The sequence below is a fragment of the Pelobates fuscus genome, chromosome 2, assembly GCF_036172605.1.
Source record: "Pelobates fuscus isolate aPelFus1 chromosome 2, aPelFus1.pri, whole genome shotgun sequence".
NCBI lineage: Eukaryota > Metazoa > Chordata > Amphibia > Anura > Pelobatidae > Pelobates > Pelobates fuscus.
In genome coordinates, this window is record NC_086318.1 from 350432404 (window position 1) to 350504492 (window position 72089).

At 40.2% G+C, this 72089-nt stretch overlaps 1 protein-coding gene across 1 annotated transcript; it reads right to left on the reverse strand.

Annotated features, from left to right (window-relative positions):
- Positions 1-12083: 12083 nt before the first annotated feature.
- Positions 12084-59354, reverse strand: HNRNPLL (heterogeneous nuclear ribonucleoprotein L like). The gene is made up of 13 exons (XM_063443619.1): positions 59074-59354; positions 47781-47899; positions 42288-42525; positions 41631-41711; positions 40042-40143; positions 38115-38187; positions 33778-33849; positions 25611-25828; positions 21918-22039; positions 16001-16202; positions 15230-15287; positions 15048-15146; positions 12084-12487 (listed from the first exon to the last, which is right to left on the reverse strand). The coding sequence occupies exons 1-13, from the start codon at positions 59239-59241 to the stop codon at positions 12432-12434; spliced, it is 1608 nt and encodes a 535-aa protein (XP_063299689.1). The 5' UTR covers positions 59242-59354; the 3' UTR covers positions 12084-12431.
- Positions 59355-72089: the final 12735 nt, after the last annotated feature.

Here is a 72089-nt window from a genome sequence, read left to right on the forward strand (position 1 = left end):
TTTTTAATTCTTTATTTTTGATGTGCACAAAGTAACACAATTGCTTGCACTGCCACGACAGCTAGTGCAAGAACAGTAGAGTTTAACGGAAGGAAACAAGAATGGCATTAGTATCAGCTGCACATATTTTTAAATTTATATAAAACAAAATAAAAGTTTGATACGCTCAAGCTAGGTAGGGTTAAATCCAAGCATTTGTCGGTAAGTTATGCAATCTGGCTGTTAACTGCAATGGAATCTCGCAAAAACCTGCATGTCACCGATAGAAACAGAAAGTAACAGTCTTGGCATTAGAGTCCCTTTGCCCATATTTGCAGATTATAAAACGTATCCCTTTGCCCATATTTGCAGATTATAAAACATATCCCTTTGCCCATATTTGCAGATTATAAAAGGTATGACATACTCTGGCTGTCTAACTGGCTAGGCAGGGTTAAATCAAAGCATTTACTGGTAAGGTATCTAGGCTGGCTAGTAACAAGATGTTATCATGCTAAAACGTGCCTTATACCAATGTGAACAGAAAGATCCTTTATACAAGTTGGATTAACATGCTTAGCTAGCTAGTTTAAGCACCAAGGAGTGCTGGTCGCTTGGGTCTTGGGTGCTCTGTCTTGGTCGGTCCTGTGGCCCTGAGAGACGATTTCGGTCTGCCTCTGCTGTCAACGAGGCTCCAGGAGTCTGATCTCGAGGTGGCATCTCTTTGGTGCCGACTTTCATGTGTGTGGGGCCTGTGGGAGTTTCTGCATCCCGCCGTGTGACCACTTGTGCTGGGCTTCGGTAGGAAGGTCGCATATGAACCTCCAGCTTCTCCCAGAAGGAGCTGAAAAGTGCGGTAAGTCGGAGCTCCGTTTCTTTCCAGGCACTGCACAGGGCTGCGGCATGGGAGGCCTCAGCCCATCTAGATGCCTCACCGGGATCCACAAGAAGTAGAGTCCATGTTGCAGTCTCACCACCAAGCTGGGGGGTTGCGTGGGGGTAGACTGGGATATCCCCTGCCGGTCCAGAGGGGGGGGGGGGGTGAGGGCCTGGTGTCGTGTACCTGGCTGGTCATGGCAGCAGGAAAGTGGGCGTCTTCCCCGCACCCGCCATGCTGGTAGGCCTTGCCGTAGTTTTGGGTGCGCCTTTGTGACAATGTCGCTTGGGTGGTGTCTGTGTGTGCGCCCCAGTATCTCCTGTCACTTGGTGGCCTTCATGTGCCATTTCAATGTCTCTGTGTTGTCTGAAATCCGCTTTCTTTGTCCCAAATAGCAGGAGCTGTTGAGGCAAGCATCCTCTTAGTTCAGCGGTCAGGCCCCACCCCCCAAATGGTGGTATTTTAACACTTTCCATGCACTAATTCTACCACCAGTCTTTGTCAAACTTTTGGGTAGTAATTTTTTTGTGTTTTTTTTTCTCTCACATTGTACTTTTTTGATCCCGGTCCACACCCGGTTACCCTGACCGCGACTCCGCAACTGAGGCCGAGGGGCCCGACCGCTGCCTCCAAAATGGCAGGTGCCATGTGCGCAAACAGCAAGGGGAAGACCTTCTACCTCCTCGCGCTTCCAACTAAAGTAGCTCCTACCTTCCGATCCCGCCACACAAGGAAGTGCCAACCCTTGCAGTCACTTGAGCCAGTATTAAGAGGCACGGGCGACTTAAACAATCTCGAGAGAACACTCCAGGAGGGGGCGCGGGAGACTGCTGCGGCGGAGGGCCCCACTTTATAGAGCACTGCAGGCTCGCTTCTTACCCCGCTTGCGGCCACAAGCCCTCAGGGAGGCTACAAGACTTGCCTATCTTTACACCTACCGCACTCTGGTCCCTCAGCCGACGATGCTTCGCTTTCTTAGGAGACTATCCTGACGACTGTGGGCATAGGCTAAAAGTGACTTACTCACTGGGACTGTGTATTCATGTGTCACCTCTCTTCCAAACACATACACAGTGTAGAGCTGTCCCACTCTTCTGTCCCTCTAATATGTATACAATACCTAGAAATGTTTAGCCTAACGTACCTGATACTAGTAGTTAAATGAGCTAGGGCGACATGGGTGTACCACTATCCCAACTCTTCATATCAAGTCAATCCTTACCCCTGCAATCTCTTTTCAGTCCTTCATCTAGATATGCATACAAGCTTGAATGTGCTTTAATATAACATGTGTAGTCTCTCAAAATGCTGTCCAACTGTTAAGCTATATCTTTGTTTTATTTGCATGTGCTGTTGGGGCATTGCAGGCTAATATGTCATTTCCATGCACAACAAAAATAATATATATATAATTTTAATAATGGTGTATGTGTGTTTATGTGCATGTAAAAGTACTTATGATGATCTAAGTACTTTTCATGTACTTTAGAAACTTTTATTTAACTTTTTTAACTTTCTTACAGGCACTAGTGGGCCTGCCTGAGAGCTCAGACAGGTCCCCTGCAGGCACTGCACAAGCAGTGGACCCGGCGATCACATGACCTAGGAGGGCCGGATTGGGCAGTGGGGGTCTGCCTGAGCTTCAAGGCAGACCGGGGGATCGCCAGCGATCAGGTAAGTGCCTATTTACTAAATGACGTACCAGGTATGTCCACGATTGTTACCGACCGTTTTTTAGCGGACGTACCTGGTATGTCATTGGTTGGGAAGGGGTTAAATAAATACAATTCAACATAGGTAGAGAATAGGAGAAAATAATAATAAAATGGTTTACCTTAAAATAATATTTTCTTAAACATTCTACAGCTGTTACATATTTATAATGTTTGAATGCTGTGACTATGTTAATGCGTGGTTTGAATGCCGTTGTTAAAGCTGTAGGTATGAATATATGGCGTGTGCAACATAACTGACAATTGGAAGGAGTTGTCATTGTGTTCTGTTTTGATTTGAATCATCCTGTCCAAATCTGTAGATATAGTAAGAAATCCCTGCCTAATAGCATATTGAATAAATGTTTTAACCCCTTCAGGACGGCAGGCGTGCTATGCCGTCCTTGGGGACCCAGCTCTAAACGCCGGCGGATGGCATAGCACATCCTCGCCGTCCTTCTCTCTTACCTGCTCGCCGGCGATCGTGATGGGGGGGACTTACCTGACATCCCAGGGAGTCCCCTTGCTGCCTCCTGGGCCATGTGATCGCAAGGTCCTTGCGAGGACCTCACGTCACATGGACGGAATAGCCGTCCATAGCAGTGCCAGCAGGGGGTATGCCTGGAATGACATGCAGAAAGGAATAACTCAGGCAGAAAGTCCAGAGAATTTAATTTGTTAGCACTATATTTAACCCTGTAACTTTCCAAGACACCATAAAACCTGTACATGGGCGTACTGTGTTACTCGGGAGACTTCGCTGAACACAAATATTATTTTTTTTTTTAAAACAGTAAAATGTATTACAACAATATCATCAGTGAAAGTGAATTTTTTTGCATTTTTCACACACAAACGGCGAAGTTCAGCGAAGTCTCCTTAGTATACCAGTACCCCTCATGTACATGTTTTATGGTGTTTTCAAAAGTTACACAGTCAAATATAAGGCTTGTTTCAGTTTTTTTCACATTTAAATTTGCCAGATGGGTTACGTTGCCTTTGAGACCATATGGTATCCCAGCAATGAGAATAACCCAATCATGACATACCATTTGCAAAAGTAGACAACCCAAGGTATTGAAAAAAACTGACAAATTTAACATGTTTTATTTGACCCTGTGACTTCCCAAAACACCATAAAACCTGTACATAGGGGGTACTGTTTTACACGTGAGACATTGCTAAATAAAAATGTGTATTTTATTGCTGTAAAAGCGAAAACAGTATTATGACATTCAAAGTTAAAATGTCATGCAGAACTAAAAAAAAATAACATTTCTTAATTTCTCAAATTGTTTTATATTTTATTCCTATTAAATTATGTTTCATAGCTAAATATTTGATGTTAAATAAAAGCCCTATTTCGCTTGAATAAAATGATATATAATAAGTGTGGGTGCACTTAATATGAAAGAGGTGAATTACGGTGGAACAGACATATAGTCAAATTCCAAGTTTTGATTACGTTTCATTATGATCAAAACGTGTACATTTGGCTCAGTCCTTAACCCCTTCAGGACGGAGTCAATAGTGCACATTCTGATAAAAAAAAAAAATACGTAAACAAAAACTGGAATTTGCGCTATATGTCTGTTCAACCGTTATTCACCGCTGTCACCTTAAGTGCACCCACACTTATTATATATAATTTTGTTCAGGAGAAACAGGGCTTTAATTTATCATTAACTATTCATATATGAAACATCATTTATTATGAATACAATTTAAAAAATGTGAGAAAATAAGACATTTTAGCTGTGAATGTCATAATACAGTTTTACTGCAAAAAAATGCACATATTTGTAATTAGCGATGTCTCATGATTACAACAGTACCCCCCATTAACAGGTTTTATGGTGTTTTGGAAAGTTATAGGGTCAAATATAGAACGTTCCATTTTCAAATTGAAATTTGCCAGATTAGTAATGTTACCTTTGAGACAGTGTGGTAGCCCAGGAATGAGAATACCATTTGACAACCCAAGGTATTGAAAGTGGGGTATGTTTAGTCTTTTTTAGTAGCCACTTAGTCACAAACACTGGCCAAAGTTAGCGTTCATATTTGTTTTTGTGTGAAAAAAGCAAAAAAAACAATATTTGGCCAGTGTTTGTGACTAAGTTAGAATGAAATTACAAGAATATATAATTTATATTAAATTTAGTTTCAATATTTTATTTATTTGTATTATTTTATTTATTATTGTAATTATACATACATATATGTGTATATATCTACTATATATATATGTAACGTCATTCTAAGTGTATTTTAATACTAATATATGTGCTTATATTAACCCCTTAACACCGCAGCCAAATGTACAAGTTGTGAACGAAACAAAACGTAAACAAAACCTGGCATTTGCGCTATATGTCTGTCCAACCGTAATTCACCTCTTTCATATTAAATGCACCCCCCCTTATTATATATCATTTTATTCAGGGGAAACAGGGCTTTCATTTAATATCAAATATTTAGCTATGAAACATAATTTAATATGAAAAAAATGGGAGAAAATAAGATTTTTTTTGATTTTTTTCGTTCTACATGACATTTTAACTGTTAATGTCATAATACTGTTTGCTTTTACTGCAATAAAATACACATATTTGTATTCAGCAAAGTCTCACGTGTAAAACAGTACCCCCTATGTACAGGTTTTATGGTGTTTTGGGAAGTTACAGGGTCAAATATAGCGTGTTACATTTGAAATTGAAATTCGCCAGATTGGTTACGTTGCCTTTGAGACTGTATAGTAGCCCAGGAAATAAATTTACACCCATAATGGCATACCATTTGCAATAGTAGACGACCCAAGGTATTGCAAATAAGCGATGTCCAGTCTTTTTTAGTAGCCATTTGGTCACAAACACTGGCCAAAGTTAGCGTTCGTATTTGTTTGTGTGTGAAAAATGCAAAAAACGCCAATTTTGGCCAGTGTTTGTGACTAAGTGGCTACTAAAAAAGACTGGACATACCCCATTTGCAATACCTTTGGTTGTCTACTATTGCAAATGGTATGCCATCATAGGGGTAATTTTCATTCTTGGGCTACCATAGGGTCATAAAGGCAACGTAAGCAATCTGGCGAATTTTAATGTGAAAAAAATTAAACACAAGCATTATATTTGACGCTGTAATTTTTGAAAACACCATAAAACCTGTACATGAGGGGTACTGTTGTACTCAGGAGACTTCGCTGAACACAAATATTTGTGTTTCAAAACAGTAAAAAGTATTGCAGCAATAATATCGTCCCTGTAAGTGCTGTTTGTGCGTGAAAAATGCAAAAAACGTCACTTTTACTGGCGATATCATGGTTGTAATACATTTTACTGTTTTGAAACACTAATATTTGTGTTCAGCGAAGTCTCCCGAGTAAAACAGTACCCCCCATGTACAGGTTTTATGGTGTCTTGGAAAGTTATAGGGTTAAATATAGTGCTAGCAAATTAAATTCCCTATACTTTCGGCATGGGTGGTCAGGCAGGTCCCGCTAATTGTAATTAATTAGGATACCTAATTATGTAAAATTATTACATAAATATATGTGTAGAATTAATATATGTATATATATACATATGTGTATATATACGTATATATATATATATTTTTTTTTTAATATTTTTATTTATATATAGGTATATATATAGTGATATATACGTATATATTTATGTATATAGATATATATATTATTTCGTTCTACATGTATTTTGATATAAATATATATATATTAATATCACAATACAGTTAGAACGAAATAAAACACATCTATATATTTTTTAATATTTTATTTTTAATTATTTATTTTATTTTATTTTTTTACGTATTTACATATTTATTTTTTTTATATTATTTATAAATATATATATAACAATAATTATATATATATTTAATCAGTATCAGTCTACGTGTAATTTGATATTAATATATATATATATATATATATATATTAATATTTAAATACACGTCGTGTATGTGTAAATGTGTGTGTATGTGTATATATATATATATATACTTAGATCATATATATATAATATATATGATCTAAGTATATTTTATTTGTAACTGTCATTTTTTTTATTTATTTTTTTAACTAATATTTTATTTTTTTTACAGGACAGGGGGCAGAGACAGTGTCAGCCAGTGATGTCACATCACTGGCTGACACACAGGATCAGTGATCACAGTGACTGCCTGTCACTGTGATCACCTCCTGCAGATTGGGTAATTGACCACAGGGGGGAGTGCCTGGGTGGTACAAGCACTCCCCCCTTCCAATCTGCAGGGGGATCACTGTGCCAGTTACATGTGTCAGCCAATAGGCTGACACATGTAACACTGATCGCAGTGACAGGCTGTCACTGCGATCAGAGCGCTCTGAGATCGCAGTGACAGCCTGTCACTGCGATCTCAGACCTAGCAGATCGCGGTCACTGACCCCAGGGGGACTGCCTGGGGGGCCAGGTAAGTCCCCCGACCGCGATCTGCAGAAGGGGAAAGCCGCCGGCCGCATGTGTCAGCCGATTTGAAATCGGCTGACACATGCTTAATACTGGTCGCAGTGACAGCCTGTCACTGCGATCAGAGACTGCAGATCGCGGTCACCGGCCACAGGGGGGGTTGCCTGGGGGGCCAGGCATCCCCCCCGACCGCGATCTGCAGCGGGCGATTAGCGCCGGCCACGTGGGCGGCCATTATGGCGAGGACGTACTATTACGCCCGCCGGCGTTTAGAGCCGGTTCCTGCGGGGCGTAATAGTACGTCCTCCGGATTTAAGGGGTTAATAAAAAATATATATATAAATATATATATATATTTATTTATTTTATAACATGTCTAATATTTATTTTTTTACTTTCCCACCAGCACGGGGACTGTCTGACATTTCAGTGAGACAGCCACTAGAGGTTAGATTAACCCTAATGTAAACATAACAGTTTCTCTGGGTTAATCCTAGATGGACCTGGCACCCACACCACTTCATTGACCTAAAGTGGTCTGGGGGCCTATAGTGGTCATTAAAGGACTGTTGTATACTATGGCAATTGTTGCCACTAAGGATTCGTGGGAGTTGGAATGCAAAGCTTCACCCTAGTGTTTCAAGGAGTAAAACATTTCAGGGTCTCTTACTGTACAGAGCTACCATCTTTTGTTTCAATGTCTACGATTGGTGGATTTTGCCTTCTGTGGTATACACCCGTTCATCCACACTTTTTCCCCCACCACAACTCTATTGGTATGTACTTTACAAGTAATGCCAAGCCTCCATAGCAAGCCAGTAACCAACCTCATGCTGATGAGTTGCATTAACAACGAAACAGCTGTCCATGAGTGGTTCACTAGCTTTGCTCCTCTTCCTGAGTTGTTTCAAAGCTGTTGTATACAGCAGACACATACTCCAAGGAATCCACGTATAAAGTGGAATAAGGGGGAAAAAAAATGTGGTTCTTTGTTGAGCTCATTACGCCTACCCAGATTCCCTTGCAGTAGTGAGATTTCTGTGGGAAAAGCAAGTCTTAAAGTGTGTATGCATGCACACACACACACACACACACACACACACACACACACACACACACCAGCAATGAGAAAAAGCATTATTAAATGCATGCGCGTTTTAATTTAAGGTATTTCTGAACAGTGATTGATTTATTTTGTATTTGGGCAGTGGTGTGTCCATTTAAGTTAAAGTTCTTTTGGAGACTATAGTGTACCTTTAAGTGGTTATGATGCTTGTAATGACCCTTCTACTTAAAAGAATAAATAAAATTAAAATAATGCATGCTGGTTAGGCAACATCCTGTTTTGTCCAGGAAACTTGGTATACACTTTACTCCGTAGCAACAATGATCAGATGAAATTGAAACAAGTTAAAACTTCAATCTAAAGTTTCAGATTAATTAAAATAATTTTCAAAGAAATAGTCCAAACACCAATCTTTTAAAAAGACAATCCATTTATTGTTTTTTCTTCAGTAGGTTAATAATTTCTATGCACTAAAACAATTACAGGAATTAAGAGTGAAATTAACATCATATTTGTAGGTGTACAGCCATTAACAAAAATAAAATTTAAATACATGGCACTACATCCCACATCAGTACAGGGAATACAATGCAAAGGACACTTATATAAGGAGACTCTAAGCACTATAAACACAACTGAGAGCTGTAGTGGTTATGGTGTGAAGAGTATCTCTTTATTCCTTGTAGTACCAACAGAGCATGTTAAGCCACAAACTGCCCCCAGCTCCAGGAATTAAAATGGTGAAAAAGGAGAAGTGAAAAAAAAAACCCAAAAAAAACACAACATATGACATAAAACCAGCTGTGCACATTACATACAACATCTTATTCAATAAAAGGGAACTTTGCTCTCTAGGTTTAATCATGCAAACACACTCAGAAGATTTTCTCTAAAATAAACCTCTGTAAAGGCAGAAGAGCATATAACGGATCTGCTAAGTTCAAGGAAAATTTAGTTCATACATCTTCTCAAACTCAGCACTTACGCAAGCTCAACTGTGTACGTTTCCTGGATTTGCAAACACAAGTGTGTGCTTCACCAAAAGTCTACTTTTTTTTTTCCTTTTTTTTTTTAAAGGGCAGAAAATGATGTTAGAAAATGTGCTTGGTGACCAATTCTTCAATTGTGAAATTATATCACATTCTTCCAATGTAATAGTGTAAATAAAACAAATTCTGTAAGCATCAAACATTTTACAGGGAAAGCTACAATAAATATTTTGTCTCTGTTCCAACCTATGGGGACCCACTAAAAGACTCCTTTTTGGGTCCTGACCAACAGCATTTGAGAGCCACTATTTTAGAAGTAACTAAACACAAGCCATGCTGAGGGACCCTAAAGACCTTGGACTAAGTTTCACCACCTCAGAAACATGTAGCACTGAATTTCACCATTGTGGAAAAATACATGAATATTTGTTAAACTAAAGGGTAAAATCACAATATACTTTGAAAACGTTTTAAGAAAAATCTATTTATTTACATGATTGAAACTACACACTATGCTCGAACGTTGAAGAATCTCTCGAATACTGTCACTACGGTACATGTGAAGTGTAAGTCAAAATAACGAATTGGGCGGAAAAAAACTCAAAGGTCACTTGGGTTTTTAATACAGCTATTTTGACCTAAAAGTAAAAATTCCGAATTAAAATACAAAAAATGCAAACTTTAGTTAACCTTGTAAGTCACTTCACTGACCTACTAATGTTACAACGTTTCCTTAGGTAAAAATAGAACATAGCCAGGAAATTTTGCTTTGCTAGATTTTGGATTAGGAAGGAAATTAGGAAGTCACTAGTAATGAATGAAATTTAACAAATCAATAATTGTGGACTAATGACAAGGTAATTGGAAAATAAAGGCAAAAATAATAAAACCGTAAAAGTTCAACAACTGCTAATTTCTACTTTATAATGGCTATACTGACCGAAAGTGAATAAACACCTATGTGTATTGCAACATTTTGGCAAAATATACAATTTAAAATTAGACTTAGGACTTTAATTTTTCCCCCCAGGTTTACAGAAAGTCACTATAATCTATGTGCACTTTAAACTGTAGTTTATTAACCCCTTAAGGACCAAGCTTCTGGAATAAAAGGGAATCATGACATGTCATGTGTCCTTAAGGGGTTAAAACTTTGCTTATGTTGTTCCATCTTTTGCTTTTGGAGTTATACCTCGTGAAAGGTAATGAAAACTGCTAGCATGATCGTCTATGGCAAATTACCACTTTACAAGCAATTGTGTTTTTCTGACTGCATCCTATCGTGTTTTCCTTTCTGTTATGCAAGGGGTTTCGCCATTTGGAGAAATGGAATGAAGAAGGCAGCATACATTATTCATGTTTAAATAAATATGCATTTATTAGATTAAGTTCGATGTTTAAAGAGAACAGTACTAGTATATATTTTCCTCAACAAAAGGGTTAGTGGATTGCTGTGCAGATATTTCATGCACTCTTGAAGGCTGAATGATTTGGTTGCAATAGCAGCAGTAAGTCTCTTAAATGGTTTGTCTGAATGTTTAAGAAGTTAACATTTTAATGGTTCATCACTGAAACAGTGCTCATGTCTGTCTGACCCTCTTCTCCTGAAATGTCATGATAGACAAGCCGGTCGGTGTTGTCAGTGCTACGCAAATGTCTCCAAAGCAACACAATATATATTTTAAACCTATGTTTATTATATTGTAAAAGTACCTAATGGTTTGGTACCAAAATAATACTACTGCAGTAAGGTTCAATAATAATTTTATTTTTAACTTACCTTTGCATATACCATGTGCATGAAATCCAAAGCCCCAAACATAATGTGGGTGCTAAATGAAGAACATATCCTTCAATTCTAATTTAAAAAAAAAACTAAAAAAAAACACCTTCCTTCGAAAAAGATCTGGGGTGTTTATTTAAATTAGTGAGCTGCCACATATCCTCAAATGGGAACCCCAGAAAAAAAAAAAGTAATTAGCATATCCCAGATTGTGCTTTTTTTTTACTTCCAAGTAAATAACGAAATCATGGCATAACATTCATTGTGTGTGGGAGAGATTAGTGGGAAAGATCAAAATGAAAGTACAACAAAGATGTCATAAAAAAATCCAAAATTATTCTTTGTCTAGAAGAGCAATACATGCACTTACAACTAACGGCTTATATAAGCCACTGTTTGTCTCTCCTGGCTCTGGCATGTGACCTCTTCCTATTCAGATATGATCAGGAGACTTTAAAAATCACATCCTGCTTCTATAATGGAAGTAATGGTTTAGTTTCACTTTATGTGAAAAATAATGGCTTTTATCTTGTATTAAAAAACAAAACACATTTAAAAAATTTCAAATGTTTAGGACTGCGGGGGATTTACTTACTAAATAATGAATAGTTGAATAGTCTACTTCACTTAAAATTCTCACTGTAGTGAATAACCCAGTATGCTTTTTTTGTTGTAAAATCACAATTCATGGATTGGCAAATAATCCCAAAGTAAAAAAAAAACAAAAAAAAAAACACAAGCCTTCTCAGTTTAATTTCAGACAATAAATGCTCTTTTGTCAGTTGTGAGAAATGTGAATGATTATTTACACACGAGACTCAGACTAAAGTCTACAGTTAACCCCTTTCAGGACAAGAGTTTAGGCAATTCATAGCACATATTTACTGTCTTAAAACAATTCATGTAGGGCTGCCAACATCTTGCAGTTATAGTATAAATATGAAAAACAGATCCTAAAAAGGTGTGCATATTTATAAACTCCATATATAAGGAATTTGTGCAAGTGAATTCAAACATTTAGGTCAAAATAGACTTGGAGACTTTTCTTTAGTCTGCCTATTTTGGCATAAACATTTGCATGAAATTCTCTTTATTTCTCCACAATTCCTGGTTAAGCAAATAACGCTCAAGCTTTTCTTCTCGGCAAGCACATTCTCAAAGACATTCTAAGGGTACGATGGCAAAATGTGTGCATGGCACTGAAGATTAAAAAAAAAAAAAAAAAACCTGAATACAAAACCAAAAAAACAGAAACCAACATTCTATACAGATGGATCAATCTCTTGTCATAAAACCCATCAGGTTCGATGAATAAGAGCAATATATTGATGTAAATTATGCAGGTTGTGTGTTTAAAAGAAAAGTGTAGTGATGTTTTAACCCTGTCAATGATTTCCTCCACCCCAACCCCCACAAAAAAAAAATCATAAAAGAGCAGCTGACTTAAAATCCATTACATGGTAAAAACACATTATTATAAAACATGCGCATTATCAAATTACAATGTGTAAAATAAAATAAAAAATAATGTTTGGTTCCTACAGTCTTCTGCTTGGCAGCATTTACAGATGAGATGACGTGGAGAAGCATAGCTTGAGTGTGTATGGATTGGAGCCATCTTCAATAAGAGAAAAAAATATATATAAATGAGAGGTATAAAACTGAAACAAATATAAAGATTTTATACTTGAGGTGTATCCACAGTTTCAATACAATAGTTGAGACATTATGACATTCTTAGTAGGTAGCTCCTATGTGCTTCCTATTTTGTTAGGCTATGTGCCTTTAGCACTTTTATCACAGCTGTTAAAGGAATACTCGAACACCAAACTTTAGTTAATAAAGTGTTTTTTTTTGTGTGTGTATAGATCAAGCCCCTGCATTGTCACTACTCGATTATCTGCCATTGTCACTTCAGGATTATTCACTAAAGTGAGAGTTGCCTGGAGTGATTTCCAAATTTATAACCAAAATAGTCTAAAAAAACACAATTGATTATGGGAATTTTTCTAATTCAGCTATTTGGCCTTAAAGGGACACTATAGTCACCCAGACCACTTCAGCTCAATGAAGTGGCCAGGGTGCCAGGTCCCTCTAGGGTTAACCCTGCCTGCTGTAAACATAGCATGTTTTCAGTGGATGCTATAATTACTATCAGACACACGTCTCCTGCATACCCGTTTGGGAAGCACAGACTTCCTGTGAGAATCGCCATGGCTCTCCATCGCAATCCCGCCATCCTCCCTGATGCCGCACACAGCCTGTGCGCATCTTTACATACGTCACCATATGAATCATCCGAATGATGCGACCTGGGTGCATTCCAATGGCTTTATGGGTTCGATAAATAGTGCGTTCCTGTATTCTTGGATTATTTGGTATTCAACTCTTTTTTGACTCTGCGTGCATCCGTTTATCCAGTTTTCTCCTATCCTTGACCATGGCTATTACTCTGACTCTGTTCTCTGTTAGTTCTAAGGACCAGTACAAGGATAGTCTTTGTTGTGCTCTGGGTTTGTGTGTTTTGGTTCCTACCCCAATCCTGACACTTCCCATAATAGGTTAAAAGTCCCCAACACTAACTTATCTGCTATCTCTCTCCGTTGACAGATTGCCTGTTCAAAGCTGCTACAATAAAGGATTCTGGCGGTTTCTCTCCTCTCTCTATAGGGCTGCACTCTGGCGGTTTCTCTCCTCTCTCTATGCGGCTGCACTCACAAAGAGGCCCATTCTGCTTGCAGGTATTGCTTTCCCTTAGGATGAATTCAAGCAGGAGATGATTTTCCCTGATAACTGACATGCAGAGCAAAGGATCGGCACAGCCCGAAATGACTGACAGGAGGGAGAAGTGACTAGCAGGAGAAAAAAAAAGGGTTTTCTAATCACTGATTTAAAAGAAACCTAGACATTTGCTAGCAATTCTGCCACAACAATGTATAGATGATACTATCAGTTAGGATTACGTTCTATTTGTAATGACAGGTATCCTTTAAATCCTATAAGGCGGATGAAGTGAGCAGTTACGCGGCAGGGGAATTATCTACACATCAAAACCACTTAATTAAAGGGACACTATAGTCACCAGAACAACTACAGCTTATTGAATTTGTTCTGGTGAGTAGAATCGTTACCTTCAGGCTTTTTGCTGTAAACACTGTCTTTTCAGAGAAAATGCAGTGATTACATTACAGCCTAGTGATAACTTCACTGGCCACTCCTTAGATGATCCTTCCTGGGTCATGGCTGCCTAAAATGCATCCAAACATTCAGTGTCTCCTCCCTCTGCATGCAGACCCTGAACTTTCCTCATAGAGATCTATTGGTTCAATTTATCTCTGAGGAGATGCTGATTGGCCAGGGCTGTGTTTGAATTGTGCTTGCTCTGTCCCTGATCTGCCTTTTTGTCAGTCTCAGCTAATCCTATGGGGAAGTATTGTGATTAAGTCAGGCCACCATTTCTGATTATGTCAGAGGAAGTTCACAGGCACAGGCAGCAGCTTCAGACTTGAATACAAGTAAGAGTTTACTATATTTAGGGAGGCATGAGGGGATAGTGGTTTTAACACTATAGGGTCAGAAATACATGTTTGTGTTCCTATAGTGCTCCTTTAAACCGAAGTTGTTTTAGTGCATGAAAAATGTCCCTTTCACCCATGGTTTAGAAAATAGGTTGATGAACATGCACAGCTTTGTACAGTATCACATGTATTCAAAGAGACATTGTGTTTAAAGGGACACTGTAGGCACAATAACTACTTACTAAAGTAATTATGGTGCCAGGACACTGTTCTTGCAGCCTTACATTTGACAAAATTGTCAAACTGACAACATAGGGCTTAAAAGTGGAGCTCATAGCTCTGCCTACAAGCCCCGTTAGTCAAAGAGCCAGAACTTACACTTCCTACATGGCATGTCAAGTCACACCAAATACCTGATATGTCAATGCTCATGAGGAAGCAAGTACCTGCAAGTGCAAAGACAGCTCCTGTCTCTACGATGAGTGGTGTGTTCCCAGCTCCATCCACCACACAAAAAAAGAGCAGTCTATGTATGTCAACATGCTATGCCTGCTGAGAGCTAGTGAAGTTATGTTGCCGAGTGTCCCTTTAACAAAGAAATAAGTAAAATCAATAATGCCAGGACTGCATTATAATGAATATCTAAGAGTTTAAACTTACTAGGTACTCTTATTTGGTAGTGATTTAATACGGTGAGAGCTTCCACGGCTTCGGTCTTGCTTTCCCATTCAAGTAGTCCAGAGAGTGTTTTAGATGATGCTGAAGAAAGCATACAACAAGTGAACAAGGAGTAACAAAAATACAATGCATACAGTATATACAGAACTAGAAGTTGTACTAACGTTTAGCATCGAACACTTTGAATTTGATGAACATGGGAACTTTGTGGTCTTCACAGAGCTGCAAACAAAAGCATGAAAACATTAAAACATACAGCAAAAACTGGCTGACAGTGCTGGTTTAGGTTATAGGAAGCATATTGCTTGAACTATGAGATGAGTTCACATGGAGCAGAGATCTATACACAAAGACCACTTCATTAGGCTAAAGTTGTTTAGGTGCTTAGAATATCCCTTCACCTGTGGCTTAGTAAATAAGGTTGATGAAAATGTACAGGCTTGTATAGTATAAACTATGTTAAATATGTACAGCTTATTTAGTTATATTTCTCTGTGAAATATTCCACTCGTGTAAAAAGGGAGACCGGGAGCAACCTCCTAATAAAGCGAATTTAGGTTATAGGGAATAACTGGACAACACTGTTGATCCATAGTAAAGGGCATCTGGACATCAGTGATGGTTCAGGAATTCAAAGTGAAATTAAATGTTAGCTCAAACATGAAAATATTTTCCCAAGTCAGCTATATTTTAAATTTGACGTGAATTTGAATTACTGACAATTCACACTTTAGTAAATAACATTTGCCATAAGCCTTGTCCAGAAAGATTGGTTAGATAGAACTTCAAGTTGGCAGTTTAAGACTTGAACTACTGTAAATAAATAGTGAATTTATTGAGCTCTCTTACCTATATGTGCTTTAACACAATATTAAAAGGGATATTACTTTTTCTAGCAAGGGGTAAAAGAAGAAAATATTTTGTTTTATAGTTACCTTTTGGAACATGACTTCTTCCATGCACAAGGGTACATTGTAAAAGTGTAGAACACAAGATGGTGGCTGGATTATGTTCTTAGAGGCTTGCCCAGCACTGGTAAACCGATTATTCTTGCTCATTGCAAAATCTTTGTAACTACTTGTACCGTCAACTAGTTCAAAGATCTGACTCGGGACGACAGAATGCTGCTTGGAAACACTAATCACAGAAAAAGGGAAAAAAAAAATGAATATTTCCCTGAAAAGGGGAGCCATAGCTTCTCTTTAAATTATGCCATATTTGAAAATGTTGAAATCACCTATAACTTGAGTTAATATTGTTTTCCATGTGACTTATTTGAAATGTGTATTAAAGATTAAGCAATTCACATCACAATGGTGGCGCTCAGTATCATGATGCAGATTAATAAGGAATAGACAAGACAAAAATGGCCAGATAATGATGTGTCCAAGAGGACAGACAAGGGGGTAACCCTAATAGAGTAAATAGAAACAAGAAAAAGGGGAGAGTCTGTCACTCAAGATAGTAGATATAACTATGTGCAAAGAAGTAGATAAGACAGTTAAAAAGTATAATTCTTTAATAATACAAAAATACGTAGAGAGTATGTACAGACACAAAAACACACATAATCATATAACCCTAACCATTACTAACAGTCTAATATACAGTATACGACCGTAGTCAATGGGAGGGAAAAAACACATGTAAGGGGGAAGGGAAAATGGAGTAATAAAACTCGGCAATACACAATATGTCAATGCCTAGAGGAATAAATGGGAAAACTGTGTACTAGATAGAGACACAGTAATAGCCCAAACGTCTATCTGCACAAGAGAAGTGTATCAATCTCAACTTGCTAATGAGATACTGGCAGTGTTCAATATGCCCACATGACTAAGAGTGTAACAATGTAAGGCAGGTTGAATAGTAAACCTGTATTAGATACTATGAAGCAGCAGACAGGTTAATCTGATATAACCTACAAATAAATCTGCGCAAAACAAATGGTATCATAGAAATGTATCGATCACAAGTGACTGATGAAACACTGACAGTGTATAGTATGTACACAAGACTGAGAATCAGGCAGGTGAAATAGTAAACCTGTACCAGAGACTCGAAAGCAGCAGACAAATAGATCTGATCCAAATGACCAGTCACTTCTGGTTGTGAATAATAAGTTCCAACGTAACTTGCAAGTCAAGACTGACAAAAAGTGCACAATCCGCACAGTAATTGGATTTTGCCGTAACTTGCAAGTCAAACGTAACTAACTAACTAACTAAAGGCTCATTAAAGGCCCCCTGATGAGCCTTTAAACCAGGCGAAACGCACGTTGGGTGTCCCACAGTGTATCACTTACATGGCAGTGATACATCCCCGGCTCCTCTCGCTACTGAGAACTATCCCGCACTGAGAAGTTATTTTCGGCTTCTAGTATTGTTCCTTGGGAATTACGGGCGTTCTCATACAGCCTCCCGGGTACCTCTTTTTTTCCTTTTTGCTGACTGCTGACAGCTATTCTCAGGTTTAAGCACATAGCCGGATACTTATCATGGTATCAATCCTGACCGTTAGTGTTTAACGAACAGGATTCTTTTGCTTAGAGCTATTCTACTTCAATAATCTCTTTTCATACGCCTTTCTCTATATTTAGTGCCCATGAAGGCACTATTCCACCTATCTCTCACTCTTTAACCTTTTCATTTTTGTGTCAGGTTATCATGTCTGAATAGGGACTACGGGTACCAAGGATTCTAGCCTTTGTCCCTATCATCATACAAGGAGATAGCTGGAGAGAACCTTAGTCAGTCACGCTTGACTTGCAAGCTAGTGAGTCACGTTTGACCTGCAAGTTACGATAGAACTTACTTACTGTGCGGATTGTGCACTTTTTCAGTCACTGACTTGCAAGTTAGTTAGTTACGTTTGACTTGCAAGTTACGGCAAAATCCAATTACTGTGCGGATTGTGCACTTTTTGTCAGTCTTGACTTGCAAGTTACGTTAGAACTTATTATTCACAACCAGAAGTGACTGGTCATTTGGATCAGATCTATTTGTCTGCTGCTTTTGAGTCTCTGGTACAGGTTTACTATTTCACCTGCCTGATTCTCAGTCTTGTGTACATACTATACACTGTCAGTGTTTCATCAGTCACTTGTGATCGATACATTTCTATGATACCATTTGTTTTGCGCAGATATATTTGTAGGTTATATCAGATTAACCTGTCTGCTGCTTCATAGTATCGAATACAGGTTTACTATACAACCAGCCTTACATTGTTACACTCTTAGTCATGTGGGCATATTGAACACTGCCAGTATCTCATTAGCAATTTGAGATTGATACACTTTTTGGATACACTTCTCTTGTGCAGATAGACTTTTGGGCTATTACTGTGTCTCTACCTAGTACACAGTTTTCCCATTTATTCCTCTAGGCATTGACATATTGTGTATTGCCGAGTTTTATTACTCCATTTTCCCTTCCCCCTTACATGTGTTTTTTCCCTCCCATTGACTACGGTCGTATACTGTATATTAGACTGTTAGTAATGGTTAGGGTTATATGATTATGTGTGTTTTTGTGTCTGTACATACTCTCTACGTATTTTTGTATTATTAAAGAATTATACTTTTTAACTGTCTTATCTACTTCTTTACACATAGTTATATCTACTATCTTGAGTGACAGACTCTCCCCTTTCTCTTGTTGCAGTTTAATAAGGTGTGCAAAAGTTTACATTTAGTTTTTTTTTTTGGAGACCTCAAAACACACATTCATTTTCAAATATAGGGGCCAAGTAAAAACATTAATAAATATCCTGGGAATGAATGGTTTCCCTTTAAATAGGTAGTTGTAAAATATTTTCTTGGTTGGTAGGTAGACTGAAAGTAGGCACCAAAAAAAACTCACAAACTATAAAACAAATAGCTGGAAAATCAACAGGGAATTGAAAAATAAAGGCCAAAACAGCTCATCTAAAAAGCATAGCTGGCTGAAAAATGTTCTGAAGTCAGCTATTTTGGTCAAAAATGGCAATTTCCAGCTGAATGCCTGAAAATTCACTCTGTGAATAACCCTGTATATGAGTGAACATTACCAAATATGGATTAAGACAACTTAAACTCTGGAGTAATCTAATAAGAAATATGATAAACGTATAGTGTAGTACCAAATAAACAAGAATACAAATATAATAAACGTACTTTGTCCAGATTTTATGTGTTACTAGATAAACTTGCAATAAGTATACCAGCATTGTTTTGCACACTAGAAATTTAGAACATTTTATATATATATATATATATATATATATTTATATATATATATATATATATTTTTTTTTTTTTTTATTTTTTTTTTAAATACAAAAAATAGTACCCTCTCTATTTTTTTCCTTGCCTCAATGACGGGACTTGTTTTGTGAGAGTATAGTTGCATGAGGTCATCAGAAAGAGAGGCCTAAACTTCCAACTATATCTTAAAAGCATAAAGCTCTAAACTGGAACTTGAAAGGACCATAAACCACCACTAAAGCAGTATTCAATAATATCCATGAAGGGAAAATGGCAATCTTCTGTAAACGCAGTACTGACAATACTAAACTAAAGATCATTGTCCAATGCAAGAACATCATGAGTTAAAGGACCACTCCCAGAACCATTAGAACTTTATCTAAATAAAGTTGCTATGGTGTCTATAGGTTCTGGTTGCCACCTTACTTTATGGGGTTAAACAGTTTTCAAAGGGTTTAAACTCAAATCCTGCTCGATGGCAGCTGTCCAGTGAAAGGAAGAAAGGCCAAATAGACAGATCCTGTCAACAGGGCTTTGGTGGCTATACCCAGAACTTACCGACACTACATTGAATTTACAGAGATGAGATTGTTATGGTGCTGGATGAAGTACATATTCAACAAGTAAATCATCACATCCATTCTTATCAATAATATTGCCTCCTAAGAAGTACAAATTGTGCGAGTGACATTCTAGAGAAATTTCACAGCAATGAATAAGCACCATGTTTGTAACATGTTAAAGCGACACGGTCATGGACAAATCCCGTTTAGTTTTTACCCCCCGACTCCACTACATCCAATTGTCCCCCTAGATATCCCCCTAGCCCCCCATATGACCTATTTTTAAATCTTTCTTTCGGGCCCGGACCTAGGTCCTGGGTGCCGCCATCTTTGTGTGGGTAGATGAAGTCCCTGTGGGACACGTCATCTGCCCACACTAGATAGCGCTGTGAAATTCCCGCGCATGCCAGGTGGGGGGACCTACGACCCTAAATTACAAAAAGGGGGGGGGAAGGACCTATTGTCCTCTCCCCTCGCGCCCCCACCCATGAGAGGCGGTTGGGGCCCTGAATTACAATAAGGAGACACACATATTGTGTCCCTCCGCCTCCCCCCCCCCCTCATGATAGGTGGGGGCCCTGAATGAAAATGGGGGGGGGGGGGCGCCTATTGTCCTCCCTCCTCCCCCCACCCATGATAGGTGAGGGACCTGAACAAAAATGGGGGGTCAGGAGGAGGGGAACGACACACACCTGTTGTTCCCCCGGCCCCTCCCATGGGCAGCAGATGGGGGCCCAGAATGAAAATGGGGGGGAAACCACACTTTGCTCCTCCGCTGGTCAGAGATGGTCAGGCGTAAGAAACCTCCATAAGACAAAATAGTCCCTACTTTGTCTTATGTTTTAAAGAAAACTAGAGCAGACAGGAAGAAATGAAGAACAGATCCTGACAGAGGGAGAGAAGAGGAATCGATTGGGGAAAGGTAAGTTCGGCACGACAGTGCCGCTTTAAGTTTCTTGTCTTAACTTTCTGTTCTACAAGTTTCCCCTTTGTCATTTTTGCTGCCATTGGATTTATGGTCTTTTTCTGACTTTTTTTCTTGTGACTATTATATAATAAATATACATTTTTTTTTTAATTAAAAGGACACTATAGTCATTATATGCAGGTATTTTCATGCAAACACTGCCTTTTCAGAGAAAATGCATTGTTTACATCGCCCCTAGGGACACCTCCTAGTGGCCACTGGAGGTGCTTCCTGGCTCAGGGCTGCACAGTAGGCAGCTCTGCCATTCAGTGTCTCCACGCTCTGCATGGGGATGCAGAATTTTCCTCAGAGATGCATTGATTCAAATAAGGTGAGTTTTTCATGCTTTTAAGGCAGATAAGGGGGGGGGGGGGGGGGACAAGCCACCTTAATGGTGGGTTTTGCACTATAGGATCAGGAATACATGTTTGTATTCCTGACCCTATAGTGTTTCTTTAAGACTATTTACTCTGTGGTTTCACCGAAGGTATTTTTTTCTGTGCATGTAGGTTTTCCTTGGTTGGAGTCCAGAGTAGCATGTGATTTGCCACGATATGTGGGGTTACTTAACATACACTCACAATTTCTCATAACATTTTTCATGAGAGTGTGACCGATAACATTTTCCTGTCTCTGTAGCCCATACATAACTCTTCAGCACTATCTTTAACAAGAAATGGTTCAACCGCATTATGGGAAAACTCAAGTAAGTAAACCAGCTACCCAGCATACACTGCCCATCATTTAAACTTCTCCATATGATCCACAGAGCACTCTACTACAACAGACCACACTACCTATTGAATATGTATGCATTTAATGACTCCTCTAGACAGCCTGAGTCCTTATCAGATTTTATCAAGGTGAAACTGTTAAAAAAAAAAATACATGAAGATGTTTATCCCTATGTGTACCAAGGAAAAGAGGGCACATTGATTCTGACCTATTTTCCTAGAAGCAGGGTTTGACATGTTTATAAACTATAAATTCATAACCAAACAAGGTAAAAAACAGAATTTCAAACAGCCAGTGAAACTGGGTCATTTATGTTTCTTTGATATCCAAAATGTGCTTACCAAACATTTAGTCTCTTTCCTAAAACCTTTACGTTATTCAGATGTGTGACTGCCCTTTCAACAGCGTACTCATCGCCCATTTCCACAAGAGCTGTGCCAGGAATAGTCTTCATGAACTTGACCTTCAATTACACAAAATGAGAAGTAAAATATGTGCTTTGAGTCAGACAATGCTCTGTTTGAAATATTGTTTGCAATGCATTGTCGCTACATTTGGCCAGAAACGTTACCATAATTTACTGTGAAAGTAATTTCTTCAGTAATGTGCAATGACATAGTGAGCAGTCTATTAGCAGGTAGAGCCAAGTATAGGGAAATGTCTGACTGGAGAGAGAAACAAGGGATAGAGATGTGCAGTCTAAAGGAGAAGAGCGTTGTATATTAGCAAAGTAAGAAAACTAATGGAAGAGATTTGTGCAACGTCAGAGAAAAATTTAATGACAAATTGATTAGATTAATGAATGAGCAAAGAGAAAACAGAATAGGCAGTCTAATGTGACAGAGATAAAATTATGGAGTGGGTCGTCTACTGGAAAAGAAAGTAATACAATTACAGAATAGACAGTCTAGAAGAGAGTTGTAATGGCAGATTGGGAAATTTAACAGGGAGAGAGATACAAACAATGAGTGAGCAGTCTAATAGAAGACAGATTAATGACTAATTATTCTGGAGAAAGGCAGAGAATAGTATTTTCTCAAAGTGATAAAAATAATTGTAATGAGACAGAATCAGAGTGCAGCCAAACCAGACAGCTTCTCAATGCTCCAAGAGAATCTTCGGAAACCATTAGGTTAATGCCTTGAGGGTCCAGGATACTAGCCATTGCCCTTCTTTTAAGGAGATATCCAATCTAAATAAGAGGTTTTAAGGCTACCACTGTATCTACTCAAATGTGGACACAATCTCTGCTGCACAGTGTACTGGCTAGGATGTGCTTTTCCTCACTCACCTGTTGGGCCTGCCTGAGCAGTGACACAATAGACATTGTAGTACACGTTTGTGTCCAGTGAGATGCCTACTAAGACATAGAAACAAAGAAACATAGAATGTGACGGCAGATAAGAACCATTCGGCCCATCTAGTCTGCCCAGTTTTCTAAATACTTTCATTAGTCCCTGGCCTTATCTTATAGTTAGGATAGCCTTATGCCTATCCCAAGCATGCTTAAACTCCTTTACTGTGTTAACCTCTACCACTTCAGATGGAAGGCTATTCCATGCATCCACTACCCTCTCAGTAAAGTAATACTTCCTGGTATTATTTTTAAACCTTTGCCCCTCTAATTTAAGACCATGTCCTCTTGTTGTGGTAGTTTTTCTTCTTTTAAATATAGTCTCCTCCTTTACTGTGTTGATTTGCTTTATGTATTTAAATGTTTCTATCATATCCCCCCGTCTCGTCTTTTCTCCAAGCTATACATGTTAAGATCCTTTAACCTTTCCTGGTAAGTTTTATCCTGCAATCCATGAACCAGTTTAGTAGCCTTTCTTTGAACTCTCTCTAAGGTATCAATATCCTTCTGAAGATATGGTCTCCAGTACTGTGTACAGTACTCCAAGGGAGGTCTCACCAGTGTTCTGTACAATGGCATGAGCACTTCCCTCTTTCTACTGCTAATACCTCTCCCTATACAACCAAGCATTCTGCTAGCATTTCCTGCTGCTCTATTACATTGTCTGCCTACCTTTAAGTCATCAGAAATAATCACCCCTAAATCCCTTTCCTCAGATGTTGAGGTTAGGAGTCTATCAAATATTCTGTACTCTGCCCTTGGGTTTTTACGTCCAAGATGCATTATCTTGCACTTATCCACATTCAATGTCAGTTGCCACAACTCTGACCATTTTTCTAGTTTACCTAAATCATTTGCCATTTGGCTTATCCCTCCTGGAACATCAACCCTATTACATATCTTAGTATCATCCGCAAAAAGACACACCTTACCATCAAGACCTTCTGCAATATCACTAATAAAAATATTAAAGAGAATGGGTCCAAGTACAGATCCCTGAGGTACCCCACTGGTGACAAGCCCAAGCTTTGAATATACTCCACTGACTACAACCATCTGTTGCCTGTCATTCAGCCACTGCCTTACCCATTCAACAATATTGGAATCCAAACTTAACCCCTTAAGGACACATGACATGTGTGGCATGTCATGATTCCCTTTTATTCCAGAAGTTTGGTCCTTAAGGGGTTATAGATTGTAGTTTATTGATAAGCCTTCTATGTGCAACAGTGTCAAAAGCCTTACTGAAATCTAGGTAAGCAACGTCTACTGCACCACCCTGATCTATAATTTTAGTTACCCAATCAAAAAAATCAACAAGATTAGTTTGGCATGATCTCCCTGAAGTAAACCCATGTTGTCTCAGATCTTAAAATCCATGTGTTTTTAAATGTTCAACAATCCTATCTTTAACATGGTTTCCATCACTTTCCCCACAGAGGACTGACAACTCCTCAACTTCAGAGGAGGAATCTTCATTGAAAGAGAAATACCCCTTCTACAAAAAGGGACCTCACAAATCTCTTGAAAAAAACAAAAAAACATAAGGAAGTTGTCTGCAGAGAATGCAGTAGTGTAAGAGGAGACACAATCCCCTATGGGCAAAGGAGAAGCCGTTAAGGAGAATGTGGCAGATTCAAGACAATGCATGGTCCCAGCAAGTAAAACAATGCAATATCTTAAGACCCTACACAATGACTTTGCACTGAGGTTGGGCATGAGGTGTAAATCTTGCGAGTCCCACGGGCGTCAGATTGTTGCCACGGGTTACCATGGCACCACTCCGCGCAGCACGCTGGCTGCAAGATTTACACTGGGGAGCTGAAGGGAAGGTAAGTAATATATATATATATATATATATATATATACATACACACACATACACATTTTTAAATGCCTCCCCTTCCCCCCCCCCCCATTTTACACAAATTACATACCTACAGAAACACACACACACTACACAAACACTGCATTCACTAGACACACACTGTATTCACTATACACACACTACACACACTGTATTCACTATACACACTCTGCATTCTAAATATATATATATATATATATATATATATATATATACATATATATACACACCACACACTGCATCCACTACACCCACCACACAAATACACACTACACCCACCACACAAATACACACTACACCCACCACACAAATACACACTACACCCACCACACAAATACACACTACACCCACCACACAAATACACACTACACCCACCACACAAATACACACTACACCCACCACACACACCACACAAATACACACTACACACACCACACAAATACACACTACATCCACCACACACCACACAAATACACACTACACCCACTACACACCACACAAATACACACAGCTCCCCTGTCTAAACACACTGCATCCACTACATGTGGCATGTATAATTTGTGCATTTACCTAGAAATCGTTTATTTTTTTTCAAAATGGTAAATGTACAGAATATCGGTAAATTATCGGCTATCTGCCTGAAAGCTCACAGATTATCAGTATCGGCTGTAGAAAAAAAAAATCAATATCGGTCAATCCCTAGTACCTAGACCACTTAATTGAAATGAAGTGGTCTGGGTGCCTATTTAATTAATTTAAAGCATTAAAATATAGACATTATAATAAAAACTACAAAGCAAATGTGTACATTACCTTTTCAATGTTACCATACAAGCAAAACAAATTGAAGACCCGAGAGCAGTTCATTTTCTCCTGATGCAAGCTGCTAACCATGGCGACAGAGCCTATTGGAGGGGAGCCGTGGATGTAGGAAGACGAGGCCTGGGGAAGAGGATAAGAAACCAGCTCCGGTGTATCTCTTGATCCCACCCTATAGCGGTTTGGTAGAGGTAGAAGGGGGCCATGATTTCCTGGGCACAAAAAATAAACAATGCATACATTTATATTATTTTCTTAATTTAAATGGATAAACAGCAGCATCGATATATTATGTATATATACATATATATACACACACACACACACACTTAATTTACAGATGCACAATACTAGTGTTAATTTTGGCAGCAAATTTAGTTTTATTCATAGTCTTGACTAAAAAGCCGTTGCAGTCCGCTGAACCTCCAGGAGATTGTAGTAGACAACTAAAATCTATTGGGTTTAGTTAAAGCCTCTATTGGTCTCTTTTGCCCTTTTACAAGCCCCTCTAGATGTCTCTCTCCCAAACCCTGGTCTCTCTCTTTTGCCCTTTCCACAGCTCTCTGTGCAGTGTTAATATTGGCAGAAATTTTCAATTTAGTTTTAGTCATAGTCTTTTGACTTTTAGTCATATTTTAGTCATCTGAATTATTTTAGTCGACTAAAATTGTTAGTCAACAAAATTAACACTGCACGATACAGAAGGAGGGGAGAGGACCAGGAGGTGGAAGGTATTCGAAGCAACATTCTTACAAAAAATGTAGTTATCCTTTTTATGAAAACAGATGTCATGTTCTTGAATAGCAAGAGGATGCTCCCCAAAATAACACAATGACAATATTCCAAAGTAATTAGTACAAAAAAAAAAAAAAAAAATCTGGTAAGATTGATAGCATGATTGGTAGTTTGAGGAACACAGATAATGAGAATGGACACAATTAAATCAAAGGTGCCTTATAGAGTCAGTGGGGCCGAAACATTAAAAAATATATAAAAATATAAAAAAAATATAAAATATATTAAAAAAATATAAAATATATTGAAAAAAGGCTTGCTCTCTTTCTTTTATAAAAGTTTTCTTCTTTATTCCAAAGCTTGTTAAAACATAATCTTAGTCATCAACGTTTCAGCCATCCCTTGTGGCTTTCATCAGGATCAGTTCAGCACAAAATACATTTACAAACATTTGCATTTATATAGCTAAACAGACTGATTATTGAATCATTAAAACACTCACCACCTGTATCACAACTCGCCCGGCGTGTCTCTACCTTCTGTGCGCTTGTGTGAACACGTGACGTCACCGTCTGTCGCCATGGTTACCTGATATGTTTACAGGCTCCCTGGCAACAAGGTGTTTCCATTCAGCGCCCGGGCGGATATACAGTTTACAGACAAATTAAAACAACGGCACAATAAGCCTAACTGATACACATACACTTCAGCATAATTTATACATCCATCCTAGTAATGCTTTACTCTGCTATAATGTTATATCTGCCCCTAAATCATATAGCACATTATCTAGCTAAAACTTCCACCAAATGGAATTATGTAAACTGCTACATCAATGTTCTTATATAATGTATATATTTGACATAATAATTAATTTAATGTTATCTATTTAGTATTCCTAAGCACAAAAAAATTCCAATATAGTGAAGAGAAATTGGAATATGTTAGCATGTGAGTATACTTTACCTAATGAATTTAAAGAATCACCAAGGATATGCTATCGGAGAAATAGGAATTTAAAAGATATACTGATGAAAACCGATCCAGAAGAAAGTTACGTCAAACAACAGAAACCACATGTGCGAGGGAGCGTTCGTTGCCTGGGGTGTGTAACGTGTGGCCACATGGTGCCAGCACGAACTTTTACTCATCCACATAAGAATAAGAGCTATAAGATAAGATATACAATTACGTTTGTTATATATAAGATATCATGTCCCTGTGGTCTGAGTTGTATTGGTAAGACCGAGACGCAACTATGTGAACGGATCAGAGGACATAGATCGAATATTAGAACTGCCTTTAGGGATGGATGCACTGACAAACCTGTGGCGAAACACTTTTTGGAGTATAAACACCCTCTGGCTACATTAAAATTTGTTGCAATAGACCACATACCGCTGTCAAGAAGAGGTGGAAATAGAGGAAATATATTGTTACTGGGAGAAAAAATTTTGGATTCAAGAACTGGATACAGTTGCACCTCGGGGACTAAATGAAATGTTATCATATCACCCGTTTATATGAGTAACCTTGTAACAAATAGGAGTCTTCTAGAGTATAAAAAAAAATATTTTTTATAATACAGATATCCACATTTTCAGCATAGTTAGAAAAGAATATATTAAATGTAGATACAATCAAAATTGAGGGATTAAAGTCAATTAATAGTTATTAACTAGAAATATAACCTAACCAGTAATTGAGTATGATTAATGTTAAAAGTTACCAATTATGCCCATTAGTAGAGGGCCATACGCAGTGGATTTTAGCACTTGATGGCAAAAATATTATATATATATATTGGAGAGTTGCTTAACCCCTTAAGGACACATGACGTGTGTGACACGTCATGATTCCCTTTTATTCCAGAAGTTTGGTCCTTAAGGGGTTAAGGTAAAATTAAACTTTAAATTTGAAGCAATTTAAAATAAACTTAGTATTAGTAACTCTAAGTATTATGAGAGCAATTTGATGTATATTTTCACTTTAATGTATATAGAATACACTTAGCACTTTTATGTAAATTGCATAAGTATCACTTTAAGTAAACATTTAGCACTTTGATGTACATAAATTACACATGTTCACTTTCATGTACATAGTAGCACCAGTATCACTTTAAGAAGCAATTAACTATTTTTAAACATTAAGTAAACATCTAGGACTTTGATGTACCGTATATACTCGAGTATAAGGCGAGTTTTTCAGCACATTTTTTGTGCTGAAAAACCCCAACTCAGCTTATACTCGAGTCAGTGTCTGTATTATGGCAATTTACATTGCCATAATACAGACTGGTGGCTGGCAGCGAGCGCTTACCTCTCCTGCAGCTCCTGTCAGCTCCCTTCTCCTCCGCGCCGGTCCTTTCAGCACCTCAGTCAGCTCCCAGTGTAAGTCTCGCGAGAGCCGCGGGGTCATAGTGCGGCTCTCGCGAGACTTACAGTGTGAGCTGACAGAAGAGCTGCACGGACCGGCGCGGAGGAGAAGGGAGCTGACAGGAGCTGCAGGAGAGGTAAGTGCTCCCTGCCAGCCCCCTCCACTGAACTGCCAATGCCACTGGACCACCAGGGAGTGAGAGCCCCCCTCCCTGCCATGTATCAAGCAGGGAGGGGGGACGAAAAAAATAATAAAAATTATTAATAATAATTATAATAAAAATAAATAATAAAATAATAATTTAAAAAATTAATATAAAAAAAAAACTATTAAAATAAAATACAAAAAATGCCCACCCCCACCAAGGCTCTGCATCACACACACTCAAACACTGCATTCATACACACTGCACTCATACACACACAGTAAATAAATATTCAATTAATATAATTTTTTTAGGATCTAATTTTATTTAGAGATTTACCAGTAGCTGCTGCATTTCTCACCCTAGACCTATACTCGAGTCAATACGTTTTCCCAGTTTTTTGGGGTAAAATTAGGGCCCTCGGCTTATATTCGGGTCGGCTTATACGGTATATAAAGGACACATGCTCACTTTTATGTAAATAGTAGCACTAGTATCACTTTAAGAAGCAGTGAAGATATATAAGCAATTAAGAAAATTTTCACTTTAATGTACCGTATATACTCGAGTATAAGCCGAGTTTTTCAGCCCATTTTTTGGGCTGAAAAACCCCAACTCGGCTTATACTCGAGTCAGAGTCTGTATTATGGCAATTTGCATTGCCATAATACAGACTGGGGGGAGAGGGGGGCTGGCAGAGCTGTACTTACCTCTCCTGCAGCTCCTGTCAGCTCTCTCCTCCTCCGCGCCGTCCGTTCAGCACCTCGGTCAGCTCCCAGTGTAAGTCTCGCGAGAGCCGCGGCTCTCGCGAGACTTACAGTGTGAGCTGACAGAAGGAGCTGCACGGACGGCGCGGAGGAGGAGAGAGCTGACAGGAGCTGCAGGAGAGGTAAGTACAGCTCTGCCAGCCCCCCTCTCCCCTCACTGAACTGCCACTGGACCACCAGGGAAGGAGCCCCCCTCCCTGCCATATATCAAGCAGGGAGGGGGGACGAAAAAAAAATATAATAAAAAAATAAGAAATAATAATAAAAAATTAATAATAACAAAAAAAAGAGGTATAAGGACAACTATGGGAGGGAGGGGGTATAAGGACCACTATGGGAGGGAGGGGGGGGGATAAGGACCACTATGGGAGGGAGGGGGGTATAAGGACCACTATGGGAGGGAGGGGGGGGGATAAGGACCACTATGGGAGGGGGGGGGATAAGGACCACTATGGGAGGGAGGGGGGGATAAGGACCACTATGGGAGGGAGGGGGTGGGATAAGGACCACTATGGGAGGGAGGGGGGGTATAAGGACCACTATGGGAGGGAGGGGGGGGATAAGGACCACTATGGGAGGGAGGGGGGGGATAAGGACCACTATGGGAGGGAGGGGGGGGATAAGGACCACTATGGGAGGGAGGGGGGGGATAAGGACCACTATGGGAGGGAGGGGGGGGATAAGGACCACTATGGGAGGGAGGGGGGGGATAAGGACCACTATGGGAGGGAGGGGGGGGGGATAAGGACCACTATGGGAGGGAGGGGGGTATAAGGACCACTATGGGAGGGAGGGGGGGGATAAGGACCACTATGGGAGGGAGGGGGGGGATAAGGACCACTATGGGAGGGAGAGGGGGGGTATAAGGACCACTATGGGAGGGAGGGGGGGTATAAGGACCACTATGGGAGGGAGGGGGGGGTATATGGACCACTATGGGAGGGATGGGGGGGGGGATATGGACCACTATGGGAGGGGGGGATAAGGACCACTATGGGAGGGAGGGAGGGGATAAGGACCACTATGGGAGGGAGGGAGGGGGTGGGATAAGGACCACTATGGGAGGGAGGGGGGTATAAGGACCACTATGGGAGGGAGGGAGGGGGGGATAAGGACCACTATGGGAGGGAGGGGGGTATAAGGACCACTATGGGAGGGAGGGGGGGGGATAAGGACCACTATGGGAGGGAGGGGGGTATAAGGACCACTATGGGAGGGAGGGGGGGTATAAGGACCACTATGGGAGGGAGAGGGGGGGATAAGGACCACTATGGGAGGGAGGGGGGGTATAAGGACCACTATGGGAGGGAGGGGGGGTATAAGGACCACTATGGGAGGGAGGGGGGGGGATAAGGACCACTATGGGAGGGAGGGGGGTATAAGGACCACTATGGGAGGGAGGGGGGGGATAAGGACCACTATGGGAGGGAGAGGGGGGGATAAGGACCACTATGGGAGGGAGAGGGGGGGATAAGGACCACTATGGGAGGGAGGGGGGGTATAAGGACCACTATGGGAGGGAGGGGGGGGTATATGGACCACTATGGGAGGGATGGGGGGGGGATATGGACCACTATGGGAGGGGGGGGATAAGGACCACTATGGGAGGGAGGGAGGGGATAAGGACCACTATGGGAGGGAGGGAGGGGGTGGGATAAGGACCACTATGGGAGGGAGGGGGGTATAAGGACCACTATGGGAGGGAGGGAGGGGGGGATAAGGACCACTATGGGAGGGAGGGGGGTATAAGGACCACTATGGGAGGGAGGGGGGGGGGATAAGGACCACTATGGGAGGGAGGGGGGTATAAGGACCACTATGGGAGGGAGGGGGGGTATAAGGACCACTATGGGAGGGAGGGGGGGTATAAGGACCACTATGGGAGGGAGAGGGGGGGATAAGGACCACTATGGGAGGGAGGGGGGGTATAAGGACCACTATGGGAGGGAGGGGGGGTATAAGGACCACTATGGGAGGGAGGGGGGGGGATAAGGACCACTATGGGAGGGAGGGGGGTATAAGGACCACTATGGGAGGGAGGGGGGGTATAAGGACCACTATGGGAGGGAGGGGGGGTATAAGGACCACTATGGGAGGGAGAGGGGGGGATAAGGACCACTATGGGAGGGAGAGGGGGGATAAGGACCACTATGGGAGGGAGGGGGGGGGGTATATGGACCACTATGGGAGGGATGGGGGGGATATGGACCACTATGGGAGGGATGGGGGGGGATAAGGACCACTATGAGAGGGAGGGGGTGGGATAAGGACCACTAGGGGAGGGGAGGGTAAGGACCACTAGGGGAGGGGTGAGTCAGGACCACTGGGGGGGGGGGTGAAGGAACACGGGGGTGGGGAGGTAAGGACCACTGAGGGAGGAGGAGGGGAAGTCAGGACATATGGGGGGGGGAGGGGGCGGCAAAATGTTTTTTGCCTACGGCGGCAAATATCCTTGCACCGGCCCTGCACACACTGCATTCACACACTGCATTCATACACACACACACTGCATTCATACACACTGCATTCATACACACACACACTGCATTCATGCACACACACACTGCATTCATGCACACACACACTGCATTCATGCACACACACACTGCATTCATGCACACACACACTGCATTCATGCACACACACACTGCACTCATACACACACTGCACTCATACACACACTGCACTCATACACACACTGCACTCATACACACACGCTGCACTCATACACACACACTGCACTCATACACACACACATACGCACACACTGCATTCATTATACACACACTGTAAATAAATATTCAATTAATATATTTTTTTTAGGATCTAATTTTATTTAGAAATTTACCAGTAGCTGCTGCATTTCCCACCCTAGTCTTATACTCGAGTCAATAAGTTTTCCCAGTTTTTTGGGATAAAATTAGGGGCCTCGGCTTATATTCGGGTCGGCTTATACTCGAGTATATACGGTACATAAAATACACTTCGCACTTTAATGTACATAATAGCATAAGTATCACTTTATGAACACATGAAGCACTTTGATGTATATAAATTTACACTAGTTCACTTTAATGTACATAACATACATATGACACGTTATTATAAACAATAGTATAAGTATCACTTTAAGAAGGAGTACTAAATAGATCAAATTAAATTAATTAATTATTATGTCAAATATACCTTATATAAGAACATTGATGTAGCAGTTTACATAATTCCATTTGGTGGAAGTTTTAGCTAGATAATGTGCTATAGGATTTAGGGGCAGATATAACATTATAGCAGAGTAAAGCATTACTAGGATGGATGTATAAATTATGCTGAAGTGTATGTGTATCAGTTAGGCTTATTGTGCCGTTGTTTTAATTTGTCTGTAAACTGTATATCCGCCCGGGCGCTGAATAGAAACACCTCGTTGCCAGGGAGCCTGTAAACATATCGGGTAACCATGGCGACAGACGGTGACGTCACGTGTTCACACAAGCGCACAGAAGGTAGAGACACGCCGGGCGAGTTGTGATACAGGTGGTGAGTGTTTTAATGATTCAATAATCAGTCTGTTTAGCTATATAAATGCAAATGTTTGTAAATGTATTGTGTGCTGAACTGATCCTGATAAAAGCCACAAGGGATGGCTGAAACGTTGATGACTAAGATTATGTTTTAACAAGCTTTGGAATAAAGAAGAAAACTTTTATAAAAGAAACAGACCGTGAGTGCAAGTCTTTTTTCAATATATTTTGTGTTTTTTTGGCTATGGCTGTAATGCACCCGGCATTTTGCCAAAATCTGAAAGTGTGTGTGCGCAGGCAATCAAAGGAAAAAATATATATACATACATACATACATACATACATACATACATACACACACACACACACAATACTGCCATCTATTAAATAGTTAAAGCAGTTGTGGTTCAAACAGAGCAGTTCAGCTTAGCTTTAGAAAGCTTTTTGTTTCCTTCATAGCACTTAAGCTTGGGGGTTAGTAAACAGGCCTGACTTACAAATAAGGACTATACGTAGTGGTTATAGAGGAAGAGCCGGTTTATGCGGTCATATTTTGATAATTTAAGTGTGAATAGTATGAAATATTAAGCAAATTGGTAGTTTCAAAGCACACTTACCATAACCATCATATCTGTAGGAAGACGGGTGGTCTCCAAGAATGGCTTGCCTCTGGCGGCCTTTACCATGATCTGAAACAGAAATATAAAATCAATAAGTATTTTTTGTTTTCTTTATAAACAAACTTTCACACTAGTATTCTTGAAAGTATGGATTTTAATTAAAGGAACACTCCAAGCTTGAAGTTACATTATTTATAATTCATTACAGTATTTAACATGTTAATAAATTTAAAAAACAAACAAACAAACAAAAAAAAAACAAAAAAAAAAAACTCACCTTTAAAGTTCATGTTCCTGCTGAACGCTGTTCATATCAATAATACACTTGGCCAATCAGGAAAATGTCCGTGTGTTCAATGGAACCTGATCTTATCCCACAAACCTCTTCATAACAGTTGTTTAACTTTACAAAATATATAGCTAGCAAGTTTTTCAGAACAGATCACTTAACCACTCTTGTATAGCATCTTTTTGAGCTAGGGATATCTCTTACAAGTACTGATCATGGTGGTATATATATATATATATATATAGAGAGAGAGAGAGAGAGAATTGGCCAGGAAATTGAAAAATAAGCCTTGAGGTACGGCCCATAAACCGAGAAAGAAACCATAAATACATATATCCAAGTACTCACGAGTTAAAAACCAATGAGTCATATTACAATGAGGAAGATTCAAAGAACATCAAACTGCTACATAGAATAAAGAAGTTGAGGTATTCATAGGAAAAGCACAGCATATAGACAATTCTAAACATCACACAATACATTACTAGGATTTACAGAATAGATCAGGAAATAAACATGTAGCATAGCATGTTTATAAAACAGTACCTGAATCCTACTATTAGCTTCACCAGCAACACATTTTCAAAGAGGTCTCCCTTCAAGATGTTTCAGCATATTCCAACAAACACCTGTATTACATGGTTTCACAATCAGTAAATACAGTGGACAATGTTAAAAAAAAAAAGTGAACAAACATTTTCTAAAAAGGGTCGTACGCCCAGAGGAAGGGTCTATTACAACATTTTTACATGCAAATGGTCACATACATTTGTGTTTCAACGGTTACAGTGTTCATTGTTTCATCAGTTACATACAAAATAAAAGAAATTGCAATTTGTACTGCATGTATTTACATACACTGTGTTAACTGTATGACAACAAAAATACAATAAAAAGTAGGGTGTCTTTTTTGGAGAATGGGGTAATGCTCCCAATTTACTTACTAATATATAGATTCCTCAAATGAAAACAAAGAAATACTTCTGAATTGAATACAATCAGGGTTATTCACGTATATGAATGTAGATTTAAGGTCAAAATAGACCTCCTGGATAAATTCTGAAAGTCAGCTATGCTTTTAGTTCATCTACCGTGATATTACATTAGGAATTCAGTTTGAATTCTCATTTTAGTGGATAACCCCGTTTTAAGAGAAATCTATTACTTTCCAAAATCTGTCCACATTGATGAACCAGAGAAGATTTGGCCACACCACCATTTACATCCCAAAAGCATCCGGGCATTCCCTAGCTTGCCCTAAGTATGCCATTGCAATAGATGTAGTCATATTACCCTTAGAGTGATGACATCACTGGATCAGAGGTCTTTATCCAAAAACAGCAACTGATGGCTGATGTATTAAAGTATTAAACTCCCCCCCACTTCCCTTTTCAGAAAACTACCCTTTTAAATAGATGACAGTTACAATACAATTGTGTATAATTTCTTGAAAATTCATATTTTGTTAAATAATATGTAAATGACCTTACATGTCTTATGTGAAAGATAAAATAAACGGTGGCTACTAAGAAAATAGGTTAGGACTGTGATAGGGACTACTGAAATGAAACTGGATAAATGTCAAGAATACACTATAAAAGTCGAGCAAGGAATAGGAGAGATCTCCTTTATTTCAAACCGTGCCATGATCTCACACATACACTTTCTTTTCACAAGCTTTCTTTTCACTCTTGATTGATTTCCAAGTCCGGTCTATGACCAGACCTACAGCACACTGTCCAATTAAGTAGTTGTGTCTTTCATACCCTGTGGCTGATTGTATCTACCACTCTCTTCTCCTGTTCATGTTTGTCCTTACGTTTCAGAGAGGAAGATGAACCGTGGTGTGTGTGTGTGTGGGGGGGGGGGGGGGGGGGGAAGGGGGTGAAGGAGGGGCCAGAGGGGAATACACTCAAGCTCATGGCCTCAAAACCAATTAGTAGAACCTACCAGCTTAAACACCTGAAACATAATACCAGACACACCACACACAGACCATTCGGTTGATACCTACAAATTTGGCATTAACGAAGCCCTACCATGGATGTTTGCATTGGCTAGCACAAGCCTAAATGTCATGTAGCCAGACCACATATTTTATTCTGGTCTGCTTGAAATACCAAGGAGAATGTTCACCTCTTATTAAAAAACAAAAACCATACAAGAAGCAGTTTGCTGTATTTACTGCTGATGAACCACCAAGTGCAAACAGACAGTGTATTATTTGATCTGACTGTAGCAGCACTAGACCAGGTCTGGCACCTATACTATTAGCACAGTGTACTGCTGCAGCAATCATCCAACAACCAAGATGTTCATCCAACATGGACTAAAACAGTGCTCATCCAAAGTGTTGCTTAATGCACATTGGATATGATTGGTATCCAATTGTCATTTACAACAAGAGACCACCAGAAATCACTAAAATATACGGAGAAATCGCACACTTCTTGATCAATCACATGCTTCCTATTTCAAGGTATGGGAAGGAGGAAGGGGAGTATATGAAGGTATATAGCGCCCTTAATTCTATACAAATACGCAACATCCACATACAGAAACTGCATTTCATTCATTATAGTCACATTAAGTAGCACTGGCATAAGAGGCAGATAGGATTACAAATAAAGCTACAGTGCTAAAAACAACTACATAAAAGAAGACCATTCTTTAAATGTTTATGGTAAAATGCCTCAGAACAGATGCAGATATTGGTGAATATAGGAAAACCATGGACTGCACAATTAGTTTTACTCAGTGCTCGTCTCATACCAACAATTTTCTCCAAAATATTGCCACTATCTATCGAGCAAACACAACCTTGGTTTTTAGTGCCTAACCGAACACATAAATATGTGGATGCTGGGTAAAGTGTACATAGGAAGAACAGAGAGCAAATCTAAACCTGGAGTAGGTTTTGTTTTATCTGTTAATCCCTACTTTTGCTACCTGCCAGGCTAGCACAAATGATCAGAAATATTAGGACTAGTTTAATACTCTCTGAGTGGAATACACCTCTTCTCTAGCATTACCAGAAAAAATAAAATAAAAAGACCAACTATTAATATACCATTTGTTTGACCTAAAATTAACTCAGTTCTGTAACCGTTTAAACTGCTGTATCTAGAACATATGAAATGATATAGTATATACAACCTATATGTTTGGATAGGAACTTTCCTCTTGTAATTGGCAATTCCTGTGTAATATTTGCAATGCAGTACACATAGACTGTGGAAAAAAAAGCCTTCTACTACAATCTTTATAACCCTTCAATTTTTAGGTTTTCAAACATAAAAATGTACACTATCCTCTACTATGCTTACTATTGGTCTTAGTCATAAAATAGTAGTTCTCATTTTGAACGAAATGAGCATAATCCAGGCACAAAATAAAATGTACAAAAAACAGTGCTCGTCCTTTTTTCCTCAAATGGTATAAAGGCCAGTTTACATTCTAAGGATTTTAATCACAGACTGCAAGTCCAGGTGAAAGTTCTCAATGATCTACAACAACATTCAATCCTTGCATATATGCAAAGTGTCCTTCTTTGGGAGCCTGTGGTGATGATGATGCATGCTGAATGCAGTCAATGTGAGTTGCAAGTCTGTGGTTTTCGGAAAGTTGTTTTGCTGGTGCCGATGTGGTGCATGAAGTAGGTGTAGAGTCAGCCTGATGGAGATCCTCCTCTAGACTTCTGAGTGCCTTGTCCAGCATTAATGCGTGGGAACAAAGTCTTTTCCGTTGAGATGCAGTGTGCAAGTTTATAAGTTTGAAAGTGAGTTCGCCCACCCTCTATAGAGACAGAAAATGTGAAAGAGGAAAGGGAATGCGATGCTTGTAGAAAATAAACGTCTCTGGTGCTGCAAGCATGTTTGCAAGTGTGGACAACCTTCGGGTATTTGACCAGTTCACCACAGATATGGCAACTACAGCCAAGCCTATGCTGTAATTTATTTTATTTTAATTTTTTTACAACAAAAAGATCACTTCAAAGACCAATCAAATAATTCCAGAATTTACAACAATAAAATGCAACTCTTACCTCTTCTGCTTAGGTAGGGTTTGCTGTAATCCCAGCTATCATTGTCATTGCGAATAACGTTGAGTCGTGAGGGCTGTACAGAATTACAAAAACAGTCAGTTTTACCAGAGTTACCAAAATCATTAAGAGACACTATAGCCGAGGCTTCCCCAAACTCCGGCCCTCCAGATGTTGCTGAACTACAACTCCCATGATTCTCAGCCCATCTATTTCATTCATAGAATCATGGGAGTTGTAGTTCAGCAACATCTGGAGGGCCGGAGGTTGGGTTATCATGCTGTAGGCACTGTATATGCTTCATCTAGTTTAACGGTGGAATATATTGGCGCTTTATAAATGCCAGTAAGAAATAAAACTTTAAAAACTGGTTAGTGTCTGGAGTCTCCTGGTGCAGTACTTTCATTCAATTAGTTTTTAATGCTAAACAAGCGTCCCGGGGGGGGAGGGGGGGGGGCCTGACCATTATGGCGCCCAGACGTGTCTCTAGAAAGCTCCCTGAGACACACTAAACAAACCGCTTACTATAGCTGTTCTAGCAGTTCTCTACACACGCTACATATTCTTTGCAACTTCAGAGCTCAGACCATGCAGGGAGTGGTTCCAGCGGTCCTCAGAACAGTTTTGCACGCCTTGCTCCAGTGAGGCCTAGCGGGCGTGAAGAAGGGAGAGACGGCTAGTCTCCCGGTACGGCGCAGACAGGGTCCAGATATGTTCAGGACACCCCGCTGCCCCCCCCTCCTTTGGACCGGTGGGGGGTGATCCCGGTCCCCACTCTGGTAGCTTCCAAGCCCCACCAAGAGGACATGGCTGTGCTGCAGATGCCACCGGCGACACACTTAAGACAGCGGACGCCACTAGTACCCTTAATCCTGGTGCGGAGCGGCCATCTATAGTCCAGCTCTTGGAGGCCCTATTTGACGCCTTCTGGAGCAAGCTGCAGTACAAGCGGGCCTCATCTGCAAGTGTGGAAGATCCTGCAAAGCAGTCTTTTTGCCCCCCGTGCCGAACAGTGACTTCGCCCACGAGCCGAACATGCCTACGGCGGCAAAGACTGCATCAGCACTCCGCAAGGCGAGCAGTTAGCTGGCAAGCCCCGACGCATGCTATACCCAGAAGGGGCATTACAGAGGAAAGGAATATGGGAGAACTGTGTGGAAGGCAACAGAAGCCACAATACCTGAGGGCTGTCACCTCTGGCATTGATTCAGATCCACTCCGAGTGGGACTGTAAAGTCTCTATAATGGGAATAGGCTGACCCCCACGCTGAATCTCCTGTTCCATGCTCTATTTTAGTCAGCTGGCTACTGTGGCAACATGTTCTCCATTGCTCCTGCTTTTAATTTCAGTTAACCATTTCTGTTCAACCTTTTTATTAATCTGCATTAGCACACTCCAGATGAATAAGTCAACATTTAAGGCTACTAGCTGAGATATTACTCTAGAGCAGCCAAGGGTGGTCTCTATTCCGATGTTTTCCTACCCAAGCATGATTTATCCCTGCTTGTTTTACCTAGCATGTTTCTATCTTTATAAACATTATGTTAGATTATAAAAAGAGTAACAACCCAGCTTGTACAAATAATATTCCTACTCATGTTCCCAATACTCTTGACAATTGTACAATCATTTTTTGCTTGTGATACTCTTTTCACTTGTGAGACTGCTTTTCAGAGAGCGCATAGCCAGTATGAATGGACATGAATACAAGCCTACTAAGAAGTGTGTAATCTCTTGCTTTAGCCACATCTCCAGTAGAGGCAAGGCTATGGGTGGCCAGGTACTCTTAGTGTTTAACTGCTTTAAAATTGTTTAACAATGAATGGAGGGACAGTGCCAGGGACTCCAAGCATTATAGTCAATTCAATGAGATGGTTATATTGACTACAGGGTCCCATTAATGAGCGGTTTGTTTGTTTTTTTACTTACCCGGGCATACTCTATCTTTAGCGTGCAGCATCCCGCATATATATCTGCTCCATTTAGCGCAGCTTTGGCTTTCTGAGCACTGAGCACAGTGTCAAATGTTAGCTATATTAAGGAAGCTTACAATAATCACTCAATGTTACATATTTAGATAACAGTAAACAAAAAAAATAATTAAACCAACTGAAATTCTAACATTCTAAAGACCAGTGATAAGAAAGAAATTAGTTTAGAATCTGTCAAAGCTTTTTCATAATCACTTCTGCAAAGAAAGGTTCTGACAGCAATCATTATTGTGAGTTTAACATATTCTCATTTTAGGTTTGCAAAGAGGGCTGGACATATCCCATATTTCATTCACTTGAGACAAAGATAGTTTCTCCTCAATTTGCTAAAGGCAACTTGCAAACTAGTGCTGCGTTTAGCAAGTAGAGGTTGTTTATCAATTTCAAGCAGCAATGGGAAGTTACAAGCAGTTGTGATAAAAAGACAGTCACAGAGTATTCTCTATAGGAGCAGCTACCTGTAACTTAGTAGTTTCATCAGTGCTAAAAACCAACCACTAACGGCAGCTGCTAACCCTCTAAATGACTAATTGGTCATTAATTCTGTGATTTCACTGTTGGTAAAATGTCACGCAACAAAAGCAGAAAATACGGAAACTGTGAGAATGGGCAAAAGCTTAGAGAAACTCAGTAGCTTGCCTTTGGTTAGTTACCGCTAATGTCTCAAAAATGCTTTTGCTCAGTCATTCCATTACAAAGTGAACCTATACCATTTGCATATATCAGACTTGTACCACCAATAATGGCATTCCAAAACCAAAGTACCAGCAAGTCCTCTCTGCACGAGAGTAGCAGCAACCCTGGACAATGTTTTCGGCTTTCGTTTGGCCTTGTCAGACAGGATAAGCCAATACCAGTCTAGACACAGTGAGCACGGGTTCCATCTATGGATTACCATTTAAGCTGAGCAAATGCACTGCAACAAAACCAGAGAATATGAGAACAAGCAAACGTTTAGAGAAACGCAGTAGCTTGCCCTTCAGTTAGTCCCCGCTTAGGTCTCTAAAATGTTTTTGCTCACTTGTGCATTTACATTGAGAAAATCTATCATTTGCATATCAGACTGATCCCACCCACAAATCCCCCAACAAGGGCAATCCAAAATGCCAACAAGTCATCTCTGCATGAGAGATACAGCAACCAAGGAGAATTTCCTCTTTAGATATCAGAAGAGAAAGCAGGACCAGAAGTGTCAGGGGGACTCAAACATTAAATATTTTTAAAACAGTTTGACTACTTACCATGAAATGGCATTAGAATTCAGACAGTGAGATGTAGTGGTCATAGATAATAGACTAGACTCAACTATTTGTATCTACCTAGTAGGTCATGGGAAATTGTTGCATTCTGAACATGTAATTATTATGTGAATACTTTGTTATCAGAGTTTCTGGATTATTATTATTATATGCAAAGGGTAGCAGGAACATTTATTTTAGAACTTTAAAAAAAATAATAAAAAAAAAAACCTTTTTGAGAATTGCTTTTGTATATCAAAAGTCTACAAAGAATAGAAGGATATTCAACCATTGCTTGGATTCCATTTCTTTTAAAGATAACGATACGCTCTACTTTGCCAACTGGATTGCAGACAGAATACAAAACATCCTGAAAGAGCAATCAAAGGAGAAAATGTCAATATAAAATAAACGAAAAATGACAGCTACAATCATAGATATTGCAATTATCGGTAATATGTATCAGAAATGTTTAACCTTAAAAGAATAAAATTACAAAAATAATGCAGTCAGAAAAAGGACACATTTTAAGAATCCCAATTAATGTATAATCACTTAATACATTATCCATTAAGGAACATAAAAAGACAATTGTGCTTGACAATTTTGCAATCTCAATGCTAAGCTCAAAGGGGAGTTCTTTATCATTTATAACATGTTCTACCAAAGAGTATTCATTTAGTAATATTGTCAAACAAGTCCAATGCCTTGTGGGATAACAAACGCTGCATTAATGTACATGCATATATGCACAAAAGCACATTGCCAGCAGAGTAAACATTAGCTAAAATAAAATATATATTTTTTTAAAACATTCAATAGCATAAGCATGACTGAGCAGCCAAGGCCAAAAGAACACTTTACAGCTCTTTAACCTGCACTATGTTTTAATGTCAAGAGCACTCAAAGAATTCAAATTAAAAACTATACGGAAACATAAGCTTACCACTGTAATAGGATACAGGGGGTTTTGGATAGACAAGAGAAGAACTTTATTCCCTCCAGATGGATCTTCTGTATTTGCGGGTCTTGTGATTCGTACGCTTGTGGAGTAATTGAAGAAGGCTTGCTGGCCGGCTATATACACTGGCTCATTCATGGCAAAAGTGACACATTCCTTTGAAAACTCAATATCTTCAAATTCAACTAATGCCTGACGCTTGAAAGGCATCATCATGACATAACTGTAAGAAAAAAATATATAAACGCACACACGATTAGAAGTAGTATAGGAACATTTCACAAATAAAAGTTGTAACAATCCAAATAAAAAATAAAAATTACCTAAATTGTTTTTTTATAAATCAATGTATAAGACACAAACATCTAGCACAAGTATCTGACACAGTGTGCCTTTATTGGTGCCCACAAACCTAATCTATCCGCAACATCTTTGCAAAGTATACAATTTTCATATCTGTTATATCAATAAACACAGATGTAAAAACCTCAATCTTTGCTGTAAACCATGGGGTAACCTTAAAGTAGCTTTTCGTGGTTGTATTAGATATCCTAAGATCATCCATTCATTCCATGTGCTGAGCTGGAAAGCTCTCATCTAACTTGCTCTAGACTAGTACAATTTAGCAAACGTGAATATTTTATGGGTTGTCTTTTCATATTTTGAATGGACTTAATATTTTTAAACGCAATATATAACAACCAGTGTGTCCGATTCTCATCCTCAAGCTTCTGCAGAACTCTGCCCAAACCAGAAAGTGACTCCGCCAATCATGAGGACTATATGTAGATAGTGCATTTAGTAAAAAATAAATAACAACAATGCTCAGCTTCAAAGTCCCTCCTGTTTCTGTTATTCTGAGAATGCATTGCAAGCAGAAGCATGGTAAACCAAGAATAGATCCTACAAATCAGTACCCTCTCATTATGTTCTATGGAGTTTTCCCCTATCCCATAAATCCCAGTCCAGAAGGATTTATGGCTTAATTAGTTCAGCTCTCACTCACAGTTCTAATTGTATTACATGACAGGAGGCTTCATATTTTGCTTAAGTCTCTCTTTATTTAAGCTCCACAGCAGCACACTCAGCACACTAACATAGAAACAGTGAAACCAATCAAAAACAAGTAATACAGTATAAGACTCTGCTCTCCAAGCCACTCCCCCTCTTTCTCTGCTGCTCCGCACCAGTACAGGTCAGAGTGCCACTGTCCTACATTTGTGTTTTTTCGGTGGCATTTTGTTTTTACTTAATTCACATTGGTATCATTTTATTATCTCAGAGTTTCTTTTTCTGCACCTTTTACTCAACTTTATTTCAGTTAATTTATTTCTTTTTGCGGTAATTTATGTCCTTGTTCTATTCCTACTTTCGCTTTATTTCTTTCAGTCACAATTTACGATCTCCTTACTAGAGTCCTTGAGTTTCGTGGTCAACCAAGAGAAATCCGCACTTACTCCTTCCCAGGTGGTTTAGTTTTTTGTGTTTTCAAGCTAGACGCTTCCAAGTGCATCCTCCGCTTCCCTCAATCAAAAATTTCAGCAATCCATAAGGAACTCCGCAGGACATTACGTCTAGATCAGGTTTCCCTCTGAACGATGGCACGGATTGTGGGTCTACACTCAGCCTCAATACAGGCCATCTACCCAGGACCTTTGCATTATCGAGCCATGCAGCACTTAAAAGCACAGTTTCTTCAACCCTCATATGACCAAATGGCTCCCTTAACAGCAGAAGTCCAAGAAAAACTTCACTGGTGGCTCTTCCACATGTTGGCGTGGAACAACAAAGCAATCTTCGGTCCCACCCCAGACTTCATCGTGGAATCGGACACAAGTCTATGGGGATGGGGTGCTTCTGGCCCAACAGCCTCCATGGGAGGCACTTGGACATCAGCAGAGAACATATGTCATATCAACTGTCTAGAGTTGATTGCGGGGTCGTTTGCTATACGCAGTTTGTCAAAATAACTCTCGAACTGTTGCATACTGTTGAGAATGGACAACATATCCGCGGTGAAATACATCAACTGTCTGGGCTTGGCCCGGTCACGAGTGCTTTCAGAAGTAACGAAAGATATTTACAGTTTCTGTTTTCAACACAATATTACCCTACAGGCAGAACAACTTCCCGAAGTGGAGAATCTCACGGCGGATTGGTTCTCCAGACATTGGAGAGACGTCAGCGACTGGTGACTCCCACGATCCGTATTCCTATGCATCCCCCACCTAAGAGGACCCTTCAGGGTAAATCTCTGTGTCCAGCACAAACTACTAGGTCCCCAGGTTTTTCAGCTGGATTCCAGATCCAGAATGTTCAGCTGTGGACGCTTTTCTCCAGGAGTGGCCCGTACATGGAGCTTATGCTTTCCCTCCTTTTGCGATGATCTCTAGAGTCTTACTGCAGGTCAGTCAAAACTGATACTGCAGGTCAGTCAAACTGATATTACTGACTCCATTATGGCAGGGCCAGACTTGGTTCACGGATCTCCTAGGCCTCTCCTGCCAAGACCCACTCGTTCTTCTAGCGTTCCCAGATGTTCTCTTGGACTCACAGGGTCACCCTATGGTACTAGACGCCCGTCTTTACTTGGTGGCTTGGACTCTTTCAGGGGTACCTGAAACGTCGGAGGACTATCGCAGACAAGTAAGAGCCTCCTCTGGGACTCGTGGGCCCCTGCAGCTTGAAGATGCCATCTCGCTGCCTGGGAATCTTTGTGTACTTGGTGTATGGCTCCTCTTCCCTTCATCCTGACTTAACTTTCTCACCTGTTCGATTTGGGACGCTCCTACCGCTCTATCAACCTGGTACATTCAGCCATTTCAGCGGCGCATGTCCCACTACAGGGCTCTCCGATCAGGTAGGACCCACTGGTATGCAGACTACTTAGAGGCATCAAGCTGGCACGACCTCCTGCACCTAAATATACTCACCTCTGGGATGCAATCCTCAGGATTTCTACTCGACTGTCCCGAGAACGAAAATCTTTCCCTTCGCCAGCTATCAGCAAAGTTTACGCTACTATAATATATAGTCTCCTTTCGCTGAGTATCGGACGTTAGAGCTTTTGACTGTGATTGATTTACCTTCTCCCTGGAAGGAGTTTCATTCTCCATCTCCAGACGCACGAAATCGGATTCGTCCACGGTCTTTTACCCGTACTTCAGGGACTTCCCAAAACTCTGTTTGGCTTCGGCCCTCTCAAGATATGTTGATATTACCTCGTCTCTACATTCTGCCCGGGGAGGTCAACTCCTGATTTCCTATGTCCGCCCTCATGGCCCTGTCTCTTCTACCACGTTGGATCAGATGGTTACTCTCCCTGGCGTGTATTGATCCCTCATTTGGAGCCCATTCGGTCAGAGGGGCTGCGGCTTCAGGAGCCTTCAGAGCGGGTGCGTCCTTCCAGGACATCCTCCGTTCCGCAGATTGGTCTAGGGAGCGGACCTTCCGTCATTTCTATTTCCGGCCATCGTCCCATGCTTCTCTCGCTTTATTGTCCAAGCGCTAAAACAGCAAAATATGAAGCCTCCTGTCATGTAATAAAATTGTAGGTTATGTTCGCTTTAGTGTACCTATAATCTTAATTTTATTAATGACAGGAGGCAAATATTTTCCCACCCAGGTTCTTTTTCCAGCCCCAGTTGTTTTCTGCTCAGGTAAGTCAGTATGCACAATTATGGATGTTCGGAATTGGTTCTTCTCCACTTGATTGTTTCCTTACATGGATTTATGATCCAACCGTTTTCTTCACCTGGGCATTTTGGATTGATGAAAGCATGTTAGCTTACATTTGCTTAGGAGCCACAGTCTACTATGAATGTTATGGACCGGTGTCTCTATCCGGGTTTGCATGCTTTTAGTAGTTTACTTCACAAGATTAATCCCAAGATTAATTGAGTCTTATACTGTATTACTTATTTTTGATTGGTTCTCACAGTTTCTATGTTAAACTATGCTGATGTGGAGCTTAAACTCCAGTGCCAGGAAAACAATCCGTGTTCCCTCTCCCTCCCACCCCCCAATCACTGGTTGCTGAAGGCGTGAAAACCCCTTTAGTAACTTACCTGAGGCAGCGACGATGTCCCACGCCGCTGCTTCTCCCTCCGCGCCTCCTTCTGATTGCGTCGGCCGGTGGGCGAGACTGATCCCGCCCACCGGCCGAGGAGACCTAATGCGCATTAGCGCTCCCCATAGGAAAGCATTGAAAATGCATTTCAATGCTTTCCTATGGGTAAATGAGCGACGCTGGAGGTCCTCACACAGCGTGAGGACGTCCAGCGACGCTCTACAACAGGTTTCCTGTGCTAAAAACCAGGAAGTGCCCTCTAGTGGCTGTCTAGTAGACAGCCACTAGAGGTGGAGTTAACCCTGCAAGGTAATTATTGCAGTTTATAAAAAACTGCAATAATTACACTTGTAGGGTTAAGAGTAGTGGGAGTTGGCACCCAGACCCCTTGAATGGGCAGAAGTGGTCTGGGTGCCTGGAGTGTCCCTTTAAGTAAAGAGAGACTTAAGCAAAATATTCACCTAATACTAAAGTGAACATAATCTACAATTATTACAAAGGATGAGTGGATCTGCTAAATAAGCCAAAAGCAAACTGTGCAGCTAATGGCCTATTCATAGCTTCTCTGTGGGTGGCGCATTGTTGTGAGATGCATTCAAAACTGTGAATATGGCCGTGATTTGTGACTTACTGAGCCACAGACCACACAAACATGGCTCAGGGGGAGTTAGAGACTTGGGCAGCAGGTACAGATTGCCAGCAAGTGTTACACTGATCTAGGATAGCAAAAGTGTATGTAAAACTCCTACTTTTACGTCACAGATACAATAGACAGAGATTTAAAGTTTTACTGAAGTTTAAGTAAAAATGTGCTGAAAGACCAGGGTCAGACTACTCTCTGTATCATAATCTATCTATGGAGCATAGGTTGTTATGAAGCTTAGGGTGACCCTATAAGTAAAATTGGACAGAATATACATAATAAAAACTCTGAAAATGCCCAGATCTTAGAACGGACTGATTAGGAATAAAGTGATCTGGCAAAGTAGCTTTAAATTCAGGTTTAAGTTTATCAGATAGATAAGGAGCAGAGAACAGATGTTATAGCCAGTATGCATAAGAAAAAAAGATGCATTTAAAAAAAAAAACATATATAACCAACCACTTTTACAGCTTAAAAAAACTGTACTCAAGAAATGCAACAAATCTAATTCTACACTGAAGCGAGTCATTCACTATAAAATTAAACAGGATAAATGTTCTGCTTTTGTACTCAGGAAAATAATCCATTATAACTCGTGGTTAAAGGCTGTTAAGAAGTTTGTGGTAGTTGCGACTATTTTTCCACGTTAGAAGATCTTTGTTAGCTAAACAGAAAACCATGTTAAATGGTAGACACATTTCCCAATCAGGCAACAGGAATAATGTTCAAGTATAAGACAGACTGTGAATATGAAAGTTATACATACCAAATTGTTCCAAACTTTGATAGTGCCTCCACGAGGTCAGCTTCCACCACAGATTCACAAAGTCCTCTTACGTGAACTACAGGCGACACAGAAACCTTGTGGTGATTCCCACCAGCATCCTGAAAAATATGGCAAAATATACTGAGTTAGTTTAAAATAGGAAGAACATGCCTATATGATTTCACCCTAAGTATGCATACATCCATTGGTATAAATATGTTTTACTAGAAACGTGATGAGCAATTTGCAAGGACATCTTTATCACATGAAAGTCATGCAGAATGTTTACATTCAAATGAATCTGTAGAGACAGGAGGACTGACAAGGGAACCCGGAGGGGAAAGAAAACTGGAATGTAAAGGTTCACTTGCAATTTTTATCTATTACTAGATGGTCCATTTGAGGGACTGGGCCAGGGGTTGTTCATCTCCCAGTCTATTCATCAAAGAATCACTGAGATAATTATTTTAACATGTTCTATAATTCAGTGTTACCCACAAAGATCTACTGGCTGTTGAAAACAGACACCAGCTAGGAAATTAAACTCCACTTAAACACTTAAGAATCCTAAACAATTGTTACAAAGATCACAATCACAAATACTCTCAAACAAAACTAGGACAGTTTAACTGTCAGTGATTGGCAGCTGCATAGAATGGAACTTGACTGCAGCATTCACACTCATGCAAATAAATTAATGGTGATGGTTGGCTCCAGGTGAATGGTGATGATTGGCGGAAAATTATGGGTGCAGGTTAACTCACTGTTATTGACAAGGATAACACAGAATTGTAAATCATGTGTTGGTGCCACAGAGAGCCCTGTTTTTTTTTTGTTTGTTTTTTTCCCAAACAGTTTATATATGGCTTGACATAAAACAGACCTTGAGAGGAAAAAAAACAAAAAAAAAAAACATCTGATTACACTAAAAAAAAGCAGTTGCTTATTAAATTAACATTCCAAACACCATGATCACTGCAGCGCCGTTAATGGTGACCGTAAATTATTATTATTATTCACCACACCATTTCCTAATCATGCTGGTCCCCTTCGACATAAGAGTAGAGTTTAGTTCAGTAGAGTAGCTCTGTCCAGGATATTCCAGTCCTCAATGACGGACGTGACCTCAGGTAAGCTATCAAAACGTTATCAAACCGTTTAACAAATTGCACCTGGTGGGGAGTGGTGGAGCATATGTAGCAGTTATGGTGCTTGATATGTTCCTTTAACAGAAAGAAATCTAAATAGTGCAATTTATGGTTAAAAGGTTGATTAGTATACACAAAAAAAAAATAAAAAAATTATGGGTTTAAAACATTACCTTTAGGACTTAGCTGGCTACTAATCAATTTGTGCTAAAGAAGGGATATCATGAAATCCTGGGCCACATTTCAATATCATGGGTCTATATTTACTTAGCTATAGATCTGTATTCAGATACAATACAACATACAGTGTATTTTATTATACATAAATGCAACAGAAGTTGCATATTAAACAGATATCAACAATGAACTACTGGTGATTATTTACACTAATAAAATGTTCCAGCGGACAGTCGGGCTGTAAATGCAATACTTCCATAGGGATAATTACTGTGATATGAATGCATGTTATCACTAAAGCAGTTTATTATTTTATCTTTAATATGAAAATAACTTTTTAGCCAATACACACACAAAACAAGTATCAAACAGGATACAAACTGCTTCATAGCACACCCTAAGGTGTATTCCTTATCAAATTCAAACATTTACTAAACACGTGTACACGGACACGGATCTTACGCAGTCTTTAGATATTTTATCTAACTACCATACTGATGTTATATGCAGAGAGGAAAAGAAAATGTGCTGTGCTCAAAGGATTTTCTGTTAAAACAGACACTTGAGAGAAAACCAACTACCTATGCATGTGGTTCATGTTAGAGATCTATTTACTTAAAGAATAAAAGATGTTTGCCAGTGATCTTAAAAAAAAAACATTGGTCTATGGGTCATAAACTGAACCCACTGGTTTCCAAGTAGTGCTTAAGCCGGTATTCAAAGTATTTGAATAACAAAATATTAATCTCATGCTGATTGGCATTGAAGTAGCTCGAATATGCAAAGTTCCATTGATTATGTCTAATATTTAATGGAAAAATCTGTTATGATTATTATTATGGTTATTAAAGGAACACACTAGGCAGTACATCTTAATGAATGCGTATACGTGCCCCTTTTCTTAGCAATGTAAAACCCATGCAAGGTCTTCACGTTCACATTCAATGTAATCATGCATAGCATAATGATGCTGAGAGCAGCCAATGTTTCTCATTGAGAAGCACTAAATTCAGTTTTTATTTATGAGAAGCATCGGATTTCGCAGAGCAAGAGGATTGCCACACGGGTCATAAGAAGAATCCGCCATGATGATCTCAGCAGACGTGGAATGGCTGTTCAAATTAGAGCTGTAGAACAATTTTTCATTGTTAAAGGGAGGATGGTAGACCTGCCAGGATTCCCCAACAGGCACCACAGGTGACAAAGGGTGTGGTAGGTTCTAGAAACCCTTGGTGCTTGAGACCAAGTGAAACCTTGATGACCCGTAGACAAACAGAAAATCAATGTACCGTATATACATATATCAGCCTTTCTAGGTTATGTCCTCTCTCATGATCAGTGTGCTGGTTATAGTCTCCAGGATCACCATACGTTCCAACTAAGTAGCCGCCGCCGCCGCCACCACAGCCCCCCAAAGCTAACCTCCAGCAATGCCTATGACTAGCATAGTGTCCATGGTGACCATGATGTGATCAATGATAAATACAGTAACACTGGATCTCAAAAGGGACTAGATGTCCCAAATTAAGAAGCAAGTGTAAAGTAATGAGTAAAAGTTTAAGCTTTTTTCTTCTATTCATAATATTACCAACACAGCATAGTAACAACAGCCAGTGCACAATGGGGGCACAGAGAATGAGACTTTTTTGAGTTTACTGCCTACAAGGCACTACCTCAGATCAATTATATCTGGATTTAACTAGTATTATAATGAAACAAGTCTACAAAGAGAATGATGTCAACACCTAGCTATATTCTATTCTTGCAAAGTAGCGCTCAGCTTTCCACTGTACATGAAACAGGAAATTGCTCTTTGAATTATCTAGCAATGCGTTCAACATGCCAAAGGTTAGCTGGAAATATTATATTACCCTTTATTTGTTTTTTTTCATAAGAACGGCAGATTATTCATCTCTCAAAAACAAAACTTCAAACAGCTCCAAAAGTCGAGACCACTTTATTCTTGCAAAAAAAAAAAAATGGCATGAGTGCCTAACTCTTAAGAAATTCTGGCGAGGTAGCTATGAGGTTGTTGAATCTTCTCCCCTCTACATCTGCATCAGACCTAATGCATGCAACTTACAATTACATAATAATAAAAATTATATATATTTACTGCTGATGAGACACTTGCACAATGTTTATGAATATTAGAGGAAAAGAGAAAACTATTACAAGGCATTTATAACCTGAAATAATTATCAGGACATTTATCCAGAAAAAAAAATAAAGCATTATAATGGCAACAATGATCAGGGTTTCATCTACTCACCCAAACTATATGTGAGGACAAGGGGTGGGAGAATAACAGAAAATGGGACTTGGGGGGAAAAAAGTGTCAGGCCGCCAGGTGCAGTAAGGAAGACCGGAATGAAGAGCAAAGTGCAATGAAGGTAAGAGAATTCACAGTGTGTTTTATAGAATGTGTGTCAGTATGTTTCAGTCAGTAAGTTTATGTGTGTCTGCGTATGGGTCAGTGTGTGTGTCTTTAGGAGTGTGTGTGTGTGTATATATGCATGGGTCAGCATGTGTCTCTTCATGGGTCAGTACGTGTATGTATGGGTCAGAACGTATATGGGTGACACACGCTTCTGCATTGGTCAGCTTTTGTGTCTTTAGGAGTCAGTGTGTGTATGGGTCAGTGTATGCAAATCTGCATGAGTGGGTGGAACGAATGGGGCGGCAAAAATTTTTTCGCCTAGGGCAGAAAAAATCCTTGCACCGGTCCTGCATATAATATATAGAAATGACTAACGGCAAGTTACCAGCCCAGAAGCAAATCCACACTGGATAGCAGGACTTTAAAATGAAATTACTTGATACCTTCCCTCAGCTAAATACCAAACTATTAAAGAAAGGTTGATTGAAACTGAGCCACTTCCAGAAGTCACACTATCTCAGCCGCATTGATAATGTAGAAATACACTTCTTTATATTGCCAATGTTAATTTCTTCCTAAATGTGGCTATGTTGATTGGCTGAGAGTTGCCAGGTTGGGCAAAATTGGCACTAAAAACGTAGAGTGCAAATGAATCAATCACTGCGGTCAAAATGAACCAAAACCAAACAGTACTGTAGTGAGTAGAGAGAACTCAATTTAAGGAGGGAGGGAAAATCAAGGTTTTCCCTGTGAGAGAAGAACCTGATCACATCTGTCGCAACGCGCGGACAACAGATGTATTTTTTTTGCACATAAATCGACAGATTAGGCAGTATGGAGCAGAGTTCTGGGATGCCTATGTCACATATTCCGGGGTATAACTAGCCCCAGGCACAGAAATGCAAATATCTATTAATGTGCAGTGTTTCAAGTAAAAATGCTGCATATACACAGATTTCTATCACCACAACAATTTCTAAGAACATCCTTTAGGCTGTCAGAATGGCTTTGCTTATACGGTTTTTCATGAGCATCAGACAGTAAGCGTTGCACAAACCATGTTCAAAATAGTACTGCAACATTTATAAAAGATAGTCACTTCATTGTATGATTGGAGAGAAGATGCACAATGGCTGAACCCCCTTTATTTTACAGTCTATTTGATACATTTAAAGAGAAATTGACTGCCTTTTCATTCCAACTGTTCAACCAAAAAGTCCCATTTCACATCTAGTGCATACACATATTAAAGAGGAGAGAGAGGCCTCTCATTTGATTTAATTCTTATATATTCACATCATTCAGCAAGACTAGTTTCGAAAAAAAAACCAAAAAAACACCAAAAACAAAACATTGTAGTACTATCACAACTACAGCAGCCTATTGACAAACAAAAAAAAAAAAAAAAAAAAACTATTGTAATTTACACTGTAAAGGTACGTCAGTCAATGCTATGAGCAAATGTAGGACATGTAACACACACAGAGTTCAACACAATATTGGGGTGGGGGGAGGGGATTATAAATCTAGATTTTAAAAATATTCGTCATACATGTAATAGATGTGTATGCTTTGGTACAGTTGATCTTTTAAAAAAAATAAAAAATAATAAATCCCATGGTTTAGAATGTCCCAGACCTACAATACAGGTAATAAGGCTCCAACAAATTATGTAATATTTTTGGATAACATTTATAAATGATTTGTTATTTGATAAACTTTTAAAAATTATATTTTTTTCAAAATACTAAAATATCTCAAATATTTAGAGCAATAAATAAATAGCAATAAATGAACACCAACATTTAAAAAGATATTAAATCAGTTTAGAGCGTTAACAAAATATATTAAACAGAGGTAAAGATGTGAATCTTACTAAGACAGCAGGTTTAGTTGCATTACGAGAAAATTCGGGCACATAAGGTAAAGTAATCACTTGAAGTAAAATCGCATCCAAATTTGTGATGTATGGATGTACATGGATGTTATTTTATAGATTGCCCTTATATAATTATTCACAGGGCTAGCCACATACATATACTACATTTACAAATGATTGGCAGAATTCAGGGAGTATTTATTTCAATACAATCTGGCCTCTATTTAAAACTCATTCTACAAATGAGATTTGCCACAAATAGATTGCAAATTAGCTTCTACGCGGCTATATTTCATGAAAATTGTAGAAAAATGCATGCTAAATAAATGTCTACCAGTTTTTGTCTGCAGCGAACATTTGATCAATATGACTTCCATATAGAATATTCCGAGTGAGAGAGAGAGATTTTTTTTGGACATTTTAGTATGCTGAACAAAATTTTTAAAGTTCATCCAAAAATTTTAAATCATTTGGAAAGCGTATCAAATAATATTAAATTGAAGCCTATATATGAAAAATGAATAAGCATATATAAGAATAAATTAACATATATATTAGTGTACACTAAGTGTATCCTTTTAAAGCCTGACAACCTTACAATATTATTTATTTTGGAAAATGTTTCCAGTTCAGATACTTTGGCCCTAGAATTTGAAATTCACTTTGAATACGGACAATTAAATCTTTAAGAAACATTACTTTGTAAAGTAATAAAATGTGAGCAGGATATTGCCTTGTTGCAGAGGGATTTGGATAGATTGGGGGATTGGCCACTAAAATGACAGATTAAATTTAACGTAGAGAAATGCAAAGTTATGCACTTCGGGGTTAAAGGGAAACTCCTGTGCCAGGAAAACGATCCGTTTTCCTGGCACTGGAGGGTCCCTCTCCCTCCCACCCACCAATCCCCAGGTACTGAAGGGGTGAAAACCCCTTCAGTCACTTACCTGAGGCAGCGGCGATGTCCCTCGCCGCTCCTCCTCTCCATTGCGTCGGCTGGTGGGCGAGACTGATCCTGCCCACCGGCCGAGGAGACCTAAAGCGCATGCGCGGCAATGCCACGCATGCGCATTAGTGCTCCCCATAGGAAAGCATTGAAAAATAATTTCAATGCTTTCCTATGGGGATTTGAGCGACGCTGGAGGTCCAACGCTCTAGCATAGGTTTCCTAGAGCCACTAGAGGTGGAGTTAACCCTGCAAGGTAATATTTGCAGTTTATAAAAAAACTGCAATAATTACACTTGCAGGGTTAAGGGTAGTGGGAGTTGGCACCCAGACCACTCCAATGGACAGAAGTGATCTGGGTGCCTGGAGTGCCCCTTTAAGAATGCACAAGCAGTAGTGAACTATGGATAACCACACACGAGAAGGATTTGGGAATTGTTATAGACAACAAATTAGGAAGCAATATGTTATGTCAATCTGCCGTTGCTAAGGCCAGTAAGGTTTTGTCATGTTTAAATAGGGGCATAAATTCTCGAGATGAAAATATAATTTTTCCTCTTTATAAATTGCTGGTAAGACCACACCTTGAATATGCTGTGCAATTTTGGGCTCCTGTTCTAAAGAAAGATGATATGGCACTAGAAAAAGTGCAGAGACGAGCTACAAAATTGATAAAAGGAATGGAGCATTTTAGTTATGAAGAAAGGTTAAAAAATGTAAATCTCGTTAGTTTGGAAAAACGGCGCCTGAGAGGGGATATGATATACAAATATATTCGGGGCCAGTACAAACCATTATCTGGAAATCTTTTCATAAACAGGGCTAAACATAGGACACGAGGTCACACATGACTGGAAGAAAGGTGATTTCCTCTAAGGCAAAGAAAAAGGTTTTTTTTTTACAGTAAGAGCAATAAGGATATGGAATTCTCTGCCTGAAGGGGTGGTTTTATCAGAGTCCATACAGATGTTTAACCCCTTAAGGACACATGACATGTGTGACATGTCATGATTCCCTTTTATTTCAGAAGTTTGGTCCTTAAGGGGTTAAACTGCAATTGGATAAATACTTGCAAAAACATAGCATACAGGGATATGATTTATAATTAGTGGGGTAATAGTTGCTTGATCCAAGGAGACATCTGACTGCTATTTTGGGGTCAAGAAGGAATTTTTTCCTAGTTTGTTGCAAAATTGGAAGCGCTTCAGACTGGGTTTTTTGCCTTCTTTTGGATCAACAGCAAAAACATATGTGAGGAAGGCCGAACCTTATGGACGCAAGTCTCTTTTCAGCTATGTAATTATAGCAATAGAAATACAAACATTTATTCCTAATGCTATAGTTTTTAACTACCTATTTTAGTATCCCCCGTCGTGCGAAGGTTTGAAAGACAAGTATTACTCACCTTTAAGCCCTCGCCATGCCTGAGATCATTTATGAAGATGATGTCAGCCAATCATAAGTTTCCCCATATGAAAAAAAATCTAAAGTCTTGGGCACATTTGCGGCAAAACGCTGCGCCAAATCAAATAATTATATAAGACCATTTGGTTAAATAGCAGAGTTCAACGCTGTTATTTGGGGGAAAGTTCTTCTAGTGGCTGTCAGGGAGACAGACACTAAAGGCATGCTAACCTTGAAATTAAAACACTGCCGTTATTGCTTTCAGTTGCAGGGTAAACAGACAGGAACATGGTACCCAGACAACTTTATTGAGATTAAGTGGTCTGAGTGCCTATAGAGTCCCATTAAGTGTATAACAATGTGAGTTTACCAAAAATGTGAAAGTTTCTAACCCAATGACATCTCAAGTCTGTTATATAAAGGTACACATCTAAAAAGTGGAAATTTTTGCATATCGTCAAAACCTTAAATAAATTTTAAAAAATTTAAATCAATCACTCGATAGCTTTTGTTTATTTGAGGTAGGTGTGTGTGTGTGTCTCTCTCTCATAAAATATATATATATACACACATACATATACATATACACACACACACACTTTTTACTTGTTACTTAACTGCTATAATTGCTTCATGTTGTTGGCCAGGATATAAAAACGGCTGTTTGAATTTGTAACCTCATGAAAAACAACTTGAATGCCCTCCACATACCACAGTAATGATTACCCAATTAATTTCCTTTGGTAGCTTGAGGTTCCTAAATATTTGCAGGCAGATCTAGTCATGTGCTTCCCAACTGCTAAAAAGTAGGTAATCCTGTGAATGTAGACGAGTTGCAAGGATATTTTCACCTTTTATTCATTCTTGCTCAAAGAGCAGCAGTAGCAAATGTTAATGATGACAAAATTGAAAGTTAAATAATTGTGGTCTAAGCAAGGGATCAACTGCGTAAGTGAAATGCAAGAAAAATGATTTAAGGAAGCATACTCAAGCTGAATAGAGACCTCACAGAGATATCACGGGTGACATAAGAACGTTTGAATTAGTGTGTCACATAAATTCAAAAACATCAAACTGCTACCAGCACACCCGGCTGAATCCAACAGACTATTTTTTATTTCTTACGGAAATAGTAACAGCAAGAATAATTTTTTTTTAAAAAAATAGCAAGACCATTCAGAAGCAAAAAAAAAAAAAAAAAAGGTTCTTCTAACTTTCAAAACCTGACCTATATTTTGTAGCATATGCTTGTAACATAGAAAAAAAAGCCTTGGTATATCAAACAGTTTCTGGGACTCCATCTTTCATTATATCCACAACCTAAAACAGCACGCTTTCCCTTGCAAGCACGCAGAAATGCTGCACAGACTCCTATCACCATGAATGCTTCAAAATTACTGAAGTGGTCATGGTGGGTGAAGTAACCCTTTAAATGTCGCTAGAATAACATGTATGTAGCAAAGATTCCTTAAAACAAAATTAGTAACAAACATGGAACTTTGAGGCTCAGTGTCCAAGATGTGTAAAAGGGTTATATTCAGTCCAATATACTAAATTTGTAAGGACACAAAGTTAAATATTGATGGATTACTCCAAGAACCATGACAAATTCAGTGATTAGAAGTGGTCATGGTGCCCAGAGTTCGGGCTGGCTCGTCGCATATTTTGATGCACAGACACTCACTCATTGGCTGGGAGAGCTCAGCTGAAGCGCTCAACCAATCAATAAGGGCCATGAAGACAGATGTAAACCTGCCAATGACCTGCGTCCAGTAAGAGGGCAAACTGTTAAATGGTTTGCCCAATTACTAGGGAACTGTGCGAGTTTACTCCTACCATCATAGCCACTACTGTAGTCTGTGGTGGATATGACGGTTGGAGCAACCCTTTGACTTAAAAGTAACCATAAGTTACCATGATTACAGTGCAAGAGGTTATTAGCCCTTAACACATAAAATGTCTATTTGAAAGATTTTCCTTATACATACATAATGGTAAATACATGCTTTCATAAAAACATTTTCAAAAAATTAAAAAGCCACCTGTGCTAAAATGGGCTACATACATATACACACAAAATGTTATCAGAATCACATAAAAATATGCATTTAAACAGAACGTAACATCTGTATGCCTGTACTCCTAAATAAAGAATAAAAAAAAATAAAAATAAAATTTTTGGCATGTAGGATTTATATAGTGCAGAAGTGAAATGATATGAAGCCATATTATCAAGCACTACAAGAAAGACCATACACAATGATACTCTTACTTTTTAATAATTTCTGAGCTCTAGCCGTCACTTACACTTAAGCAATACTTTCTTAAATGTAAAATAGCTTTTCCTACATGAAAATACGTAAACATTTCATAAATTCATGCTAAAATCCCAGTTTAACAAAATTTATTATTTGGCATTTGTTTAATGTATAACTCTACCTCATTCATACCAGTTTAAATGTATATGCCCCCCGTTGTACAGCGCTACAGAATTTTCCGCCGCTATATAAATAATAATAATACGTTTTTATGTCATTCCGTTTATATGAACATGATTTTTTTTCAGTTCCATAAACACATGCACGTGTGTCATTTTATTACCATACATAGTAATATACGTATTATCCATCATTGTGTGTGCCATGCAGTACATACACATGTGTATTGATTTACTGTATTTTTATTAGTAATTTGACAGAAAAAAAAGCAAACTCCACATGCCAAGTGCTATGATACAATACAAAAATACACATACAGGCCAACAGGCATGTAATGCTCACCTGTGCATGGCTGGGTCCCCTTCATTATTCTATTAAATCTAGATCTATACACGCTGCTAGTGAAACTGACAGCAAAACTATTAATGAAACGTGACTTACCTGGAGTTTGGACCTAGGTGCATGGCATCCACATAAATCCTGGACATTTGACATGCAAGCACTGCTAGGATATATACCTCTACTCTACTCCAATGACAGACATTAAATATAAATTAAAGCCATTATAGAAAGCACTGCTAGGATATATCCCTCTACTCTACTCCAATGACAGACATTAAATATAAATTAATGCCATTATAGAAAGCACTGCTAGGATATATACCTCTACTCTACTCCAATGACAGACATTAAATATAAATTAAAGCCATTATAGAAAGCACTGCTAGGATATCCCTCTCCTCCAATGACAGACAGTAAATATAGGAAGCCCTGTATAGCCGTGTTGGCAGTGCCAGCATGCCCTGTTATATCCAGTATAGAGGCACCATGGGACCCTGGCATGCCAAGGGCACAGGAATGGCCCATTATTGTGGGGGAGGGGGGTGGTCCATATTCATAGTAATGTAATGATATAATTACCCCATACTTGGCTTCCCCCCAGGTGCTCTTGGTGGGCTCGGGGACCGGCTCCCCCTCCTGATCCTCGGATGTGTAATCTATCTCCCCGTCCTCCTGGCTGTACTTCTGCCTCTTGGGCTGGTTCTCATACTCGCCCTCCTCGAACTGTTCGGATGAAGAGGACGACATGGCTCCTTTGTCCGCTCTCGGTCAGCCCGTCAGACACTGGCGACAATGAGCAGCGGGTTTCTCAGACAGCAGCGGGAGGGGGCGGGGCCTGCACGCAGAAGGCACACAGCGGCTGCTGAGGGCGGCCAGGCTTGGCCTCGGATGTCAGAGCGCATGCGCAGCCTCCCGCTTCTCCTGCAGCCTGGCAGAGAGCGCGCAGGATAAAGGCCCTGCCTCCAGCTGGCTTGCCATTGGAAGGCTTGTTGCCATGGTGACAAGTCCGGTTCTGAGCAGGCAGTGAGGCAGCTGAAGGTGTGACAGTCCATAGCTGCACTGCAATGTCCTGACTGGCAGTGCCCCCTTCAATCACAGGAGTGCTATAGCACTGGGTGACACATTATTAACACTCTGTGGCCATTGAGAATAGGGTTATTTGCTTAAGTGAGAATTGTCAGGAAATCAAAGTGAATTTCTAATTTAAATGGTTACTATAACTATTATTATAACCTTATTTTATTTGTTTAATTTACAGGGCTCTATTGTGCCTTGTTATGTGTGTAGGACAAGCATTTGATTGAAAGTTTCACCGGTTTACAGTTCGTGCACGCACTCTGAGACGGTATTATTATTATTATTTATATTGCGCCATCAGATTCCGTAGCGCTGTACAATGGGATGGGGAAGGAGTGAGGGTGTACTGTGGACAATTTTATTGTGAACAATTATGTCGACTAACAATTTTAGTCACATTTTTGTTTGACTGAAACAATTCAGATGACTAATATATACGACTACAACTAAAATGGCTTTTTTAGTCAATAGACTATGACTAAAACTAAATGGAAATTTGCTTCCAAAATTAACACTGATGTGCTGCTTTTTAACCTGAAATGCTGCACATGCAGACTCCAACCACCAATACCACTTCAAAAAGCAGAAGTGGTCATAGTGGTTGGAGTAACCCCTTAAGGCCAAAGTAGCAGTGCATAGCTAACTTGGAGACCTTTTCCAGTTTATCTATTGTGGCCTTACATTTGAAATTCACTTTGAATTCCTGAAAAGTCTCACTTTAATGTCAGGTAAGTAAAAAATTAATAAAGTTATACATGGATATATTAAGAGGATGGGAGGGGACAGATCCCATTAGATATTGATTTTTCACAAAGAAAAAACAGTATGTATATATATGATACCTCAAATTGTGTTACAATGGTATCTAGATATACTTATCTGATATAGTCAAAACAGCCTCTCAAGGTCGTGGCCCAGTTCCTGACCTTTTACAACATATACATAGACACAGAGGAAAATGAGATTCGGCTGTACATAATCTAAAACAGGAACAGAAAAAGATACATAGTGTAATACAGCAAAATAAATAATGCGCTGATACAATAATGCACTCACAGGATCAAAGTGAATAGTGCGCCAGAAAAGGTGCCTGCCCCGATAAACTTGGGCGGCTGAACGCCTCCACTTTCCACTGGAACTCCAAGCGGACCAAAAAATGGAATGAGACTCCAATATAGGTAGGTTAAAATAAATATGCAAAATTATTATAGAAAAAAGGCTATAAATATTAGCCACATTAAATAAAATTAAAACAAAAAAGAGGTCCTAAGCGTTTCGTTCCTATGCAAAGGAACTTCCTCACGGACCAGAAAACAAATAATATAATAAGTAAAAGCAGTCAATACAAAAATGCATACAATATTATCCCCCCCAATGAGTCTCCATAAATAGGGCTAAGCCCTTAGTTCATTGGTAGATCACTTCCTGTTAGTCCGGCCGGGTACAGGAGACAGATGCTCCCTGTACCCGCGGACCATACAGAGCTCGGCCACGCTACAGTGAGGGAGTGACAGGAGGGAGCGCTGAGCGCTTACCTCCTGTCAGCCCCTCTCGCTGCGCCCGGGCGGTGCGCCCTCGTGGATGCACCAGCCTGGGCAAAGCTGCAGCCGCCTGAGTCTCTCTGCAGAGCGCTCGGGCGGCTGCAGCATGAGGGGGGCTGGCGCTCCTGGCGGCGCCCCTTCCCAAGGGGTGCCCTAGGCGGCTGCCTAGTCCGCCTAACAGGTAGCACCGGCCCTGAATATAGGCTATCTAATATGACACATATAAGCTTGAACTTTGGAATCAAGGTAAATTCTTTCACAATATTTCCCTTTTTGAGTAGGGGTGAGATGGTTTAGAGCCATTTAGTCATAAGTTGAGAAATTGAGCATTGAGAAATGCTTTCCTATTGACAGCTTGAATGTGCGCCTTGAATGCGCATTCGGCTCAGCTGACGGTGGGGGAGGAGAGAACCAGAGCCGAGGGAGCCCGGCGCTGGAATAAGGTAAGTGGCTGAAGGGGTTTCAACCCCTTCAGCGCCACGGGAGGGGGACCCTGAGGGTGGGGGCACCCTCAGGGCACTATAGTGTCAGAAAAAACGCTTTGTTTTCCTGACACTATAGTGATTCTTTAAGCTTTACTGTTTAAACAAGATGAAAACATTTAGTTGCTTTTCCTTTTTACATATCTTTTAAAACAAATACATTTCAACACTTCTCTCATTTTGGTACAGAACGCCTGATAGCCTACACAGGATATTCCCAACTATACCGGACACATGCTGGAGATGCGAGGATGACCGAGGCTCGCCACTACACATATGGTGGGACTGCCCACTCATTAAACCATTTTGGGAAGAAGTACAACGGAAAATAAGGGAAATCTTGGGAACGGATGAAATCCTAACCGCGGAGGCGGCCCTCCTACATTCCACACCAGACCCCATAGGGGCATACAGGAGAAGCATTCGTAGACACCTACTAAATGCGGCCAAAGCGCTGATTCCACTATACTGGAAACAGACGAATATTCCTACAATAACGCAATGGACGGAACGAGTAAAGGAGATATATAGAGCAGAATCAATACAGGCCACCCTTCTGGGTCTCGAGGATAAGAATATGGAGAGATGGCGCCCGTGGCTGCTTTATGTGGCAGACCAAAGCTCAGACACGGACGGTCGTCTGCGGACCCGAGGAACCCCGCACCCACATCCGAATGGAGATTGAGCCAAGCTACGATCCACGCGATGCCATGGGCACGGGCAGTGGAACCCCCACCCACCCACCCCACCCCAGCTCTCCCTCTCTTCAAACCGCTGTCTCATCTTACTGCCCCCCCCCCACCTCTGTATCTCCCCCTTCTATCTCTCACTCAACATGCCTTTCAGTACTCGGACAAAGCTCAGTGACTTAATTGAAAAACAGAAGTAGCTCGATACAACCCGAGATTACTAACGGTTGCTTCACACACTTGCATTCACTCATCAGATTAGAGACACACACCTCAGCCACGGTTTCACAAAACACGAACATGGAACAACCCCACACAGCAAATGACCACTAAATATGACCTGACTATCACAACCGCCTTATTGGAAAAGCGAACCATAGGCGGATTGACCGAACCCGAAATACCCTACAGGCTGATATAACATTCGAACTATCAGACTACCTAATACCTACGCCACACCTTGGTCACCCATGTGCCTACTCTGACGGGTTAAACATACTCTCGCACCATTCCTTTATAATGCACATCGCGTCCCAATTGTTATCCGTACAATATTCACTGGGAACTGCATGTCTCCAATACTATGATTACCTGTTAAATTTAAAGTTACTTGTTATTATACACAGTTCAGGACACGTTCCGAAATGTCTGTGCTGAACGAAGTCGTTTTAAACTTAAAAGCAGACGAAACTCAAGCCAATTAGGCCACATGACGACATTTCATGCTTGTCTTGACAAAAGCTTTATATCGGACTTCATGTCAATGTCACTTGTTTATCCTAAGCTTTATGTTACTGTTATATGTGATTCCATGAGACCTGCGTGTCTATTACGTTATATCTTGACCATCCTGCTGTAATTTGAACTGAAGACACTAATAAAGCTTGTTGAACAACATTTCAACAGTCTGATGCAAAAAATATCAAGGTATACACTGAAATATGTATAATACTTTTACTGGGGTTTTTGTGCCTTTTTGGAATACTCAATTTCTGATTGTGAGAATGTGTATGTTTTTATATATTCATTCAAAGGTCAGGTCATGCATGTTTAATAAAAAAACAACAGTGTTTTAAAAAACACTGTTTTTGTAAAAAGTCAAAAACGCAATCCATATGCATCACAGTGTCATGTGAAAAGAAAAAGGTTTATTAAACCTTATGGACAAAGGAAAAATACAATGTGTCAGCCACCAGGCCTTAGTGACAAAGGACTAGTGGCCATTGTGTTTGTTTTCTTTGCCCTTATGGTGCATGAAACACTTTTCTTTCGCATGACACTGTGTATGCCTGTGGATTACTAGATCTAGTTTTTAAGGATCCCTGCCACGTGCTCCATTGTGCATTGTTCCCGTGTGCAGCACATCACCTTCACCTTGGTTTTGTGCTATAAAACACTGTTTTTGGTTATAGTAACCTTTACCGGGAACTTACACGTCCCATCCCCCTCCCCAGAAGTTAAACAAAAATTAATGAGAAACTTACCACAGAAACTTAGTACCTCAGAGGTACAATCCACCTCTGGTGATAGAACTGAAGGGCAAGGGATATCCGGGAAGACAAGCTGTTGGGACGACTTGAGCAGGTGGCTTGGAGAAGGGCCATGCCACCATTTTCTGTCTACCTCCAGCATCCTGTGTGTTTCGAGTAACGGTATATAAAGGCCGTGAAAAAACTAAATCTAGTTCTTTTTTTTATTTTTTTATCCTAAATATTTTTTTATACAGTAAAGGAAAAAATAAAACCAGGAAAAAAAAACACGCTTTGCATGCTAATTATACCCTCCCACTGATAGTGTACCATATTTTAGGTACTGTTGGCACTTTGTATTCCTTTGACACTTTTCAGCATGGTTTTCATCAATCATTAGCATGGTTTTTTTTTTTTTTAAATTCTTTATTTTTGTTGAGGCAAGTGATTATAGGGGTACAGAAAAAAGAGAGGGGGACTTTCAAGAGTTGTACAGGATAGGGTCGTCACAACAGATTGTCAAAGTCTCCTATGATGATCAACCTCATTTTATATATAATAACATGCTATGGCTAAATACTGTTATCTCTCGCTTTAATACTGTAATCTCTCGCGTTAATACTGTTATTTCTCGCTCTAATGTAAGTATCTCTCGCTTTAATACTGCTATTTCTCGCTACAATACTGTTATTTCTCGCTGTAATACTGTTATTTCTCGCTTTAATACTGTTATTTCTCGCTTTAATACTGTTATCTCCCTTTTTAATACTGTTATCTCTCGCTTCAATACAGTTATAATGCTGGTAAAAACAAAACTAAACATTTGTGAGTATCATCGTGTTGGAGCATATTTTCACTCTTATTACGCTAGTACAAGCATGTATATTGCAAATTCTGCAGTTGTTGTGCAGTTAGTAAGTTACAAGCGCTTCCCTGGGTCCAGATCAGCTAGCAATGCCTCCCACTACCCAAGAAAAAGACACTACAGTGCTATCTAGTGAAGTACAGATCCCCACCTTCCCGTCTAGTAGCTGGTAAATAACGAGGTACAGAGCACCCCCTTTATGCTGGCAGTCTCTTTTATGTGGACAGTGTTATATGCTTGCCGTTGTCCTTGCTGCAGTCACGATCATATTCCACCGTTTGCTCTGGTAGGAGTAGCAGTAGTGGGGCGCCGGGTTATCCAGTGGGTTGTGGATCTTTGATGTGTCCATTCGCTTGCAGCCTTGTGGATGTTGTCCGCCCGTTCCGCTTTGCAGCTTGGTGGGTATTGGTGCTGTGGGTCTCAGTGCCGATAAAAGGGTAAGGCATCTTTGCCGCTTGTGGATCACATGGGTCTCTGCATTTTCGGGTGCCCCCTGTGGGTGTATTGCAGCCCAGTTGTAGGTAAGACGTTAGTTGGCGATGCATTCCCATCAGGGGTGGCTGTGAGTGATGAGCCTTCCTGTGCTTGGTAGCTGTAGTGGAGGCTTGTTGCTTGCCACAGCAGATTGCAGACCAGCTGGTTCCCGGAGGTCGCATGGCTCCCTTCTGGCTCGGAGAGAACGCATGCCCGCCCTCTGGCCTCTGTTCTTCTGTCAGTCGCCATTTTAGGTGAGGCGTTTGGGCCACGAGGCTGGGTGGCAATGTAGCGGTGGTTTGCCATATGGACCGGGATGACCCCCACCGGTCCAAGGGGGGGGGGGGCGGGGCAGCGGAGCGCCGACCGGAGAACTGGGAGAGCGGCCGTCTCACCCCAGCTCAAGCCTTCCTAGGCCGCAGACCTCAATCAGGTTACTTTGAATCCGGATCGGAACTTGAGGGGTATCCCCGTGTTCAGCTTCAGCTAGTGAGTACTGTGGGTCCAAAGTTAGGGCTGTAGCTGTGATCGGATCGCCGTTAGCACCGATATTTCGGTTCTGGTGCAGGAGCTCAGACGACAGGCGTCTGATCCGGTCGGCGGTCAGGCCCCGCCCCCCATTAGCATGTTTTTATATGAATTGTAAAATCATATTTTGATATACACTTTAGATTTAGATTTTTTTTTTGTGATATTTAGGTATTTATTCCACATTATACTAAATAGAGATTTTCAATACTGTCAGTGTTATATATGATTGAAAATAGTACACACTATTGTTTTCATTTAGTTATAATACTCTTTGGGAGTCTGACTTGAAATTTCAGACAGTTCCCTTTCAGATGAGCAATGATTTTATGTGGGATATAGTCACTGAGGTGTATTTTCATTTTAAAGCGCACATCTATTTTTTGGAGTACATAGCTTTTTATCAGATACACAATTCAAGGGTAGTTACAGCATATGATATACTGTTATATATTACTAAAGGAGTGCCTAATATAACACTATTGTTTGGTATTAAAAGTACCCTGTTTGCATGTATAAAATACATGGTTTTAATACCTGCAGTAATTCATGCAAGGGACACTCCAGTCATTTAAAGAGGCCTGCAGCATTAAAGGGGCTCTATAGTCACCAGAACAACTACAGCTTAATGTAGTTGTTCTGGTGAGTATAATAACTAGACATGTGCAATTTGTTTCGGTCCGAATATGAATTCGGATGAATTTCGGGAAATTCGGACATTAGGGTACTTACGAATGTCCGAATTGCCGAGATCCCGAAGTTCCGAAATTACCGAAGTGCCGAAGTTGCCGAGGTGTCAAAGTGCTGAAGTTCCGAAGCACAGTATTGCCTAAGTACTAATATACTTACCCAGTGAAAGAAGAAGAATGTTACATTGTATACAATTTAAATAAAAAGTATACAAACATAGCTAGGATTCAGCTGTAAGCATTTGCAACACTTACAACAATCAAGTAACATACATTCATATAAAATGTAAGTAACTTGGCCAGTCAATGTAATGACAGGAATGAATAAGTAGATAACTCCCTAATTCCCACGGTATTAGGGATCTATCTACTAAAAGGCTGAAAGACCTGAATTGGTCTTTCAGCCAAATTTACTAATACTAAGTAAAAATTACTTAGTATTAGTAAATTATGCCCCTACTCGCTATACTGCGAGTAGGGGTATGTCTATTAAACAGTGAGCAACCTGCTCACTGTCAAAAAAAAAAAAAAAGAGAAAAGGCAGTGTTTACTGTCGTTCAGTGTGGGGACACTGAATTTTCCTCATAGAGATGCATTGATTCAATGCATCTCTATGAGGAGGTGCTGATTGGCCAAAGCGGTGTTTGGCCCCGCCACCTTGCCAATTTTAGCCAATCTAATTCTTACCCCATGGGAAAGATTGGATTAGCTAAAAATCTGCTATTTTGATGATGTCACCAAGGAGGCGGGGCTAGTGCCGGTTGACCCATGAAGAGCTGAAAATAAGGTGAGTTTTAACCCATTCTGAGGGGGCTAAGAAGGGCAAGCCACCTAAATGGTGGGTTTTCACTATAGGGTCAGGTATTTTGGAGCACTTCTGACCCTATAGTGATCCTTTAATATATTTTAACATAGAAATATATACAGGAAATTGTTGGGAATTTTTAAGTTCATTCAAGGGGAATTTAATATTTGATGACAAAGTAGCCAAACTGGAAACATTATACAGGTGATACTCAAAAAAAATAGAATACCGTGCAAAAGTTCATTTATTTCAGTAATGCAACGTAAAAGGGGAAACTAATATATGAGATAGACGCATTACATGCAAAGCAAGATAGTGATTTGTCATAAGTGCAATGATTATGGCTTACAGCTCATGAAAACCCCAAATCCACAATCTCAGTAAATTAGAATATTACATGAAATCAATTAAACAAGGACCTCTGAAAAGTATAAGCATGCATATGGACTCAGTACTTGTTTGGGCCCTTTTTGCAGCAATTACTGCCTCAATTTGGTCGTGGCATGGAAGCTATCAGCCTGTGGCACTGCTGAGGTGTTATGGAAAACCAGGATGTTTCAATAGCGTCCTTCAGCTCTTCTGCATTGTTCGGTCTCATGTCTCATCTTTCTCTTGGCAATGCCCCATAGATTCTTTATGGGGTTCAGGTCAGGTGAGTTTGCTGGCCAATCAAGCACAGTAATCCCATGGTCATTGAACCAGGCTTTGGTGCTTTTGGCAGTGTGGGCAGGTGCCAAGTCCTGCTGGAAAATTAAGTCAGCATTCCCATAAAGCTCGTCTGCGGAAGGAAGCATGAAGTGCTCCAAAATCTCCTGGTAGATGGCTGCGTTGACCCTGGACTTAATGAAGCACAGTGGACCAACACCAGCAGATGACATGGCTCCCCAAATCAACACAGACTGTGGAAACTTCACACTGGACTTCAAGCATCTTGCAGTGTGTGCCTCTCCATTCTTCCTCCAGACTCTGGGTCCTTGGCTTCCAAATGAGATGCAAAAGTTACTCTCATCAGAAAAGAGGAATTTGGACCACTGAGCAACAAACCAGGTCTGTTTTTCTTTAGCCCAGGTAAGACGTTTATGACGTTGTTTGTTGTTGTTCAGGAGTGGCTTGACAAGGGGAATACGACATCTGAAGCCCATGTCCAGGATCCGTCTGTGTGTGGTGGCTCTTGATGCACTGACTCCAGCCTCTGTCCACTCCTTGTGAAAGTCCCCAACACATTTGAATGGCCTTTTCCTGACAATCCTCTCCAGGCTGCGGTCATCCCTGCTGCTTGTGCACCTTTGTCTTCCACACTTTTCCCTTCCAAATAACTTTCTATTAATCTGCTTTGATACAGCACTTTGTGAACATTCAACTTCCTTCGCAATTACCTTTTGAGGCTTTCCCTCCTTATGGAGGGTGTCAATGATGGTTTTCTGCACAACTGTCAGGTCAGGAGTCTTTCCCATGATTGTGATTCCTACTGAGACCATTTAAAGGCTCAGAAACCCTTTGCATGTGTTATGGCTTACTTAGCTGATTAGAGTGGGACAGTTGTTTTGCTGCATGAGTGCTGTTGCTTTTGTGTGCTCATTAAACAGACCTGCTTGACCCTTTCTTGCTTGGGAGATGGGATAAGTCTGCAGTGCTGATGGTGTCGTTTGGAGTGCTTGGAGTCCTCGGCAAGCACTAGGAGCATCGATTGGCGGAGGTACTCAGTCGGAGTGCCAGCGGGTCCGTCACATTTTGGTTGCAAGGGGTGGGATGGCGTCCTAGTGTGAGGAGAAGCAACTCGGAGACACTGGTAACGTTACGGAGCTACAAGTGAGGGCGACGCTAGCACTCGTGCAGCGCAGCACCCCTGTCTACAGAGGAATCCAAAAGGCGCGGATCAGAGCGCTAGTGGCCCAGAGTGGGGGCCGAGCGAACAAGACTTATTGCTATGAGGGCGACGCTTACATTGTGGAGGTAAAGAGGCGGCTAGCCAGGTATGGCCCAGATCCTTCAGAAGAGGTGATCGTCTGAATCATGTACGAGTTGGATGAAGAGAACCAAGCAGCATGGGACTGTGAGTTCAGATTGTGGAGATTGGGGCTGCGGACAACTGGTCTCTCCCCCCAGCGGCAGCCTGAGTTACAGGAGGAGGTGATGGTTGATCCCTCCACCTTACAGCAACCAGCGTCCTGGGGAGTGGAGGCAACCGGCCTCTCTGTCACATATTCATCTGCTTATAAAAATGTGGTTAATGGCATTTACTGTCCACACAGGAAAAGTTGTGTCGAGCAGCAACCAAATCCACAGAAGGGTTAATGCTGAGCAGCAATTATGCAAATGGAAACCTGGTAGCTGCCTTTGGGGTCAAAGGCCAGTTACAGCCTATCAGATCTAGAGGAGGGGTATTTAGGCCCAGTTCTCATCCTGTTCAGTGCCCTTGTTGTTGTCCGAGAGCGCGTTCCTGATTCTAGTTTCTTCTGGTTTTTAAATTTGGCTTTGATTTTGACTTCCCTGTATTCTGGTATCCCTGACTTCTGGCTTTCTCTTATCGTTGTGTCTCTTTCTGTATCCCCTGACCTCGGCAGGTATCCTGACTATTCTTTGGTACGTTAAGTCCGGCCATTCTAAGGCCCGGTAATACGTTACCTATTAGTCATCTGTGTGACACAATTCTACGTGCTGGATCAACTAGTAATCCTGACATTACGACATGGCTATTGATCCTGTAGAATTGTGTCAGCACATAGCTGCTTGCGAGAGAAAGCTAGTGGAGAATGATCACCGTATGGATCAGTTTGCCCAGGCTTTCAGTACACTCCTTACTCGAACAGCGCATCTGCAACCTGCGGCTTCTCCAACTGTGTCATCTCCGCCTAATGTACCGCCTGTAGTACTTAAGGCACCTACTATCTCCCTATCTCCTCCCCTGCATTGATGGTAATATTCAAGAATGCCAGGGATTTATTAACCAAATTGAGTATCATTTTAAAGCCTCGCCGGGATCTTTTCCCACTAACAGAGCTAAAATTGGTTACCTGATGAACCAACTTAAAGGTAAAGCTTTAGCTTGGGCTTATCCGTTATGGGAGAGTAGTAGGAGCATTGCACACAATTACCAGGAATTCCTTGCGGAATTTAAACTTACGTTTGAACCATTAGGCAGGGAGGGTGACGCCTCCACTGCCCTAATGCATATTAGACAAGGGAACCGGTCTATCTCGGAGTATGCCATAGAATTTCACACCTTGGCTTCCGAGGTAGACTGGACTAAAAGCGGATTAATCTCAGCAATTAAGAAGGGATTATCTGAGATATGTTGGATGAGATTGCTGCCGAAGAACTACCCAAAAAACTCAATGAGTTTATTATGCTAATTGATAATAGACTCAGAACCAGAAATAAAACCAGACGTATGGCTTTGCCATTAGCACCTCATTTCTCCAGACTGGTTGTTCCTGACCTCTCTATACAGTCCAAAACCGAACCTATGCAGTTGAGGGTCACTAGACTGTCCGAGGCAGAAAGACAACATCGGAGAAGAGAGGGTCTATGCATATACTGTGGTAAAAAAGGACATATGAGGAGTACTTGTCCTATAAGTCCGGAAAACTACCGCACCTAAGAACCTTAAGGGGACAGGTCTTAGGTGTAATGGATACGTCCTCTGGGAATAACAATAATAGATTTCTCCTTGATATTACGATCATAGTTGACAAAAATAACTTTTCATGCAAGGCCCTGATGGACTCAGGTGCAGTAGGAAATGTAATTGATTCATTAAAAAATTCATAAATAAAAATGCTATACCTATCAAGGAGAGAATATCACCTCTGGCCGTTGAGGCGATTGACGGGAGACCACTCTCTCAACCCTTAATTACCCATGAAACCTTGCCCAACAACATGTCTATTTGCTTCTAAGTGTGTGTGTGGTTGGAGATATTCTGGAGAGTTTTACAGAAGCTTCAACTGTCTAAGAGTTGTGCTAAGAGTTCTTTTTTACTGTTACAGGTAAGATTCATCTGTAGGAAAAGGTTACTGACTGCACAAGGTTTGATTTCCTGTTGGTAATTATAAGGCATTTGATTGGATTAGGTAGCTACTTGCTATTGATTGCTATTTAAATTAGCTATTGTTTGCTAATAAGCAGAGGCCTACCCAGGTGTTAAACATTCCTAGTGGGAGGTGATTTTAGGAGTATATAAGGGTAGTTGTCATTAGCTTGGCTAATAGAGCTTGGTTGCTTCATCTAAGTGTTGCTTCTAAGTGTGTGTGTGGTTGGAGATATTCTGGAGAGTTTTACAGAAGCTTCAACTGTCTAAGAGTTGTGCTAAGAGTTCTTTTTTACTGTTACAGGTAAGATTCATCTGTAGGAAAAGGTTACTGACTGCACAAGGTTTGATTTCCTGTTGGTAATTATAAGGCATTTGATTGGATTAGGTAGCTACTTGCTATTGATTGCTATTTAAATTAGCTATTGTTTGCTAATAAGCAGAGGCCTACCCAGGTGTTAAACATTCCTAGTGGGAGGTGATTTTAGGAGTATATAAGGGTAGTTGTCATTAGCTTGGCTAATAGAGCTTGGTTGCTTCATCTAAGTGTTGCTTCTAAGTGTGTGTGTGGTTGGAGATATTCTGGAGAGTTTTACAGAAGCTTCAACTGTCTAAGAGTTGTGCTAAGAGTTCTTTTTTACTGTTACAGGTAAGATTCATCTGTAGGAAAAGGTTACTGACTGCACAAGGTTTGATTTCCTGTTGGTAATTATAAGGCATTTGATTGGATTAGGTAGCTACTTGCTATTGATTGCTATTTAAATTAGCTATTGTTTGCTAATAAGCAGAGGCCTACCCAGGTGTTAAACATTCCTAGTGGGAGGTGATTTTAGGAGTATATAAGGGTAGTTGTCATTAGCTTGGCTAATAGAGCTTGGTTGCTTCATCTAAGTGTTGCTTCTAAGTGTGTGTGTGGTTGGAGATATTCTGGAGAGTGTTGCTTCTA

Coding starts and splice junctions, on each gene's coding strand:
- HNRNPLL (XM_063443619.1), bottom strand. CDS start 59,241: ATGTCGTCCTCTTCATCCGAACAGTTCGAGGAGGGCGAGTATGAGAAC. Junction 42,526..47,780: donor TCAAAGTTTGGAACAATTTG/GTATGTATAACT, acceptor TTTTTCTTACAG/TTATGTCATGATGATGCCTT. Junction 22,040..25,610: donor TGTATGGTAACATTGAAAAG/GTAATGTACACA, acceptor GTGTAATTGAAG/GTCAAGTTCATGAAGACTAT.